Source organism: Pinus tabuliformis, chromosome 8 (genome assembly GCF_031772625.1).
Source record: "Pinus tabuliformis cultivar Carrire ecotype Pingquan chromosome 8, CPIR1, whole genome shotgun sequence".
NCBI lineage: Eukaryota > Viridiplantae > Streptophyta > Pinopsida > Pinales > Pinaceae > Pinus > Pinus tabuliformis.
The window spans coordinates 519,144,652-519,216,740 of record NC_142294.1 but is presented as its reverse complement, the minus strand read 5'-3'; the positions used below and the strand labels follow the sequence as shown (position 1 = coordinate 519,216,740).

Here is a 72,089-nt window from a genome sequence, read left to right as displayed (position 1 = left end):
AAAACAACTTCTTATAAATGCCATTAACAAATAAGATATGACAAATCTCAATAAACATAAACCCACACAACTGAAGAAATAAATTATTTACCAAACTATTCAAATTAAAATTCTTTGTCTTATATTCATTACACATTTAATTGTTATTTTAATTAAAAATTAAAATAATATTAATTTTTCTTATATTTATATATGAAAAAATGGTACATTTTATATAAGTAATATAAATTTACTATAATTTTTGTTCTATTTTAAAAATTGGTTACGTATTTTTTCCATTAAATAAATTTAATATTTATTTTAAAAATTTTGAAATTAAGATTTCACATTCTTTCAATCTCTCTCTCTCTCTCTCTCTCACACACACACACACACACACACACACACACATATATATATATATATTCTTGTTGCGTTGCACTTTTAGTTTTTAAAAGAATAATATAGCTAACTTTTATATTTTATATAATATCTGTAAAATTATATTTATTAAATTGTTATTTCAAAAAAAAATATATTAACTTATTAATGAATTTTTTTGGGAAAAGATCATATTGAGAATATTTGGTCGATGCGTTTCCAACCAGCAGGTGTGGTTGATCTTCAGGACGAGACTGTGGATAAAAGTTTACTCTTAAATAATGATAAATTAATTTTTAGTTATGAATGGAATATGTTGATATAATATTGTCATCTCTTTTATATTAATAAATAAACTTTCATATATTAACTATTCCAACATTTTCTTTTGTATCCTAGAGGAACCTAGTAGCATACCTATAATAAATTAGTATTTTATTTTATAGTTATGAATGAAATATGTTGATATATTTTTGTTATCTTTTATATATTAATAAATGGAATTTCATATATTAATTATTTTAGCAATTTTTTTTTGTAACGGAGAGGAATGGAGCACCCTATTAGTAAGCTAAGATATGAATAGGGGGAATGGGAGCCTATGTGTTTTGAGGTTCAACCATTTCAAATTTCATAGATTAACCTGAATTGCTCCCGAGACAACTATTTCAACATTTTTAAATTCATATTTACTTTTTATATTTATTTAACACAATTATGAATTTACCCTACAAATAATAAATAGCACAATATAAATATATATATATATATATATAAAAGTATCAAATATCAAATAATAAAATACTAAATAATATAAATGATTAAAATGATTAAATAATAAATAATAGAAATTATTATATTTATATAAAAGTATCAAATATCAAATAATAAAATATTAAATAATATAAATGATTAAAATGATTAAATAATAGAAATTATTATATAAAAAATTATCAAACAACACATGAGCCGAATTAATATTCTCAATATTATGACAACTAATATTTTTAATAAATATTATAATCACTTATGTGAAATTAACATTTAAATATGTAAGTTGTAATTATGAGTATCACTAAATCTTGTTATCTTAAAATAAGATTTATTGCCATGCTTTTGAAGTATCTCGTGGGTACAAAGTAAGTTGACAAAAGACCAAATTTCACAGTATTATGAATCTTGTTAAGTTTTGCTATGATTTATAGTGATGCTTTTGAAGGAGTCCAAGGTACCGCACTAGTTTTTCAGACAGCTGGGCGGCAAAATAGTCCCCAGAGCCATTCCCAGAGCATTGACACACACAGACTTTACTTTATTTGCAGTCGTTGAAGTTATCTCAACATTTGTCAAAGTAATTCCTGTGCAAGCAACTGTCTTGCTGCACGAAAAGTTCACAGCCACATCGGTCGATGACGTTCCCTGTATGTTTCTATACGTGACATCTTGTATTTGCACTGCGGATGGCTGCACACAACAACATGACGCACAGTATTATCCATACCAAACAATAATACCAAACTTCAAAACCAAACAATAATACCAAACTTCAAAACCAAATTCTGAGATTTCTGGAATTACCAAATTCCGTGATTACGGATTCTTTACCTAAAGATGAAATTCTATGTAGTTACCCATTACTAACCCGATTGATAGTATTTAGAAGATAAAATAACTGGAAAATTTATCCTATATTATGTGGGCTTAAACAATTATTTTGGAATTAATGTTGATGGCAACATCGATCGCAAGCACACATCCACGGACTTCAAAATGATATTTCAACAACGGCGGGAACTAAAGTCATATTAAGACGTATTCAGTCTATATATTTTAGTGGGGAATGTTGGGAAAATATGGAAATGGCCAGAATGGCGAGTTGATCACCTGAATTTTACAAGGTGAAGCGGAATCGCAATAGTACTGATCAATGATAATCGGATTCTTAACATTATGAACAACTATGTCTTCAAATATGATATTTCGTGCATAGCCAGAACCGCCCTGTATATTTACAAAAGCATGAATTCTGTTATAGCCATCATAGATAATTCAGATTAATATCAATTACGAACTGCAGTTCATTGTCGTGTGAATAGAAATAATTAAAGAAGCCATACACCTGTTAAACCAACCTGCCAAGTCTTGATTCTGGCTCCGTTGGATGTTTTGACAAAAGTGATGTTTTGGACTAGAATGTCATCAATTTGGGCTTCTTCTCCATTCTTTCCCAGACTTCCAATGCTGCACAAGAGAAGTACTACAATTCAGATTTCATCTTTACTGATTGCATTTTTTGCAGGATAAGATCCAAAATACTTATCTCACCTGATGCCATGGCCTGGTCCACACTTTATGTTTTTGATATTAATAGTAGATGAGCCCGACGAAATGGAAATGCAATCATCCCCTGATATAGAGTACTTATAATCATAGTTAGCAGAACCTTTTCTGTTTATTATGCGTTTATTATGAGATAGATATAAGCTAGATGGATATTGACTGATTTATTATTAAGAAAATGGATCTACGCTATATGGTAATATGTGAATAAACAAATTAACGCAAACCAGTGAAATCACTAACTTCTAACCTGTCTGGATGACACAGTTGTTTATTTGGGCATTCTTAACTCTTTGTAAATGAATACCATCAGTGTTTGGGCTTTGTTCAGGAGCTTGTATCTGAAGCCCGCTTAATTGGATATCAGAAGAGTCGACCACTACGAGATGCATTCGTTGGCTATTGACAAATTGCACATTTTTTATCAAAACATTTGAACATCCACTAATAATCATTGCCTGTAAAACCAACCCAAAATCCAAACAACCGGATGAGCACAGCCTTGAATTAAAATTTACAGAAAGATTAAAAAAACCGTTTATAACAAGGTGATCATTGCGTCTTTTTTCAAGCAAATAAACAAGGTAATCAACATAAGATTGCCGGCTGGAAACAAACCGGTGGAGCCGCATCCAAGCAACCCTGCACACAAGAAATTTGACGTGATTAATATAAATTGAAGGAGCCATTTTATCTCTAATTTGTTGTTTAATGGTAAGTGTTGGGCAGGGAAAGATTTTGGATGATGCTTGTGAAAAGGCTAGAGGTGGAGTCGGCGGAGTCGAACGCGGAAGATATGGAATATTAGGGAGGATTACGACAGGATTTTCAATGGCGGCTGACCTGGAGGATAAGAGCGGCGTATGGAAGTAGATTGTCAGTGCCATTTGCGCATCGTTTATTGGGCAAATGACTGGCGTGTATTGGGCAAATATCTGAAACCTTTTGTGTGGTTTAACCGGAGCACCCAATTTTTAGTGGCCACATGTACACAATGGTGAGGTGAAACAGAACAGTTAAAGGGAACCCTTACTTCTTGTTGGTTAACCTTGCAGGATTTAGCCCACCAATCTTGACCTTCACCATCAATGACACCGCCACCTTCTATGGTCAACCCAGATATACCATAAAATCGAATCCAAAGATTAAGTTCACTGCTATTCCATGCGGATGGTTTATTGGGTGCAACTATTGTTCCAGTAATCTGCAAATTTATGATTTTAGCAAATAATTTAACATGGAATTTTCATGATCATCTTAAAAAGCATACAATCCAATATTCAACTTGCTCACCTCTACTGAAATATGAGACTTGCAAGGGCCAAGAAACGTCACTGGCTTAATTAGAAATGTCTTCCCCAATGGTACTTGCAACACTGCGTTGGAAGATGCCATGCATGCTGCTTCCCATGCTTCTATGAATGCCTATAAATCACAAATGAGAAACAATACGTAGGTATTATAACAACGATAATAATCTAATCAAATTTTCTTGTTTGCGAAAGCAGATTTAACTAGTTTTCTGAAAGGAATAGGCACATATCTTTGGCAGTTACCAGAGATCAAAAAAATATTTATTCCTAGTGCATGAATACTAAAGAGATTTTAAGCGTGAAATTAAAACACCGTGGGAGGGAATTTTCCTAAAATCTAAGAGTTCTGTCAAAGGGACGGTATTAATTTAAAAAGGTGCGCGCCCACTGGCTCCCAGGATTAACGATGAATATATGCGAAGTGCATCAAACTTTACAACGAAAATATAAAATGAATATTGAATCTATATGATTGATTAAAAAATATTCACCGTCCGATCATCTTTTAAACCGCCGGCATGTGCACCGTAGTCCATGACATTGAATATCGGTGAAGCGCTGGAATCACTTTTGCTTAGCACCTTTCTATGAGTAGCCCAGCTTGAATCCACCATTAACAGCGCCATAATAGCAACAACTGAAGCGAATGTAGTCTGCACATAATTTATTTGTTCAAAACGACTCGTAAATTTTTCACGCACAGAAAATTAGAAATCACAAACATTGTTTGCAAGGAATTACCACCAATTTGAAATCCATCGCGATAGTTCGGAGGTCGAACCCTCGTTGTAGCCGATAGGTGCTCGAAACTTGTTTCATGGAAGGTAGAAGAGCGGTGATTTTATAGTGCCAGAAACTTGTTTTTGGTTTGCTTTTTCTTCTTTCTACCTAAACCTTGATCGACTCGGGTTGGTCCATTTTATTTTTTCAAAACGCACTGTGGCCATAAAAATTGACCAACTATCACTGGGCATTGAGGAATCTCATGTTGCTGTAACATATTCAAATACCAGAGGACAAGGAATAGTTTGATGGTTATTCATTTTTCGGAGCCTCCATACTTGATTTTATCAAGATTTCACGCCAACTGATTTTATCCGTTTTCGATTGTTACGGAGAGACTGAAATGAGTCACTCTCTTTGACCTGATACGGTGATGAGCCGTAGATTCTGTTTCTTCTTCAGAAGTCTTCATGGAAGGGTGCCTAGTTGTTATCTGCATGTCTATATCTGTGATGCGTTACTTCTTTCGAATTCTTTCTACAACGGTGTACCTAGATGTGATCTTGGTGTTTGGATGCTTGGTTGTATTGTAGTAAAATGGATTTTTTTCCCTGGGTGGTGTTCTTGCATTTTTTTTGCCATTCGGTGTAATTTTCTTCTCCCTCGTTATATTATAGATGGTATTATATTTGAAGTGTAATTATATATTTTATTGTTAGGTTTGTTGGTTATTATTATATATTTTATTGTTAGGGTTATCGGTTATTATTAGATACAATTAGTTTGTAGAAGGTTGTTTAAACCCAGTTAAATGTGAATGATTTTTCCTTGACGAATTATTACTCTCTAGTAAGATATTTTCTTTTTCAAATGAGTGATTTTGTTTTTAAGATAATCTGTGTATCTTACGATGTCTTTATATTTGTATTATTACATTTTTTAATAGAAAGTGCTCCTCAAAAAATTGTGTAATAATGTTTATTTTCCATGGTAGACTTGTGAAAGAACCTGGTTTTTATTTCCCCTTCTTTAATCCATTGCACATTTGATTTTATTTCCCCTTCTTTAATCCATTGCACATTTGATTTCTGTCTGCATAAGATTTCCTCCTGCTGGCATCTGTTGTCCCATTCTTGTTGAAGAGAGTCAGCTTGCATTTTCCTTTCCTTTGTGAAGCCTTCTGTGATGAGAATTTGTTTAGTTTCCTGTAATTTTTTTTCCACTTCTCTTTTGGCTTTAAAAATATTGCCAAGCTCATTTTTGTTCCATTCTTTAAGCCTTAGCTTGATGTGTTTGAGTCTTTGTTGCAGGAGGAACATTTTTGTGCCTTGAGTGGCTATGTCTTCCACCCACCATTTTCCAATATTAGTGATGAAGTTAGGGTGAGTGAGCCAGACATTTTCAAACCTGAAAGGTATCTTCCTTGGAGTGCCAATAAACGAAGCCTCTAGCTGAATAGGCCGGTGGTCTGAGCCTCCGAAAGGGAGGATAAAAGCGGTCAAGTTATGGCCAATGAGAAGGAGTTCCTCTGAGATTATGAATCTATCTAGTTTCAAAGCAACTTGAAAATCTACTCCTCTATTATTGTTCCATGTGAAGATACCATTTATTGTTTCCATGTCCACCAGTCTCATGTTGTTTAGGAAGTTCTGGAAGGCAATTGAGTCTCTTCCAAATGTTCTAGTCCCTCCTTTTTTCTCTGTGAGAGATCTGATCATGTTGAAGTCCCCTCCCAGAATCTAGGGCATTATTGGGTGTCTCTCTCTCAACTCCTCTAGTGAGGTCAGGAGCCTGAGTTTGTCTTCAAGTTGTTGAGGACCATAGACATTTGTGATCATGTAACATTCTTTATCCCCCGAAGGTTGAATAACCATTGAAAGGTGGTTACTGGATGCCTCAATATCTAAGATTCCAAATTTCTGAGGATTCCAAAGAGTGAGAATTCCTCCCACTGTATTATTTTCTTTGACTTCTAGTTACTCATATTTGATTAGCCATTTGCTATGTATGTCTCTAATTTTTTCTATTGAGCATTTTCTTTCCTGTATAAACACCATATCTAGCTTTTCTTCTTTTATTCTGTTACTGAGATTTCTTTGTTTCCTTTTACTCCCTAGGCCCCTAATGTTCTAGTTTGTTAGCTTCATAATGATGGGTTTGTAAAAGAGCAACTGGTAGGATCTTTCATCTTGCCTGAATTAATCATGAGCTTCCCACACTCTGTCAGCAGTTCATTCTATCTCTTCCTCCCTCTTTTCTTGCCTGCGTTTTTGGTGGAGTGTCCTAATGTTACCTCCATTGATTTAACCCCTCTATTCTCCTAGCTATCGTGGTTCCTTTTGACTCCTACAACCTTTGTTCGAGACCTTCGGAGAAATAGTTGTTGTACTCTATCAAACTCCTCTTGTGGTAGAGAGTCAATCCCTTTGTTGGTTCCCTTCTCTAGAAACTTTTCTAGATCAAGATTCTCCCTCTCGAGAATCTCCTGTAGGTCGTGGTCCTCCATACCACCTTCACTTGGGGTCATCTCATGGTCCCTTCCAAGTTCCATAGTGCTTGGTAGGTCCTCCTTTTGTTCATTGTTTTCATGTATGATTTCCATGCTATCCTCTTTTCCCTTCTCTGCATGATTGTCCTCTGGTTCCTTGTCCATTCCATTCCCCCCCCCCTTCTTCGTCTAAAATCTCGAAATTGTTATGACTCGGTAGATTTTTCTTGCTAGGTTTCTTTTGGTTCTTTCTCCCCTCCTTTCTTTCTGCCTCCTACTTTGGTGAAACCTTCAAGGTCTTTTCATGTGTTGGTTTACAGATTGTCCTCCCTTTTGTTGAGTGGGCAATCTCTGAAGAGGTGCCCATGTTCATGGCATCTACGACATCTGAATGGGATATGTTCATATTCAACCGCCTGTACCCATTCCTCATCATATACTTCTAAGATGACTTCATTCGGGAGTGTTCCCTATAAGTTCATTTCTACACATATGCGGGCGAAGGCGGTATATTCACCCTGCAGAGTCACCTCTAATATCTTTATAAAATGCCCTAATTTATTTCATATAACTTTTAAGGATTAAGGTAGCGAACAATCTAAAGGTAAAGAGTATAGTCTAATCCATATCGGGACCGATGTGAACATTTCTCGCTCTAGGTCAAAGTTCATCACCCAAGGTCGCATGTAAAGGCCTACGACACCATAGAAGTAGGTTCCTCCTTCAAATACTCTGTCTTTGCCGTCTAGGTTAGTGAATACCACTATGAAAAAACCCTTGGACCCAAGATGTAGATTTATTTCTCCCATTGGATTCCAGTTGTTTCTTATACAAGTGTACATAGCCTTCTCTGTGGGCCATATACCCATAAACTTACATATGACCGCGTAGGTCGCCATGTGACCTCTGTGCACCTGTAGTGCAGGATCATTTAAGACAACCCAGGGTTTTATGTTTGTCTTGGGCTTATAGGGTCCCATCGTAGATATGTTCTCAGTTCTCTAGCTGTTGTCTCGTGATTTCATTACTCTCCTGACTTCCTCGTGGATCCCATCCTATTCAAGGGATTTGTTGCTTTCTAGGTTTTGAGTGCTTGTCTTCTTTGTATCTGCCTCCGTTGGTTTCTAGAATTTGTTCAGACTTGCCTCCTTACTTCTGTTTGATACCATGTTACTGTAGGAGGGAGTGGATCTCCCCCCTTCGAGCCCCTCCATTGGTACTAGCCCACTCCTGTCTGTCCTTGTTCAAAACCCTAGCAGTCGAACCCCTGGAATTAGAAAGATTCAAAATCCATCATATAGGCGTGCACATTCACTATATATATATATATATATATATATATATGTATGTATATATATATATATATATATATATATATATATATATATGTATATATATATATATGTATATATATATATATATATATACACATATACATATACATATACATATATATATACATATACATATACATATACATATACATATACATATATAGAATTAAATATCTCTCTCTTACTTATTTGTTTGCCTTGGAGGGGGCTATGAAACTTTGAAGTGAACCAGACCTATCTTAAACCTACCTAATGTCAACCTATAACCTACAAAGAGAGGCCTAGGAACGTTGTGGGAAGAGGTTTCATAGAAAGAAACAAGCATGACTTAAGATCTAAATATAGATACTAGAGGGCTAAAGATACATAACCAAGCATTGTTAAAATATAAGGGAATTTGCAGGAGCCTAGGAACAACAATTATGAATAGGTTTCATGGAAACAAACAACCATGACTTAACATCTAAATATAGAACCTAGAGGGCTAAAGACACAGAACTAAGCATTGTTAAAATATAAGGGATTTCATAGGAGCCTAGTTACAATAATTATGAACAGTAATTATGGACCCTACTAGAGGATGAAAGAATAAGATCTCTATTGGGAAGGGTGAGAAAGGCATGCAAAATGTACCTATCATAATAGAGTGCAAAGAAAAAAGGAAACAAGGAGGGAACTGCCTTTCTAGCTGATGGAAAAAGGGCTAAAAAATGAACCAAACCATTCTAAATACCAAAGAAAGGGAAAAGGAAAGAAAGCCACACTCTAAATGTTTTTAAAAGAAATCATTTAATCATTAAACTAAATAAAAGTATTTTCATTTCAAAGATCAAATTATTTTAAGATAGGAAGTGTGACTACACTGACATTCATTTAGTGGCATACATATCTTGTTCATGTTATCCCTGCTCTTATTAATGTAAAGGCAACATTTTTTCTTGTCTCTCAGGCCACTGACATTACTCTAATGTTCTATGTACTAATTTGAATGGACTATTAAAACCTGTAACTATGTTTTCATTAATTCTTAACTAAAATTTCCTTCACTAGTTCAAATGTGGTGGCTCAGAGTGTATCTAGTTTGTTTTGTATGAATGCAACATGTGTAATATGATAAAAAATTTTGTAGAGAGCTTATAGGTACCTAGAAAGGGTTTTGTATGCAACAATACACCAAATTTAGCAAAGTGAAGTTTTCTAAAGCACAGAAGAAATTGTTACTTCAATTCACTACAACCTTTCAGTTTGATTTCATCTGTGACGACCTTCTAATTCGATGCTAATGTAGTGGTGTTGTATCTTATATATTTTCAATTCTATATTACAAACTATAGAAACAAGAGTTCAATAAGTGTTTTGAGAGAAGTAAAATTGCATGGATTTGCGACGTAATTTACAGAACTAAGGATTCACTTGTGGGTTTAAGTCTCGGGAGTTCATCTAGTTATTGGAATTTATTATTGTAAACATCAAGAGATTGATTTCCTATGAAAATTAATGCTTCTTTTATGTTGGTTGAACCAAATTTTTGTTCTATGTCAAGCATTTCCTTTAAATCCTCAGCCATAATCCACTCTAATTTATGTCAATATTCATTGAATCACCTAATTTCATTAATTCACAACAGTCTACAAGTATGTGGTGACCCATCTGTAGTTTGATTCACATGTAGTTATTTTCTTCGAATACCATTTTATTAATTGAATAGAAGAGCATCTTCGCATATTTGATAATATATTTTCTTTCGAGGAAGAAAAAAAATATTTAACTAAACAATTTTAGGATGTTTAGTTTATTTTGAGGAGACCATGTTGTGAATAGGAACTCTATCCCAGCATCAATTCCATGAAAATATTATAACTATAATAGAGTACACATCAATTAGTTTGAAAAATAATGACTGTGAAATTGGAGTGAGAAGATGGAACATAACGGGTTGTCCAATTTGATATCTTTGGCCTTTTAAGATAGAAATTACATTTTGAATGAGATTTTAATTTTTGATGGTTTAAAATGTGATTCTTAATGTATAAATAAATTCAATAATATGAAAAAATCATAGTATATGTTTCTGTTTTATATTTATATATTTATATATACATATATATATATATATCAGTGCAGTCACATTTCCTATCTTAAAATATTTGATATTTAAAATGAAATTTGGTCTTTGAGATGCAAAATCTTTTCTATTTATTTTAATGATTAAATGATTTAATTTAAAAGAACAGTCAGTGTGGCTTTGACGCCTTTGCTCTCCATTTTTTATTTGGAACAATTTGGTTCATTTCTAGCTTTGTTGGTTTCGAAACTTTGTTCTGAGCACGGTTAGCAATTGAAAAATGCAAATTCGATGTCATATTCTTTACATCACCAACCATTTATAGTTGTGTTGTGTTTAGTGAAATTAATGGAGATGATTAAAAAATATGGATTAGCCTACATGACCCTAATCGATAATAGTTATAGTTTTTAATGATCATCCTCGTTGAATGGATCCGAATTCGAAGTATTTCTAATGTGAATCAACTTATGATTTGAGGCAAGGAAAATCTTTGAAAAAATCCTTGTGACTCACGAGATGGGTGAGGACTATGACATGTCTACTCCCTTTGCTAATGCTAGTAACACGCCCTAGTTTCTCTGCAGCTATACATGTTTAAAATTCCTTGGATTTCCTTAATAGGGTATTAATGATGTTTTCTACAGAAAGCTATATCGTCAAAAATACATTTTACATAGTTTGAAATACATCAAGAAAGACAGCCATTAAAAAATTCTAAACCGCAGATACTGGAAAAATTCCTATCAAATTCCGTCCCTGAAAGTGAGGGAGGAAAAATAATTTTAGTCATGTTAATCTATGAAGTGCAGAATATCTCATGCATTTTGTGATCATACCCACTTGTGAAAGGCTCGTACAAAGATGGTCATTGAAAAAGCAGACAATTTTGTTTTACAAGTAGGCATTTCCGTATTTTTCAGTGTGGTTGAATGAAATACATATATAGTAGACATCTTAATTAGTTAAACGGCAATCACAATAGTATGGTCCCTTCCAAGAATAATTTGAGCATATCCGTTTTGTTTTAACCATTCTTAAAATCTCAGTTTAAAATTAGTTCTTTGGTGAGGGCTCAATGTGGGTTTCCATGTACATTGAATGTGTCTTTATTTTTTTGGATAAAGTAAATGGAAAGAGAAAAATAGAAAAATATTAATAACTAGCTAAAACATTTATGCATAAAAAATCTGCACATTAATAAAATTAATTATAAAATAAACCATATATAATGATACAAACTGAAGTATCGTAATATCAAATTGGAAATATTAATAACTTACCAAATAATTTGTGCATGAAAAAATGTACCGAATATTCAAACTATATTTCCAGCTACACCATATATAATGGTATAAACACAAGTGCTGCAATATTATCTTATCTCAGGGTAGAAAACGTGAATGGATAGGGAGGGGGCTTATTATGAAAATATTAAAAATATATAAAGGAATACAAGTCAATCTTGCTATAGCATTCCATTGGTGATTGTTCTTCCATCTAATGTTGTTGAGGCTAGCTTAGTTGAAATAAAGAGAAATAAAAAAACCAATGAAGTTTATTAATTGAAAGTGTAAGTTCTTCTGGTTGAAATTAAAATGAAAACAAAATTCACTTTTGTATACTTTAAAACCAAACAATGTCTCTAAATGTTTGTACAATAAGTTATTGAATGAGTTTGTAAACATTATCAGTGACCTTAATATTCATTGCAATTATATTAACTTTGAATTAACAAATATATTACAATGTACAAAAGGAAGTTAAAGAGCTTACACAAAAATAAGTTGATGGAAATAATAATCTAGAATTCACATGTTCAAGAAAACATAACTCATGTTTACATAATACATGATTGGGGAAAAAAGAAACAATAACATTTTAGACTAATCTCAACCTTTTATTTTATAACTAATATTAATTATTTTATAAGTAGTATTAAAAAAAGTCTAAAATGTTGCCTGATAATTAAATAGTTATCATCCGGTTAATTGACCAGCAAATTTTATTTCTATATAAGCGCATCGGTGAACCTAACGGTATGTCCACCTAATTAAACAGGTCTACCCACCTAATTATATTTTCAAAAAAATAATTTTTTTAATATTTTTTTCCACCGGAGAAATTTCGACAAACTTGAAAAAGCCCCTACATTTGTACCAACTTGAAAGGAAAAGAAAAGTTTGAAATGCAAATTGTGTAGAAAAATGTATGAGTTGACGCAGGCATCGAAATAGTGGAATGCGTGGATGGAGGAATTTAGTGGAATGCGTGAAATAGTTATCATGGGCGTAATAATTATTTAGAAGGAATTTTTTTTTCTAATATAGGTCAACCTAACTATCTATGCCCACCTAATTAAACAGATCTACCCACCTAATTATATTTTCCAAACACTAATTTTTTTTAATACTTTTTTCCACCGGAGAAATTTCTAGATTTGTAAAAGAAAAGTTTGTGTAGAAAAATGTATGAGTTGACGCAGGCATGCGTGGATGGAGGAATTTTAGAAGATGGGTTTAACAGGAGGTTAGATTCTATATGGTCCCCTGCGAAATTGAGCGCTCGGTTAGGAAGAGTTGTAAAACACAAAAATTGCATTCATTCAGACTAGTTGATTTAGGCTTTACACGTTTATAGCGCGGGTCGACTGCGGAATTGAGCGCTCGGTTTGAGCATTCATTTCAGAGTAGATCAGGTTTGACACGTTTATAGCGCAACAACAGGAGGATTTGGGGCGTAGTCGGTTGTAGCAATGAAGAAAATGGGACGTTTGTAATTAGAGTCGGCAGTTTTATTATCTCTGGGTCGTCCTGCAGCTCTACGTGGATGAAGAAAAACTTATATTTCCGCCACACCTGCGATTTATGGTAAATGCACCCACATTCTCTCTCTCAACTTTTCTCTACAAACAAACAGAAAGAAAATACTTGGCGCTCGTATTGACCACAAAATGGATAAGTACGAGCAGTTCGTTGACAACAACTGTTGTTATTGTTAAGTACGCAGAAGAAGACGGACAGCGACACACTGAGACGACTAGACTGATTTCCTGATTGCGAAAACGTCGCACATAAAATGGAGCCTTTTGGTATTTTAGGCATGTTTTTTAAATTTTGACTTAAGTTCATGTAAAATTTCGTGGAAAGGAAGAAGCATTTATTAAAAGATAATGAATACCAAGTGATGTTAAAAATGAATACCCATGTTAAAAATGAACACTGATGGTATCCATATACAAAGAGTTCAGAATGCCCAAATCGACAACTGTGTCATCGAGACAGATTGGAAACTATTAATTTCACTGCTTTGCGTTAATTTGTTCATTCACATAAACCCATTTATCATAGATCCAATAGCTTAATAATAATTTAGTATATTTCCGTCTAGCTTAGACCTATCTTAACGTTGCTATAACTGCAAACCTTAATTTTACCTATCTAAACTTCAAATTGACAAACATGCTAATTATGATTGTAAATATTGTATACCAGGGGATGATTGCATTTCCATTTCGTCGGGCTCATCTACAATTAATGTCAAAAATATAAATTGTGGCCCAGGCCATGGCATCAGGTGAGATATGTATTTTTGCTCTTATCATGCAGAAAATACAATACAGTCAGATGAGACATTAAGAATGCAATTTTAATTGTAATTCTTATTTTCTGCAGTATTGGAAGCCTGGGAGAAAATGGAGAAGCAACCAAAATTGATGACATTCTTGTCCAAAACATCACTTTTAGTGGAACATCCAACGGAGCTAGAATCAAGACTTGGCAGGTTGGTTTAGCATGTGTATGACTCTTTTAACTATTTCTATTGATTTTAAAATTCTCTTGAAATTTTCACTATGCAACAACAATCCATTACAATTTGTAATTGATGTTAATATTCATTATCTACCATGATTATAACATAATTCATGATTTTTCTAAATATACAGGGTGCTTCTGGCTATGCACGGAATATCACATTTGAGAACATAGTTGTTGATAATGTCAAGAATCCGATTATCATTGATCAGTGTTATTGTGATTCGTCTTCACCATGCAAAATTCAAGTGATCAGCTAACTTTTGTGCACAATTCCATGTTGTTTTCATAACATACCCGAGGGACAAACATATACAACACACATCTTAATTAATTGGGCATCATAGTACTTTTGTCTCTTTTAAGATTGTGTTTTGTTCCAGCTGTTCTTGAAATATCAGTTTGAAGTCTGTGGGTATATAGTTCCCATATATGTCGTCAATTCTGAAATACTGGTGTATGTGCATATAATAAGCACAAAAGTACAATTTCTTTCCCTTTAGTATCTATTCGCTCGAAATAGGTAATTAATTATTTTTAGCATCATTAGTTACAACTACTCCAATTATAAACGAATTTTGGATATTGGTTTTGAAGTTTGGAATAAGTAATCATGTCTCTGATATAATTTTTCGCCATGTTAAATGCATAGAAATGACAAATAGTATATAACACAATAATTTTCATACACATCGGTTATCACAATATCTTTTGGACATATTGGTTTTGAAGTTTGAAATCAGCAATAATGTTTGTGATGATGTTGCATGCAGTCATTTGCAGTACAAATAAAGGATGTCACTTTAAACACATCCACGGAACATCATTGATGAATGCGGTTGTGAATTTTTCGTGCAGCGAAATAGTTCCGTGCACAGGAATTACTTTGGAAAATGCTCACATAAGTTCAATGGCTGCAAACACAGCAAATTCAATATGTACCAATGCATTGGGAGTGGCTTTTGGGACTACTTCGCCACCCAACTGCCTTAAAGACTAGTGCAGTCCTTCTATTTGTTCAAAAGCTTCACAATAAAACATGGCCAAATTCATTTATATTGTTATGGCCAAAGTTAACAAGATTTATTTATATTATTATTGCTAAAATTAAGAAGATTCATTTATATTGTTTTCTTGAATAATGTGAGTTCAATTTGGTTCTTTGGGTCTACTTACTTTCTATTATATTAGACTAAGATATTGTATTATATGCTTATATATACTTTGATGGTTGATTCATCTTGCTACCACTACAACCTCCAGGTGGTTCTTTGTCATCTTAACTCGTACAATTCCATGACTTCATATCCCAAATATTTGGATATGGAATCTTCTATTAACATTTACTTTACATTTTCACAAACTTGCTAAGTGAACTTCCTAAAAAAAACTCATATTTAAAAATACAATAATTTAAAAGATTTATAATTAGAAATAAAGTGTGTAATTTTGACCCAAAAACAATATTTTCCTCAATTTCAAATAATTCGTTTGTCTTGGATAAAATCTTATGTATATTCATATTTGAAACTATTCTTAGTGTTTATCTTGTATGAAAACACTTAAGCATAAATTGAATCCTTATTGGTGTAGAGTAAGTGGCTATGTTAGTTATATTTATTTTTCTTTATCCATTGCTAATACAACCAGTTAGTTCGATAAATTGTATGCCTCTTACTTCAATATTAAATGTTTTTATACTCCAAATTAAGAATTGTATATATGAATGTCAAATTTACAATTAGTTTACATCTTATACTAATCTTTTACAATACTTTGTATTCAAAATTACTACTTGTACTTAGGGTTCACTCCTCCTCAATATATAATAGATTGAACATTAAAATACATTTAGATTCATACATGTTTAAAATGAATAATAATAATTTTGAATTAAATGATATATAATTCAAATATATATTTTGGAAATTCATTATTTTATGTTAAATATTATAAGAAAAATTGTTAAAATAATATTAAATCATAAATGGAGAGAAAAAAAATGACAAAGCATTCAAATAGTGGTTTCAGGTAAAATGCATTTCATAGTCATATACTTATTATAATGATAAAACCATTAAAATATATATAATGTATTTAGTAAAATTAAATATATAATTTTAAAAAATAATAACTCGATGAATATAATTGTTTAATTGTATAATCATCATTATTATTGAGAATTTGGGGAAAAACGAAGTGGATTATATTAAAAATATATATTCTATAATTTTGTTATGACAAAAAAATAAATTGTAACAACTTACATCATAAAATTGATTTAATTTTTTTTATTTATTTAATATTTATGAATATTTTAATAAATAAATGAACAAATATCAAACTCAATTATAGTCACTTTAATAAATAAAAGGACAAATATCAAACCCAAAATTATAATCAATAAAAAATTATTATAAAAGATAATTATAAAGATGAATAAGAATTTAATGATAATAACTTTATTTTTTTTATAAAAGGTGTACTTCAGGTTTTAAAATGATTATAATAAATAAATAAAAAATTGGTTTATTCTCAAGAGTTAGCCCAAGTGGTGTAGACCTAGACACGAGGTTCTTGTTGTTGTTGGTTCTAGGTTTGACTCTTTAATTACCTTGTGTCCCACAAACATGACTTGCCATTCAATTTAACATTCACGATGAAGTGCTCCCAATTTCCCCTACTTTCATTCCAGGTAAAAATAGAAAAAGAGAAAAGAATTTAATAAATTTTGATAATAAATTTATTTTAAAAAATGAAAATGCCTAATAATAGAGAAAATAATGCAATACTTCAATATCCAAAATAGCTAAATTTTGATAGTACGTTTTTAGTTTGTAAGTTAATAATCAAATTATAGAGAGAGATAATATGTTTTTAGTTTGTAAGTTAATAATCAAATGAGAGAGAGAGAGAGAGAGAGAGAGAGAGCACTTATGTGAGTCCTAAGATGACTAGCATGCCTAATCTACTCATCATGGGGCACACTAGACCTATCCTTACCCACACCAGCCCTAAACACGAATGGATTCCTCAACCACACCAGTCGTAAGCATGAATGGATTTTTCCAGAGAGAGTATCAAGCTTATAGCCATTACAACATCAGGTACCTTGAAAAAACACTACACCGTATGGGTTTAATTAAAATTTGTATTATATAAAATATCTAGTTACTTTAAATATATAAATATAATATTTTCAAAATATTTAGAATTATAATTAAAAATAGCCACTCTTCACATAAAAAAGAGAAAGAAAAGAAAACAAAAATAAAAAAAAATAAAAATAAAAAAAACTATTGAAATTAATTAAAAAATATTATCTTACTAGAATGAAAGTATCTAGAGTTACTAATCATCATAAATACTAAATTATGTTTAATATGCAAATAAAATAATAAAAATAAATAATGACAGGTGAATAAAAAGAAGCTTGAAAATAAATTAAAAAATAAATAAATAATCATAAGGATGATTTTAGATATGAATAGTAAAATCGCTGGGTAATCCGCCTTCATCGATGGGTAATCCGTGAGCGGATGTGCAGTCCGATTTAGTTTGTGGCTGTCAGATCTAGAGAGCGAAGATCAACGACCACCTTTTGGCGTGCAAGTTGGTGGGCCTCAAAGGATAAAACCACTAATGGTTTACCACCATCATCGAGTGCCATCCAAAGCAAAGACTTTTTTAATGAAAAGCCAGTGATTCCACTCAGGAAGCAACACGTGGTGGATGACCGGAAAAGCAAACCATCTTCATCGCGTGGTATTCAGCGGGCTTTTAAGCCGCGCGATATGGACACCAGTCATTGGATCAAAAGGAAAAGGTCAACGGTCAGCGTTGATCGCGCAACTTAAGGGCTTTTCTACGGGCTTTGCCTCCGAGCGGATTGAATTTTCACCGCCAGATTGTTAGAAGACAGATCAATGAACTTTGGATCCAGTTGCCCGCTTTTGGTTCCAAGGTATTATAGGCCTTGTTTATGTTTGATTTTTGGAGGGCTTTATGGGTAATTTTGGTATTTTCACTCTCCCTTTGTAGGAGTTTGTGCCTCTGTGCGTCTGTTGTAACCTGTGTAAAATATTTCTTACCTAAGTTAATAGAAGGACCGCTTAAGCAAAAAAAAAGAATAGTAAAATTATTAATAATTTACTAAATTATTTATATAAAAAGTTTGCACAATTTATGAGGAGACAAGGTTAAGCGCTTAAATATTTTTTTTAACTATTAAAGAAGATAATATGAAAAAATCACAAAATAATTTGATGGATACAAAATGAAATTGTAAACATTCTTATTGATATTGATAACTATTAAAATTATATTGATATTAATAAATAAATTACAAGTTGTAAAATAAAAAATTAGATGAGCCCTTACAAAACAATTAATTGATGATATTAATAATTTAATTGATAATATTAATAATTTAATTGATAATATTAAAAATTTAGGATTGAAATAAACACTATCCAAATATATATAATTGAAACTTTTGTATCATATCTCTAAAATTCACTCAAATAACATTTAATATTTAACCCTCCTTTTTTTAATTTACATCACCCTTGTGAGCTGCTATCAGCTTAGCTATTACATCATTAACACACGAAAGAATCATTTGCAATCACCATTTCACGCCTAGCTATTACATCATTAACACACGAAAGAATCATTTGCAATCACCATTTCACGCCTACTCTTATATTCTGAGACATTGTTTACATTTTTCTTCTCACATAGATTACTTGTTCCTATATTGTGAGACATTGTTTACAATTTTCTTCTCAAATAGATTACTTGTTCCTAATATATATATATGATAATATCAATCGAAATATATGACAATGATTTTTGAGCATATTGGTTTTGAAGTTTGGAATTAGTAATAATGTTTGTGATGGCGTTAAGTGCAACCATTTGCAATACAAATACATGATGTCACTTATAGAAGCATCCATTTGAAAAATGTGACTATGAATTTTATGATTTTAGAGTACAAATACAATACAAATACATTATGTCACTTATAAAAGCATCCATTTGAAAAATGTACCTGTGAATTTTATGATTTTATAGTACAAATACAGGTTGTCACGTATAATTTTCTTTATGCGTTTACAGTACAAATACAATAATGTCACTTATAAAAGAATCGACATAATGGCATAGACCAATGTGGCAGTGAATTTTATGTGCAACTAAATAATTGTGTGCAAAATAATTACTTTGACAAATGTTTAGATAATGTCAACGACCCTAAATAAGGCCAAATCAATATATGAGTTGGGAATGGATTGGGAGCTACGTCGCCACCCAGCTACCTTGAAAACTAGTGAGGTCCTTTTTATTTCTTCTAAAGCATATATTTAATGGGAAAATTCATTTATTTTGTTATGACCAAATTTAATCTAATTCAGATTAAATTTCTATATTGTTATGGTAAAAAAAAATTTTATTGGTAATTTTCTATATTGTTATTGTTTTATATTTTTTTTAGTTTAATGGTTGTTTAATTTGGTTCTTTGTGTTTACTTACTTTATCTATATATATATATATATATATATATATATATATATATATATATATATATATATATATATATATATATATATATATATATCTCTAGGTTGATCTTTGCCAACTTAACTCAGTACAATTCCATGGGTTAATATCTCGAAGATTTAAACATAAAATCTTGTATTAACATTTACTTCATATATTCACATAACTTCCAAACAAAAACTTGTATTTAAAAATATTGAAACACTTACAAATATAAATTATTATTATATTTAACAAAAGTTTCATATTTTGTATTGTTTGATATAAAAAGCTAAAATATATATATTTAAGATTATTAATAATTTAAAATATTTATAAATAAATACAGCGTACAATTGGAAAATTAATTTCCTTAATTTGTTTTTGTATGTTTGGGTGGTGCCTTTCTATTACTTCAAACTATAATAGGTATTACAACATAAGCATCCGTGTCCAGATGGCCTCAACCTGGCCATTAGGAAACCAGATATATTCACCATCTTGTTGTATTATAACCAGTCCAAAAATGGAAATGCCTAAGCTTTTCCAGTAGATAATTGTCTTTATATTCTCTAATATCGACCAACCTACACAATAACGCCAAAAAATCCTTCCTTTGCATCTAAGAGGCATTAATCATCTGAAGATTCAACTGGATATGGATATTTGGCACTAGATCTTGGTTGTTGTCTCACAGGAATGCATGAAATATGTCTTTTCAATGCATGCCACACTTGCATTCTGCTGCTGGATTTGACACTCAATTAGTTGGACTTCCCTATGAATTTCATGCATATCTTCTAAGGGCTCTGGGATACATGTAAGTGGCAACATTAATGCCTTAGCCAACAAAGTCTTCATCATCTAATAGATATGAAGATTTTTCATTAACAAGGTTCGTCTACCATGCGTCTCACATGGGTATGGTAAAATATCACCAAAGTTAGCCAAAATCTCTTGGTCGTTGGGATCCATCTCAACTCTAATTTCCTCCCTTCATTCACTAATTATATTTCTGGCCCGTGAAGGAGTTCCTATTCTGTATGTGTTAGCTGCTACATTACCCAAATGATCAATACTACCACACCAATGACCCTTTGTGCGGTTATTCAAAGCGTGTCCTTTACCACGCCCCCTGCTTGAGTTTGACCCATGGTTTCATAGTGATGAAGGAAGTTCCATCGTTGCACAAATGTCCCTTATGAAAACCTTCCTAAGTTTTCATACAATAAAATTCCTAAAACCCTTGGCCCACGGTTGGATGATCACATAGGGAGGACCCAGTGGAGAGAGAGGGCGATATGGGGCTTGTTGTACAAAGGGTGGAACTTTCCTATGAGATCTAACAAAGAACAATGACCAGATAACATTCAATAAATTTGACACATAATTTCCTCTGATGATGTTGCACAAGGATGATCTTAGCAAAACCATTCCATCTTCGATGGGGCTTATCCCAAGACAACATATCAAGATTACCTTGTAGAGTGTGATCCTGGGACTTTACCTCTTCATTAAATCGAGGGCTGAGAGACCCCATGCGTAAATAAAGACTCAGCCACCTTCCTCCCCGAATGTAACCTATCACCCATTTTGGTTGACTTCCCATTGACCTTAAATTCTTTAGAACCGAAGTGACCCATTCCAAAGGTATTTGAATGCTCTTGGGATCACCTAAACGACTCCGCATGCACCATAAAACCCCCATGCACAAGCCTAAATCTACTAACAAAGGAGCATAAACAAATTAGTCCTGTGGACGCAAGGGTTACCAGAATACAAAATTCCAAACAAATAGGCGCATAACTAGAATATTTCCAAACCAAAATAGAGAGAACAATACAAACAGACCAAAGCAATTTGACGTTGATACACATCACTGAAGACATAATAGAAAGATATGGGCCCACTGGAACATATGCATGAGAATGAAGAAGTGTGGTGAGGTTTCTCGAACACTATCCTTTTAAACCTCCCTTTACACTCCACACACAATGGCCATTTCCCTCAACCGAAACTCCTGATTACCTGCAAAATTTCTAGCTTTTTCATCTCGAAATATTGATAAATATTATACCAACTATATAATTGGCCTTATTCATTGTCCTATGCCACCATCTCTCCTCATTGATATTCCCAAGCTACTCTTGCAGGAGTTTACATGTGAGGGGCTAGCCATGCCAACCCCATAAACATGATTACTGTGACCTAGATCCCATAGTGGTTTCTTGATTAACACGCACCTTGATCAATGATTCCTCAATTTGATATAATATGTTTTATATTGAATAAGTTATTATGTATCTTCATATTTGAAATTCGGTACTATTACTTGAATGTGTCCATGTCCAAATGGTCTCAACCTACCCACTAGGAAACCAAGTATGTTGACCATTTGGTTGCATTATAACAAGTCCAAAAACAAAAATGTCTAAGTTTTTCCAGCAGCGCTAAATAAATGTATTTGCCTTTATATCCTATAATATCAACTAGCTTACACAATAATGCCACAAAAACCTTCCTATGCATCTAGGAGGTATTAATCATCTGAATATTCAAAATCAGAGTTGGATATATTGCATTAGATCCAGGTTGTTCTATCGGAGGCATGCATGCATTGTATATGTTTTTTAATGTGTGCTAGATGTGCATTCTGGTGCTGGATTTTAGAATGAATCAGTTGAACTACCCTTTAAATTGGTTGAATATCTTCTGAGGGCCCTAGGATACGTATAAGTGGAAACATTAATTCCTTACCCAAAAAATTCTTCATCATCCAATAGATATAAAAAGTTTCCATTAGCAAGGTTCATTTACCACACATGTGGCTTGTTTCTATTAAACGATCACCAAAATAAGCTATAATCTCCTCCTCTTTGGGATCCATCTCAGCTCAATTTTCCTCTTACTATTCACTAATTACGTTTCTATCCCGTAAAGGAGTGCCAATTCTGTATGCGTTACCTATTACATTACGAAAAACAATCAATACTACCATGCACCAGGCATTGGTGGACGTGTTCTAATCGTTTCCTTGACCATGCCCCTGACTTGGGGTTAAGCCATGACTTCGGAGGGATAACAAGTGTACCGTCGTTGCACAAATACCCATTATAAAAACCTTCCTAAGTTTCCTTGTAATAAAAGACCCAGAGTCATTGGCCCATGGTCGTTGATCACATAGGTGGGCTCAAATGGAGAGAGAGATATGAGGCTTGGTGTCTCGAGATTGGAGCTTTCCTGTGAGAACTAATAGAAAACAACGAATTGATAACATTTCAATAAATCTGACCCATAATTTCCTCTCAGGATGTCGCACAAGGATGATCTTTGCCAAATTGGTCCATCCTCGATGGGGCTTATCCCAGGACCACATGTTAGGCTTATCTTGCAGAGTGTGACCCTAGGCCTTGACCTCTTCATTACATCAAGGGCTAAGAGACCCCATTCATAAAGGAAGAGTCAACCACCTTCTTCCCCGACTGTAACCTATCACTCGATTGGACCAAGTTACCATTGACCTTAAATTATTTAGACTCGAAGCTACCCTTTACAAAGATATTTGACTATTTTTGGCATCATCCAAACGACTCCACATGCCCCATAAACCGCCCAAGCCCAAGCCTCAAGCTACTAAAAAAGGAGCATAAATGAAGAAGACTCGAACCTCCCTACTCACGTTTGGGATTTAAATTTAGGAATGGACAGGAGGGATTCCATGAATCAACAGATCTGCAGATTGAAGGGTTACAAGAAAACATAATTCCCAACAAATAGCTGCGTAACTAGAATATTTAGATAAAAATACAAACATAAGAAAGTTATTTTACATTGATACATATCACTAAAGATATAATAGAAAGAGATGGGCTGACTAAAATGTACCCATGAGAGAGAAGGCAATGTGGCAGGGTCACTCGAACACTAGCCTAGTAAACTACCCATGGCACTCCCCATCTAATGCCTGCTGCCCTCAACCTTGGCTCCTTATTACCTGCTAAGAGTTTCTAGCTATTTCATGCTGAAATTTTGATAAATATTATACCAACTGGGCAACTGACCTCGTTCGTGGTCATATGACACCACCTATGCTCATTAATATTCCCAAGATTTCCATGCACGAGTTTACAAGTGTAGGGTTATCCACACCACCCCCGTCATTTATTACCATCATTAACATGATTACTGTGGCCTAAATCCCACAATGCTTTCTTACTCAACTCACACCCCAATTAGCGATTCCTCAATTTGAAATAATTTATTTTTGATTGAGTAAATATTATGTATCTTGATAGTTGAAAATAGATTCTAGTACTCGAACGCTTATTAGTATAGAATGAGTGGTTACGTTAATTATATTTATTTTTCCATGTCCATTACTAATACATCTAATTAGTTTGATATATGTATGTTTCCTACTCCCATATTAAATGTTTTTGTATTCAAAACTAAAAATTATAGTTATAAATTCCAAATTCAGTGTTAGTTTATATCATATACTAATAGTTTACAATCTTTTTAGATTCTTTTATATTCAAAATTACTACTTGTATACATAAGAGTTTAGCATTAAAATAAATTTATATTCATATAGATTTAAAATCAATAATAATAATTTTGAATCAAATGATATATATTATAAATATATATTATTGGAATTTATTTTGTTATCTTTAATGTTAGATAAAAGTCCTTTTGAAAAATCTTAAATCATAGAAGAGAGAAATAAATGAAAAATCATACAAAGCATAGTTCAAAGTGAAAAGGTTTTGATAATCATATGCCTATTATAATGATAAAAACATTATGTGTATTTAGTAAAATTATGTATAGTTATAAAAAGTAATAATTTGATAAGTATAAATATATAACCATAATAATATAATGATTAGAGATCATTTATGTATAATTAGTAAATTATGTCAATAATTTTATTTTTTTATAAGGTTGGTAGTTCCTTTCTTTTTCATTAATTTTAAGAAAAATGGGCAAGATACATCGATCTTCAGAATGGTTAGGTGGCCTCAACCTTCCCTGAGGGAAACCATATCTGTTGGCCACCTAACAACATGATAATCCATCTAAAAACAGCATAGAATCAGTCTACCTATCCAAGCTATCAATGTATGATTTTCTTTGAACTTCCTAACATCTAGATAACTATAAACATACTGGAAATAATAGACATAAAAAATTGTTGCATATACTATAAAATAAAACATAGGGAAACCATCAGACTATTCATCTTCTACAGAATCAACTAGGGCCAGATCTTTAGTAGTCGATCTGGGGTGCTCAAATTGCGATATGCAAGGGATGTGCCTCTCATTGTGACTGAGGCGACCACTTTGCTAATGTAGCTGAAATTTTAACTACTGAAAGTATTGACTATAGTCTACGACTGCCACGACCTACGTGACCGATCCTGGGGATATGTTCCAATTCTTTCCTCATGAGACTTTTCATCATCCAATACAAGTGTAGTGTCTACTTGTATTAGGAGGTGCGACCCAGGGAGTGGCCTAGGTCTAGAACCAAATCTTTCCATTCTTCCAAATTTGGATCGAGAATACCTGCTTTCTCATCAAGCACATCGTCCCATTCAGCTATAAGTTGGCATACCGGGGTCAAGCCTGCATGGTATGCCCTCACTACGTACTCAATTATCCTAGAGGTGGGCTTCCGTCCACTGGGTTTACCAGAGGAGGAACCTAAATTAAAAGGCTGTGATTTAACCTACTTCCCACGACCATTGTAGCCATAGGTGGCTCTGCTATTTCGAGGTGTTGCATGAGCCATGCGGTTTACCTCAAAATACCAAACTATCAACCTGCAAACACTTAACTGAAAGACAAATGAGCAACCTCGAGTGGCCAGGGAATGCCCTCTACTGGAGCACCTATCATGATAAACATTGTTAAGAGGCACATCTTAAACAAAACCTAGAACCGCCATCGACTATTTGTCACGGCCCTAAGAGGTAATAACTTACCATAGGCATAGGTCATACAATATCCAGAAATGTTGAAGAAAGAGAGAGACCTTAAACCAATCACATGCACAGGCCTTAATAGGTTTCAGCCAGAACCACAAAATCACATATGCAACCTAGATTGGATATGCCATTAGAAGAACCATGTGAGCCATGAACATCTCAAGAGCCTAACTATTAAATCTCGAACATATCAAGAGCCTAAATATTAAAACCCGCATACAAATTATATATATAATTTTAAAAAATAATAATTTGATGAATATAAATGTATAATCATTACGATAGAAAAGCATGCAATAATTCGATATTGAAAATAACTTAATTTTGTTGATATGTTTATACATAAATGTTGTATGAAAATTCAATGGTGTCCTATGTTTATAGTGGTCTCAGCACTAATCATCAAGGAGCAAGACAGAAGAGAAAATAGTGTTTTGTTGATTATAAAAAATGAATTAACTAAATGAATGTTAAAAGGAAGAAATACCTAAGTAAATGATTTGAAACAAGAGTTCAATAAGCGTTATGAGAGAAGTAAAATATAGACGACTTTGCATGGATTTGCTACCTAATTTACAGAACTAAGGGTTCACTTGTAGGTGCAAGTCTCGAGAGTTCATCTAGTTATTGGAATTTGTATTTATTATTGTAAACATCAAGAGAGTGAATTCCTATCAAAATTAATACTTTTTTTTTAATCAACCAAATATTTGTTCTATCTCATGCATTTCCTTTAAATCCTCATCCATAATCCTCTCTAATTTATGTCAATATTCATTGAATCACCTAATTTCATTAATTCACGACATTCTGTAAGTATGTGGTGACCCATCTGTAGTTTGATTCACATGTAGTTCTTTTCTTCGACTACCATTTTATTACTGGAATAAAAGAGCATCTTCGTATGTTTGATAATATATTTGCTTTCGAGGAAGAAACAAATATTTTGACTAAACAATTTTAGGATGTTTAGTTTATTTCGAGGAGAGCATGTTGTGAATAGGGACTCTATCGAAGCATAAATTCCATTAAAATATTATAGCGTACACATCAATTAGGGTGAGCATTAATGACCGGGAAATTGGAGTGAGAATATGGAACATAATGGGCTTTCCAATTAGATATCTTTGGTCTTTTAAGTTAGAAATTACATTTGGAATGAGATTTTAATTTTTGATGGTTTAAAATATTATTGTTAATGTATAAATAAATTCAATATTATGAAAAAATCATACTATACTCGTTATTCAAATTTGATATTCTAATATTTATAATTTTTGATTCTATATATATATATATATATATATATATATATATATATATCAAAAGGAGAAACATCTATTACACTTACAAATGATTGCACCACTAAATATTGTCAGTACGGTCGCACTCCCTATCTTAAAATAATTTGATCTTTGAAATGAAATTTGGTCTTTGAGATGAAAATGTTTTTCTATTTATTTTAATGATTAAATGATTCAGTTTAAAAGAACAATCGGTGTTACTTTGATGCCTTTTCTCTCCCTTTGGTATTTGGAACAGTTTGGTTCATTTATAGCCTGGTTGGTTTCAAAATTTGTTCTGAGCATAGGTTAGAAATTTCAAAAACACAATTTGGATATCAAATTATTTACATCACCAATCATTTAAAGTTGTGTTGTGTGCAAAAAAAATTAACGAAGATGCTTAAAAACTATGGATTGGCCTACATCAACCTAATCAATAAAAGTTATGGTATTTAATGATCATCCTAGTTGAATGGATCCAAATTCCAAGTATTTCCAAGGAGAATCCAGTTATGATTTTGTTGGAATTTGACAACTAATTAAGTAAATATGTGCAAATTGTATTAGTTACTGCCAAGTTAGTTTTATACCGAAGCAGCAGTTATGTAATGGAGGAGGCTCTCATATAACTGATGAATGCTCGAACTATTGTAATCATGAAAAATAATTGTTGATTGAATAAAGAATTCAATCCCTTGCCCCGTGGATGTTTCTTTGACACCCTGTCAAGGTTTTACCACATAAAATCTTGTGTTTTTTTACTTGTGTCATTGCATTTAGTTTCATTCAGTTTCATTTATACATTTCTTGTTTAATTAACCACTTGGCCAACAATTGGTATCAGAGCTATTGATTTGAGTTGAGAAAACTAGGGAGCCCTTGAAGAGAGACGCTGCATAAGAAAAGGTGAAAGAGAGACGCTGCGTGAAAATTGGGAGCCCTCAAAGACGCTGCATGGTATCAATGCTGCATGAAAATTGGGAGCCGTCGAAGGTGTTGTATGTTATCAAAGGAAGGTTGTGTCATTTACACCAAACATTTCCTAACTTTTAGCTTTGAGTACAACAACAAAGATTTTATCAGATGTGGAAGACTGAAACAGAATAAGTGTCCAGATGGAGGCTGCTCAGTCTCTACATTATATCCAGAAGCACACCATGTTTACAGGGGCATTGTATTTCTACCAAAACAACATCATATTCGATGACTGAAACTGAAACATCCAAATCTGTCGTTGTTGCTACCAGTGTGCATGATCCTTTCTTATGGAAGTCGGTGAAGCTTTCGCTTAGATTCCAACCTAGGCAAGGGTCATTGAACTCGGTGAGGAAGTACAGAAGCTCGTCTGTAGTCTAAGCCAAGCAAGATTGAAGGGAACAGGGTTCATTCCCATCATTTCTTGTTTAAGCCGCTAGTCCAACAAGGAGCGGTCGCTGAAGGAAAAGAAATCGTTGTGTTCTTTTGGAAAACCCTATACATTGAAGCCATGCACGCTGGAGGGAGAGAAGCCAAGTCGGAAAGAAGCCTACAGAGGTGAAATCGTGTTGTTTATGGAGAGAGATGCCGCCACTTGCAGTTGTCGGCCCCCTGTCCCTGCGTACAAATCACTAAGAATGCACATAAAGCCCGATTTTGAAGTCAAGAAGAGAAGCTCAAAAGAAATCCTTCAATCAGAATTCTGGGTATTTATTCAAAAAAAAATCAGAATCTTTTTGAAGATCTGTTGAGTTTCTTGAAGTTTTAAATACAAAAATTTCTGAGTATTTGAGGAAATCTTAGGGTTTGAAGTCTGTGAAGTAAATTAAATAAAAGAAGGCGAATTTGTGAATTTTTTTCAGAAAAGGGTTTCATTGATTTCCAGAAAAGGATTTCATTTCATTGAAGGGTTTCATTGAAGAACAGAGGAAAGGGAATTCTTCCAGAAAAATTGTTGTAGGTTTTCTAAGTCAATTTGAAAAAAAATTAGGAAAGTAAAATTCTAAATTTTGGTTGGGAATTTGTGAAATTTTTTAGAAAATTGAAGTAGGAAAAATAAAAAAAAAAACTTGGAAAACCCTTGTTGGAAGAAGACAAATCAAATTTTTCTTTAGTTTAAATACTAAAACCCTATGAGGAGAGAAATGGCCAAGATGACAAATGCAAAGTTTGAGGTGCAAAAATTCAGCGGCAAGAACAACTTTGCTCTATGGAAACTGAAAGTTAGGGATTTGCTGGTGCAACAAGGGTTGCACAAAGCATTAGACAGGGAAAATAAGAAACCTGCTAGCATGACAGATTCAGACTGGGAGGACTTGCATGCCTGAGCTCTCAGTACCATCAGGTTATGCCTGGCGGATGAAGTTCTCTTCAACATTTTTGAAGAGAGTACAGTTACAAGTTTATGGGAAAAACTGGAAAAACTATATATCACAAAATCATTAACCAATAGAATTTATTTGAAAATACAATTGTCCAGTCTACAGATGGAGGGTAAAAAAGTTGCAGAACATTTAAATATTTTTAATACACTTATATTCCAATTATCAGATATGGAAGTTAAAATTCAGGAACAAGACGAAGATATAACCTTGTTGTGTTCTCTGCACGAGTCGTGGGACCACTTTGTAACTTCAATCAGTTTGAGCACTGCAAATTCTTTGAAATTTGAATAAGTTGTGGTAGCTGTCTTATCTGAAGAAGTACGAAGGAAATCCAGTACTGAAACAACTACACCAAAAGCCATGATAGCCAGAGGACAGTCAAAGGAGAGATGAGAAAAAACAAGGGGGTCTTCTAGATCAAAATCAAAGGAAAAAAGTGTAAGGTAAAATGTTGGGACTGCAATAAAATTGGACACCTCAAGAAAGACTGTTGTAAATGAAAAGAGTTTGATAACCAAAGAAGGAAGCAAATCAAGTTGATTCAAGTATGACAGATGAAGTTTTATCTGGTGAAGAATTATGTATGATAGATGAAATTTTACATGTATGTAATGTCTCTCAGGATTTTGAAAGTTGGATGTTAGGCTCTGGTGCTTCTCATCACATGTGTCCACACAGAAATTGGTTCACTTCATATAAAGTTCTAAATGGTAGTTATGTGTTTATGGGTAATAATGTATCATATCAGACTGTTGGGTTGGGAAATATCGGGATTAAAATGTATGATAACACAATTAGAACATTAACTAGTGTTAATGTTTACAGACTCAAAGGAAGTACTCAAGTCAGTGAAGCAAGGATTGTGTCATAGAAAGAAGAAGAAGGTACTCACTTATGGCATGAGCAGTTGGATCACATGAGCGAGAAAGGTCTTCAGGTACTGATGAACCATAAATTACTTCCTGATTTGAAATCCTTGAAGTTGGATTTCTGTAAACACTGTGTGTATGGAAAATAGTGTAAGCAAAGGTTTAAAAATGGAAGTCATAATAGCAAAGAAATTTTGGACTATATTCATTCTAATATGTGGGGACCATCTCCTATTATATCATATGGAGGTGCTTTATATTTTTTAACATTTATTGATGATTTCTCCCGTAAATTTTGGGTCTTTATGCTGAAAAAGAAAGCTGATGTATTCAATGTCTTTAAATAATTTAAAGCAATGGTAGAAAAAAGAACACGCAAATCAATTAAATTTTAAGAACTGAAAATGGTGGTGAATTTACTTCTCTAGAATACGAACAATATTGTAAGGATGAAGGAATTGTTAAACACAAAACTGATGTTTATACTCCTCGGAAAAATGGTGTGTTGAACGTATGAATCAGACTCTTATGGAAAGAGCCAGAAGCATGATCAACAATGCTAACCTGCAAAAGGAGTTGTGGACAGAAGCAGTATCCATTGCTTGTTGTTTAGTTAACAGATCACCTTCAGTAGCAATTAATTGTAAAATTCCTGAAGAAGTTTGGCAGGTCAGTCTTGTGATTATTAACATTTAAGGATATTTGGTCGCCATGCCTATGCTCTTATTCCTAAAAATCAACATTCAAAATTAGATCCAAAATCGAAATTTTATGTCTTTGTTGGGTATGACTATCCGGTGAAAGGATACAGGTTATGGGATCCTACGTCGCGAAAGATAGTCACTAGTAGAGATGTAACATTTGATGAATCTTCTCTTTTGAAATCAAATGTTGAAAGAATTGAAGAGGAACAGGTATTGCCAAATCAACAAATTCAGATGGAGGCTAGACCTTTTTTTGAAAGTCGAAAAGAAGGAGAGACTTTTAGAGGAAAAGGTGTTGAAGACACAAAGGGAGTTGTTCAAGTTTCTGAACCAGTTCAGCAAACAGTCACTCTAAGAAGGTCTACAAGGGAAAGAAAAACTTCCAAAAGGTATGAAGATTCTGCTTCATGTTTTGATTTAATTACTGAAGATGGGGAACCTTGTTGTTATCAAGAAGTAGTAGATCATACGGATAACGAGAAATGGAAAATGGTTATGGAAGAAGAAATGGATTCCTTAGCCAAGAACAATACCTGGAATCTTTTAGAACTTCCCGAATGGAGAAGTGTTGTCGGATGCAAATGGGCCTTCAAACAGAAAGTTGATGGGAGTATCGAAAGGTATAAGGCAAGACTGGTAGCAAAAGGGTATTCTAAGGTTGAAGGTATTGACTTTCATGAGATTCTGGGAATCGCCCTACCTATCGGGCGGGGGTGCGGGTGGCCCGGGTGGCGCCTGCACAAGGGAGGGCGCCCTCGTGCAGGCGCCACCCGGGCCGCCCGCGCCCCCGCTCGGCAGGCAGGGCGATTCCCGGAATCGCCTTGCCTGCAGGACGGGGGCGCGGGTGGCTTGGGTTGCACCTGCACGAGGGAGGGTGCCCTCCCTCGTGCAGGCACCATTCGGGCCACCCGCGCCCCCGCCAGGAAGGTAGGGCAATTCCCGGAATTGCCCTGCCTACCGGGCGGGGGCGCGGGCGGCCCGGGTTGTGCCTGCACCAGGGTGCCCTGATGCAGGTTCCACCCGGGCCGCCTGCGCCCGCGCGCGGCAGGCAGGGCGATTCCCGGAATCGCCCTGCGCATGCCGAGTGGGGGCGCCGGCGGCCCGGGTGGCCCTTGCACGAGCCCCTCTCGTGGGGCCGAGGGAGGGCGCCCGGGCGGAGGGCGGTTAGGGTGAGGCTGGCGGGCGAGGGCACCCGGAGGGGTGAGAGCGTCGGGAGGGTTGGGGCGGGTGGGTGATGGGTGGGGCAGGCGGGTGAGGGGTGGGGCGGGCGGGCAGGCGAGGGCACCCGGAGGGTTGAGGGCGTCAGGAGGGTTGGGGTGGGAGAGTGAGGGTGTGGAGGGTGGGCGGGTAAGGGGGCGGGGGTCGGGCGTGTTGGGGGAGAGGTAGGGAGGGCATTGGGCGGAGGGAGGTTCGAGTGAGGCGGGTGGGTGGGTGAGGGCGCCGGGCGGGTGGGGGCGGGTGAGGGCGCCGGGCGGGTGGGGGCGGGTGAGGGCGTCGGGCGGGCGAGTGGGTAAGGACATCGGGCGGGGTGTGGCAGGTGAGGGTGCCCGGGCTGGCCGGTCGGGCGGGCGGGTGGGGGTTGTGGGGGGGCGTAGGGAGGGTTGGGGCGGGCAGGTGAGGGTGCCCAGGCCGAGGAGGGTTGTGGGGGTTGGGACGAGGTGCCCGGGCGGTGGGGCGGGTGAGGGCGCCCGGGCCGCCGGGGTGGGGGGCTTGGGATGCTTGGGCGGGTGAGTGGGTGAGGGCACCCATGCCGTGTGGGGGGGGTTGGGTGAGGTCGCTCGAGCAAAATGTTTTATTCGTGATTTACTCTTTTTACACTGGAATGTTAATGCATGTCCTTTTGGAATATGAGGGGCGGTAGGTGGGGTGATTGTTGATTAAAATTTATGATATATTTTCGTTGTTAATTTAAGTTAATATGTTTTTATTATTTACTTATTTATGTGTTTCTATTTTTCAGGAAAATGGCATCAAAGAGAATTTCAGTGAATCTTTCTGGACCAAAGACTCATAAAGGTGCATCTAAAAGAAACATTGGTGAACGAACTCCACCTGAGCTCATGACTACAAATCTTTCAAGTGCCTCAGGTGATAAGAAGATGATTTCAGACTGGAAGAATTCGAAAGAGGTGAAATTTCCATCAAGAATGTGGTATGTGAAAGAAAGAGAAAGCACAAATGTGAATATATATCTATATATCGATATACCGAATGATAATGGAATTTTTGAAGTGATGAGAAGAGTCGTAGATATGTGTTTGGTACCGGACACTGAAGTTGTTTACGTACTTACAAAAGCTCCTAAGTCACATGAAAGGGTTAAATACCAACTATCATATTCATTGTATGGCACAAGAGAGGTATCTACAAAGTTGTGTAGTCAAATCGTAAATGAGATGACACAAAACATCGTAAGTATTGTTATTTATATTTGTATTTTGCGTTTTTGAAAGTGTCTCGCTATATTTTTTAACTTTGTCTTTTATTGACATATGATATTTTGTTTCGCAGAATTTCGTAGAAAGTTGTTCAATTAGGTTGGGAGGCATTCATTTCATTGAGAATGATATCATGAAAGTTGTCAGCAGTTTTTACTCAGTGTCAGAAGAAGATATGGAAAATAGGCAAAATGAAGTAATTGATAATGCTACAAAACTACATCCAAAGAATCAGAAAAAAAGGGTCTCTGGTGGATAAATCTAGCAAGAGTAAACAAGTTACTTTGAGAACGATGAAGTTGAAATTGACAATGAAACATATGTTGTCATTACTGAAGATGACATTGGAACTGAGAAGAGCCATAAAAATCCAAAAGTAACAATGCCCAAGAATAACTCTGTTGGGAATGTTATGACCAAGAAAAGTAAAGTTGATGATTTTGAGGCCGTCATTACCAGCAGTCAAGAACCTAGTGAAACTTAAAAAAAAAGCAGAGAAATCATTACACCAGGAGCTAATTTAGAAGATAGCATTATCAAAACAAATCAAAATGTCATTCGAGAGAATTTGACAAAGAGAAACTTAATTGATGGTGGTCGCACATTTCAGTTTAATGTCAGGCAAACCTATAAAGCAAGTGAAGGACAATGTCAATATCAAGCTAGAAAGCCACATCATCTGCACGTTCACAACTTGAAGACATTGATGAGGTACAATCCATATGCTCATGTAGTTATTTATGTGCTTCTTGTTGATCCACTTCAAGTTCCCGACAAAGAAGCATTTGATAAGTCAAAATGTTTTGAATACAATTATTATGTGCTTGGGGGGAACCATTCTATAGAAGCTCAAAGACAATTGATGAAGGAATATCCTAATAACCCACATTTTGAAACAATGAAATGTATCATTTACGCTGGTTTATCTGATACAGAAGCAGAGTTAGTGGTATGGGATCATAATTCAGATAATGAATACAGGATGTCTATGACTTTCATCCAAAGGGTTAGATTTATTCATAGTGAATTTGAAGAAAAATGTGGTGGACATAGGACAAAACTTACTGCAAATTTCCGAAAGGAATGTTGTATGGAAATAGGATATCAAATTGAAGAGAAAACCAATTCAAAAGGTGGAAAAGGTAGCAAACATAGTGATTTATTCAGAGGTGTTGATAACATTTTCCAATTGGCATTTAGAACTGGAGATGTTTGGAGGTTGATTGATGAGATTTTTAGCATGTGGGAAGACATTGCCATTAAAAACAATAAGGTCAAAAAGTCTAAGCCATTCATATGTGGCAACAGTAAATTAGCTCCTGAAATGAAGCATCTTCCAGACGATATGACTATCACACATTGGAGGGCGATGCAAGGAGTGAAAGATGAAAAAATTGTCAAAACAATATTATCTCATGTGAGGTCAGGGGAATTATCATTGGAGGAAATGTCTGAAGAATTTCAAAAGTAAGTTTGTTGAAATATTTTTATATATTTCTAGATTATAATTATATTTAAAATAAAACATGTTGTTCTTGGTAGTATTTGTTATACATATCATTATATTAACTTTTTGTTACTTTATCTATGCAGTCACAAAGTTTTCATGAAAATTCAAGAACAAATGGTTAGATTGTTGAATGAAGATAGTTGGGATGTTGTCATACACAACTATCCAGATTCAAGTTCTACATCAACATTAAAAGCTTTTTATCTTGCATTTAAAAAGGTATCTTGATTTATACATTCATTTTTATTCACCTGTGTACTATTTTTAATTTATAACTTACACATATATTTGTTTATTTTATAAAAGATGAGGAAGGATGATAATGGAGTGCCAGATAGTTTCAAAACCTTTATTGAAAAAATAAAGATCGAAAGACTGAGGAAGCAATGTATTAAGGATATTCAACTTGATCCAACTCTTAATCATTTCATTTGGAATGGGCTAGACACTATTCAATATCAAGTAATACAAGGCGATTGTGAAGACATTGCTAAACTCATACCTAAAAGGGATTATCCCCTAGTCATTGCAGATATTCCCCATGGTTTCAATATTCCAAACATTGACTATGATAGTGACCCTTATACTTATCAAGCTTTTAGTAAAGTGGTTGCGGGATTTGTAGAAGTCACGTCATCACCATTATGGAGATATGTGACAGTTCATTCAGACACACAATTGGCAATGATATTGTCAAGCTTCAAGGGGAAAACAAATTCAAGGATATAGCTTACATGGTAAGACGTTTAAAATGTATATTTGATTAATGTTGAAAAAATTATTTATGTACAAGTTAATTGAACTTTTACTATTTCATGTTACAGGGAAAAGTCAAATCTTCTTCACAATGAAGATCAACAATTTATAAATGATTGTGAGTTCATTCATATTGATAGTTGGGCAAAAGATGATAGCCATATGTCTATGATTTTTAATCGGGTAGAAAGAAAGAGTCATAGCCAAATACTGACTTATGATGCTGTTGCGAGAAAACTAACGTATGAAGACAAAGAAGCAAAAGGAGAGATAGTTAATATTTATCAAAAACCACAATTATTGATTAACTATCTTATAGACATTTGTTCAAGTGAAGGAGATTTGGTTTTGGATTTATTTTCTGGCTCATGTAAGTTTAATTATATGGAATTGAATTTCAATATGTTATTTTTTTAATTAATATGTCATTGTACTAATTTAGTTCATTATTTCTTTTGTGCTTGATAATTAGGTACAACACTAGCATGTTGCCTTCAAAAAGGAAGAAATTGCATTGCAATTGAAAAAGATCTAGTACAGTGCAATTTCATTCAGCAAAAAATTAATGCTCTTCAATTTCTTCCAGATGCAATGCAAGAAATTGGGTTGAAGAAAGGGGACTTTAGTGAATCACGTGTGGCAAAAAAGGCAAAGGAACCCCAACCACCATTACATGGAATGTTTGGAAAGACATACATTGGGAGTTTCGCAGACATCAAAGACCGATTAGAAGAGGAAAATGAGCAAAATGAAAAAGAAAATATTGTGGAAGAAGACAATGATGAAACTCTAGAGGACGAAGAGTTTGGATTACGTGACATTGTTGATTAAATTTAAGTTATGCTTGTAAATCAAGCTTTACAATGTTTTGACTTTGACATTTTATGAGAAGAATAAACACTCAATTAGGGTTGTTATACGTTCAATATTGGTAATATGTGATTTTTGCATTGATTTTTAAGTTAATCATTATCTTTTGAAAAAAAAAATGATTTTTATTATTTTTTTACAATGAAATCCATAGAAAAAGCTATTATTTAACCATTTTTAGTTAAAATTATCGTATAAAAATTGTGATTTTGACATGTCAATTCTAGTAAAAAATTATCAAAACGTGTAGTTTTTTAGTTATATTTATGTTAAAAATGGTTATTTTTATGTGCATTGTTAAAAAATATTGTTTTTTAGAAACAATTATTTCATGTGGATTGAAAAATTAATTAAGGATGTATAAATATGTAGAATATCGACAAGTCTAAATATTGACCTTCTAATTTAAAAATGCAAAACAATAAAAACCTCACGAAAAAAAAATTAAAATTAAAATAAAAACAAGAAAATGTGAAGAAAATGACCACTTCAAAAATTATCAAATTTACTAAATAACTATTTACATTTTATACATTAAAAAATTTAAAGCCACAAAACAGGGCTTTTAAAAAAGGAGTGTGATGCAGAATGCTCACTTTTTAAAATCAGCATGAAAATCGCTACCATTCTAAAACGTGATGTACATAAAAAAAATTAAAGTGCCAAAAACTATGCTCTAAAAAAAACATGTGTGTTCTGCATCACCCCTTTTCAAAATCAGGTCACTTTTTTGCTATCTCTACAAAACGGGTAACAGTATTAGTTCCCGTTTCAAAGTTTACATTGTTGCTTGTTATTTAGTTAACAGATCACCTTTAGTAGCAATTAATTGTAAAATTCCTGAAGAAGTTTGGTCAGGTCAGTCTTGTGATTATTAACATTTAAGGATATTTGGTTGTGATGCCTATGCTCTTATTCCAAAAAATCAACGTTCAAAATTAGATCCAAAATCGAAATTTTATGTCTTTGTTAGGTATGACTATGCAGTGAAAGGATACAGGTTATGGGATCCTACGTCACAAAAGATAGTCATCAGTAGAGATGTAACATTTGATGAATCTTCTCTTTTAAAATAAAATGTTGAAAGAATTGAACAGGAACAGGTATCGCCAAATCAACAAATTCAGATGGAGGCTAGATATTTTTTTGAAAGTCGAAAAGAAGGAGAGACTTTTAGAAGAAAAGGTGTTGAAGACACAAAGGAAGTTGTTCAAGTTTCTGAACCAGTTCAGCAACTAGTCACTCTAAGAAGGTCTACAAGGCCAACAAAAGCTTCCAAAAGGTATGAAGATTTTGCTTCATCTTTTGATTTAATTACTAAAGATGGGGAACCTTGTTGTTGTCAAGTAGTAGTAGATGATACAGATAACGAAAAATGGAAAATGGCTATGGAAGAAGAAATGGATTCCTTAGCCAAGAACAATACCTGGAATCTTGTAGAACTTCCCAAATGGAGAAGTGTTTTTGGATGCAAATGGGTCTTCAAATTGAAATGGAAAGTTGATGGAAGTATCAAAAGGTATAAGGCGAGATTGGTAGCAAAAGGGTATTCTCAGGTTGAAGGTATTGACTTTCATGAGATTGTTTCACCAGTTGTAAAACTTGTTTCTATTCGTATTGTGTTGGCACCAACTGCATTACTTAAACTTGAGTTAGAACAGTTAGATGTTAAAACAAATTTTCTACATGGTGATTTGGATGAAGAGATATATATGGAATAGCCAAAAGGTTTTGTACAAGGTCACAACAAAAGATTAGTTTGCGAGATTAGGAAATCATTGTATGGCCTGAGGCAGTCTCCCGGGCAATGGTACAAGAAGTTTGACTCCTTCATGGTGAGCCAGAACTTTATTAGAAGTGAGTATGATCATTGTGTATACTTCAAGAGTTTCAGCGGCACATTCATTATCTTAGTTTTGTATGTTGAGGATATTCTTATTTCAAGCAAAATCATGGAAGAGATCAACAGGTTAAAGGCTCAGCTCTCTAGGACGTTTGATATGAAGGATCTTGGAGCAGAAAAATATATCTTGGGCATGGAGATACACAGAGACAGGAAAAATGGTAAGATTTGGTTATCACAGCAAATGTATGTGGAAAGAGTACTTGAAAGGTTCAGTATGAACAATGTGAAATCTATTAATGTTCCATTAGCTTCCCATTTTAATCTTTCTTCGGTTTTGAGTCCTAGAACTGATGAAGAAAAGCAGTATATGTCTCATGTACCATATGCGAATGTTGTAGGAAACTTAATGTATGCGATGGTATCTGCAAGACCTGAAATTTCACATGCAGTTGGAGTCGTTAGTAGGTTCATGGCAAATCCAGGTGAACAACATTGGCGAGTAGTGAAATGGGTGCTTTGATATTTAAGAGGCACAAGTGATCATTGCATCATCTTTAATGGCAGTGGAGGAACAGTCTGCGGATATGTGGATGTTGATTATGTAGGTGATTTGGGCAAAAGGAGATCTACTACAGGTTATGTCTTTACTCTTGCGGGTGGAGCAATTAGTTGGATGTCAAAGTTTCAAGAAACATTTGCGTTGTCCACTACCGAAGCAGAATATATAACTGCTTCAGATGACAGTAAAGAAGCAATATGGTTAAAGGGTCTACTTTATGAGATTGGAAGGACGCAGGAGAAAGTGAATGTACTATGTGACAGTCAGAGTGCTATTCACTTGGATACAAATATAGCTTATCGCGGAAATACCAAGCACATTGATGTAAGGTATCATTTTCTGAGACATGTGATCGATGGCAGAGAAATAGCTCTCAAGAACGTCCATACACGGGAGAATTATGCACACATATTCATGAAGCCAGTTACAATGGAGAAGCTGCAATGGTGTTTAGCCTCTCTTGGCTTGCAGAAGAGATGATGAATGGGCATGGGCAAGGGATTAGGAAAATTGTTGTCAAGGTGGAGTTTGTTGGAATTTGACAACTAATTAAGTAAATATGTGTAAATTGTATTAGTTACTGCCAAGTTAATTTTATGCCGAAGCAGCAGTTATGTAACGAAGGAGGCTCTTATATAACTGATGAATGCCCAAACTATTGTAATTGTGGAAAATAATTGTTGATTGAATAAATAATCCAATCCCTTGCCCCGTCGATGTTTCCTTGACACCCTGTCAAGCTTTCACCACATAAAATGTTGTGTTTTTTTTTATTATGTCTTTGCATTCAGTTTCATTTATACATTTCTTGTTTAGTTAACTGCTTGGCCAATAAATTTGAGGCAAGGAAAATATTTGAAAAATTCCTTGTGACTCATGAGATGGGTGAGCACTATGACATGTCTACTCCCTTTGCTAATGCTTGTAACATGCCGTAGTTTCTATGAAAGAATATCTATTTCTAGTTCCTTGGATTTCCTTAGTGGGGTATTAATGATGTTTTCTACAAAAGCTAAAATATAAAAAATACATTTTACATAGTTTCAAACACATCAAGAGAGACGAGCATTAAAAAATTATAAACCTCAAATACTGGGAAAATGCCTGTCACGTTTTACATAGTTTCAAACACATCAAGAGAGACGAGCATTAAAAAATTCTGAACCTCAAATACTGGCAAAATGCCTGTCAAATTCGGTCCCTCAAAGCGAGGGAGGAAAAGTAATTTTAGTCATGTTAATCTATGAAGTACAAAATATGTCATGCATTCTCTGATCATGCCCACTTGTGAAAGTCTCGTACAAACATGGTGATTGAAAATGCATACTATTTTTTTTACAAGTAGGTATTTATGTATTTTCTCAATGTGGTTAAATGAAATACATATATACTATACATCTTAATTAATTAAACTGGGATCACACTACTCTGGTCCCTTTTAAGAATAATTTGAGTGTATTCTTTTCTTTCTAACCATTCTTCAAATATGAGTTTAAAGTTAGTTCTTTTGTGAGGGCTCCTAAGAATAATTTGAGTGTATTCTTTTTGTTCTAACCATTCATATTCTTCAAATATGAGTTTAATGTTAGTTCTTTTGTGAGGGCTCGCAATGTGGGTCCCCATGTACATTGATTATTTTTTTTGGATAGAGTAAATGAAAAGAGAAAAATCTAAAAATATTAATAACTAGGTAAATCATTTATGCATAAAAAATCTACTCAATAGTAGAACTAATTTTTAAAATAAACCATACATAATGGCACAAACTGAAGTATCATAATATCAAACTGAAAATATTAATAACTTACCAAATAATTTGTGCATGAAAAAATGTATGTAATATTCAAACTATCTTTCCAACTAAACCATATATAATGGTATAAACATAAGTTCCACAATATTATCTTTTCTTAGGGTAGAAAAAGTGAATAGATAGCAAGCGGGTTTATTATGGAAATATTACAAATGTGTAAAGGAATAATAGCATTCCATTGGTGATTGTTCTTCCATCCAGTGTTGTTGAGGCTCAACATAGTTCAAATAAAGAGAAATAAAAAAGCTAATGAAGTTTATTAATTCAAAGTGTAAGTTCTTCTGGTTGAAATTAAAATGAAAATACAATTCACTTTTGTATACTTTAAAAACCAAACAATGTTTCCATATGTTTGTTAGATAACTTCTTGAATGAATTTGTAAACATTATCACTAACCTTGCTATCCATTGCAATTGTATTGATCTTGAATTAACAAATATATTACAATAGAAGAGGAAGTTAGGGAGCTTCTACACAAGAATAAGTTAACGAGAATAATAGTTTAGAATTCACATGTTTAAAAAACATAACTCATGTTCACATGACACATGCATATATACTTGGGAAAAAAAGAAATAATAACTTTTTAGATAAATCTTAACCTTTTATTTTATAATTAATATTAATTATTTTATAATTAGTATTAAAAATATAATAATTAAATAGTTATCATGGGTGTAATAATTATTTAGAAGGATTTTTTTTTTCAATATAAAAACATCGGTCAACCTAACTATCTATGCCCACCTAATTAAATAGATCTACCCACCTAATTATATTTTCCAAACACTACTTTTTTTAATACTTTTTTTCCACCGAAAAAATTTCAAGAAAGCCGCTACATTTGTACAAAATTGAAAGGAAAAGAAAAGTTTGTGTAGAAAAATGTATGAGTTGACGCAGTCATGCGTGGATGGAGGAATTTTAGAAGATGGGTTTAACACTTGTAAAGGAGGAGGTTAGATTCTATATGGTCCCCTGCAAAATTGAGCGCTTGGTTAGGAAGAGTTGTAAAACACAAAAATTGCATTCATTCAGACTAGTTGATTTAGGCTTTACACGTTTATAGCACGGGTCGACTGCGGAATTGAATGCTCAGTTTGAGCATTCAATTCAGAGTAGATCAGGTTTGACACATTTATAGACCAATAACAAGAGGATTTGGGGCATAGTCGGTTGTAGCAATGAAAATTTTCAAAATAAATGTCGAAGAAAATGGGATGTTTGTAATTAGAGTCGGCAGTTTTATTATCTCTAGGTCATCCTGCAGCTCTACGTGGATGAAGAAAAACTTATATTTCTGCCACACCTACGATTTATGGTAAATGGACCCACATTCTCTTTCTCTCTCTCTCTCAAATTTTCTCTACAAACAAATAGAAAGAAAATACTTGGCTCTCATATTGACCACAAAATGGATAAGTACAAACAGTTCATTGATAACAACTGTTATTTTTAAGTACAGAAAGCGACACACTGAGACGACTAGACTGATTTCATGATTGTGAAAACGCATAAAATGGAGCCTTTTGGTGTTCTAGGCATGTTTTTTAAATTTTGATTTAACTTCATGAATAGTTTGACCTTCGTCCAGTGTGGGTTGTGCCATAGGTCCTTCCATATTTTATCAGGGCTTGGATAGTTAAGTCCAATGGCTATTGTTTTGGCTTCTCTAAGGCTGAAGTTTCCCTCACTGTTAGTCCCCCATCTTAGTTGGTCATTTGAGGTTGAGATCAAAATTTTCCTCTTTTCCAGGATCGCTTCAAGAACTTTAGCTTGGGCATTCAAAGGGGACTCTTCACTGTACACTGGTACCTTCCATCTTCTCCATTTATCATTGTCCCTTGTCTTATCCCAAAAGTCACTCACCCTTTTCAGTCCTTTATTGAGGGTATCATCTTTGATAATGTCCAGTACTTCTCTACATAGGTTAGGTTCCTGCTACCAGTTATCCTCCCAAAACCAGGGTAGATTCCCACTTCTCATCTCCCAGAAACTATGTTTCTGAAATAGGGTTCTCCTCTCCCAAGCATTGTTCCAAATATGGGAACCCCTAATGTGTCTTGTCATTCGAATGTGGTCCCTTTCTTGCCATTCCTTTGCATATTTTTGTTTCTAGAGCTTAGCCCAGGGGTTTCTTATTTCCTTTAGCCATCTCCACCAAAGTTTTGCCCCTAAAACTTTGCTTAGAGTGTCCGAGCCATGGAGACCCAAACCACCATGGGATTTGTGTTTTCAAAGCTTGTCCCAAGCTACCAGAGCGTGTTTCTTTTTCTCTTCTGCTTTACCCAAAGAAAATCTCTTTGGATGCTCCTGATTTGTTGTGAAACTCCTATTGTGACAGGAAGAGCTAAAAACATGAAAATTGGAATGGTTTGTAGGACAGCCTTTGTAAGGACTAGCCTGCCTACTAAATTCAAAGATCTGCTTGTCCACATACTGACTTTGTCCTTCAGTTTATTAGTTATTGGCTTTGATACTTCCTTGCTCAGAGGTTTGTCAGTGAGAGGCATTCCCAGATATTTGGAGGGAAGATGATCTCTTTGAAAGCCAAGAATTCCGGAGAGATTTCTCTGAATAGAAATGTAAGTATTGAAAAATAAAACTTTTGATTTTGTCAGGCTTACCTCTGTGCCAGCGACCAAAGTGAAATCATGCAGGACTTTTTTGAAAGCTCTGGCTTCCTTGAATGTAGGTGTGCCCTGCAACATGGTATCATCCACAAATTGTTGATGAGTCAGTGTGTCCCCATTATGAGTGAGTTTGAGTCCCTACATTCTTCCTTCCGCCTTTGCTGAAGTGATCGCTTTTCCTAATCCTTCCATCATGAAAATTGAAGAGGAAGGGGGAGAGTGAATCTCCTTGCCTGAGACCTATTGAAGGCCTAAAGGTTCTAGATGGAGAGCCATTAAAAAGGATTGAACAACTAGATGTGGTAACCACGACCGTGACCCATATTATCCAGTTGTGGTCGAAGCCATATGCTTTTAGAACATCCCTGATGTATGACCAACTTAGCTTATCATAAGCTTTTGCTATGTCAAGCTGTATTATCATACTCACTTGCTTATTAGTCTTGAGAGAATGAACCACTTCGTGAGCTTAAATGATGTTATTGAGAATTTATCTACCTTCCACATATCCAGTCTGCTCCTTTGACATGAGCGTTGGAAGAAGGGGTTTGAGTCTATTAGCAATTAATTTAGAAATTATTTTATATACCACATTGCATAAAGCTATGGGTCGAAATTTTTCTGGTGTCATGGCTTTTTCTTGTTTAGAGATTAAGGCTATGAAGGATGCATTAAGCACCCTTAGAACTGTTCTTGATTTTCTCGAGTCCTCCACCACATCAAGAATATCATATTTGACTATTTCCCAGCATGTTTTGAAGAAGTCTACATTGAAACCATCCGGGCCTAAAGGTTTCCCAATGTGCATCTCTTTGATTACTTCATTGACCTCTTCTTCCATCACTGGCCTGTTAAGATTATAATTATCTTCTCTGGTTACCAGTTTTGGAATATGCTTAGTGAAGCTCTTAATAAATTGAGATCTGTCTATGATAGTCTCCTCTGCTATGCTTTTAAAATGTTGTACTAGAACAGATTCCATTTCTTTGTGAGTATTTAGCTCTTTCCCTTGAGGATCTATGAGTTTTGTGATCTGATTAGGTGCCCTATGTTCCATGGTAGACTTGTGAAAGAACCTGGTATTTATTTCCCCTTCTTTAATCCATTACACACTTGATTTCTGTCTCCATAAGATTTCCTCCTGCTGGCATCTTTTGTCCCATTCTTACTTAAGAGAGTTAGCTTGCATTCTCCTTTTCTTTGTGAAGCCTTATGTGATGAGAATTTGTTTAGTTTCTTGTAATATTTTTTCCACTTCTCTTTTGGCTTTAAAAATATTTCCAAACTCATTTTTGTTCCATTCTTTAAGCCTTAGCTTGATGTGTTTGAGTCTCTATTGCAGGAGGAACATTTTTGTGCCTTGAGTGGCCATGTATTCCACCCACCATTTTCCAATATTAGTGATGAAGTCAGGGTGAGTGAGCCAGAAATTTTCAAACCTGAATGGTCTGATCCTTGGAGTGCCAATAAAAGAAGCCTCTAGCTGAATAGGCCAGTGGTATGAGCCTCCTAAAGGGAGGATAAAAGCAGTCAAGCTATGTCCAATGAGAAGGAGTTCCTCCGAGATTATGAATCTATCTAGTTTCAAAGCAACTTGAGAATCTCCTCCTCTCTTATTGTTCCATGTGAAGGCACCATTTATTATTTCCATGTCCACGAGTCTCATGTTGTTTAGGAAGTTCTATAAGGCAATTGAGTCTCTTCCAAGATTTCTAGTCCCTCCTTTTCCTCTGTGAGAGATCTGATCATGTTGAAGTCCCCTCCCAGAATCCAGGGCATTATTGGGTGTCTCTCTCTCTCAGCTCCTCTAGTGAGGTGAGGAGCATGAGTTTGTCTTCAAGTTTTTGAGGACCATAGACATTTGTGATCATGTAACATTCCTTATCCCCCAAAGGTTGAATAACCATTGAAAGGTGGTTACTGGATGCCTCAGTATCCAGGATTCCAAATTTCTGAGGATTCCAAAGAGTGAGAATTCCTCCCACTGTATTATTTTCTTTGACTTCTAGGTACTCATATCTGATTAGCCATTTGCTATGTATTTCTCTAATTTTGTCTATTGAGCATTTTCTTTCCTGTATAAACACCATATCTGGATTTTCTTCTTTTATTCTGTTACTGACGTTTCTTTGTTTCCTACTACTCCCTAGGCCCCTAATGTCCTAGTTTGTTAGCTTCATAATGATGGGTTTGTAAAAGAGCAACTGGTAAGATCTTTCATCTTGCTTGAATTAATTAAGAGCTTCCCACACTCTGTCAGCAATTCATTCTATCTCTTCCTTCCTCTTTTCTTGCCTGCGTTTATGGTGGACTGTCCTAATGTTACCTCCATTTTTTTAACCCCTCTATTCTCCTGGCTATCATGGTTCCTTTTGACTCCTACAACCTTTTTTTGAGACCTTCAGAGAAATAGTTATTGTACTCTGTCAAACTCCTCTTGTGGTAGAGAGTCAATCCCTTTGTTGGTTCCCTTCTATAGAAACTTTTCTAGATCAAGATTCTCCCTCTCGGTAATCTCCTATAGGTCGTGGTCCTCCGTACCACCTTCACTTGGGGTCATCTCATGGTCCCTTCCAAGTTCCATAGTTCTTGGTAGGTCCTCCTTTTGTTCATTGTTTTCATGTATGATTTCCATGCTATCCTCTTTTACCTTCTCTGCATGATTGTCCTCTGGTTCCTTGTCCGTTCCATCCCCCCCCCCCCCCTTCTTCCTCTAAAATCTCGAAATTGTTATGACTCGGTAGATTGTTCTTGCTAGGTTTCTTTTTGTAAGTTTCCCCCCTCCTTTCCCTCTGCCTCCCACTTTGGTGAAACCTTCAAGGTATTTTCATGTGTTGGTTTACAGATTGTCCTCCCTTTTGTTGAGTGGGAAATCTCTGAAGAGGTGCCCATGTTCATGGAATCTACGACATCTGAATGGGATATGTTCATAGTCAACCGCCTGTACCCATTCCTCTTCATATACTTCTAAGGTGACTTCATTCGAGAGTGCTCACGATAAGTTCATTTCTACACATATGCGGGCGAAGGAGGTATATTTACCTCACATAGTAACCTCTGATATCTTTATAAAATGCCCTAATTTATTTCCTATAACTTTTAAGGATTAAAGCAGCCAATAATCTAAAGGTAAGGAGTATAGTCTAATCCATATTGGGACCGATGTGAACGTTTCTGACTCTGGGATAAAGTTCATAACCCAAGGTCACATGTAAAGGCCTACGATAGCATAGAAGTAGGGTCCTCCTTCAAATACTCTGTCTTTGTCATCTAGGATAGTGAATACCACTATGAAAAAACCCTTGGACCCAAGATGTAGATTTATTTCTCCCATTGGTTTCCAGTTGTTTCTTATCCAAGTGTACAAAACCTTTTCCATGGGCCATATACCCATAAACTTACATATGACTGCGTAGGTTGCCATGTGATCTCTGTGCACCTTTAGTGCAGGATTATTTAAGACCACCCAGGGTTTTATTTTTGTCCTGGGCTTATAGGGTCCCATCGTAGATATGTTCTCAGTTATCTGGCTGTTGTCTCGTGATTTCATTACTCTCCTGACTTCCTCGTGGATCCCTTCTTGTTCAAGGGATTTGTTGCTTTCTCGCTTTTGAGTGCTTGTCTTCTTTGTATCTACCTCCGTTGGTTTCTAGAATTTGTTCAGACTTGCCTCCTTGCTTCTGTTTCATACCACCTTACTGTAGGAGGGAGTGGATCTCCCCCCTTCGAGCCCCTCCATTGTTACTAGCCCGCTCCTATCAGTCCTTGTTCAAAACCCTAGCAGTCGAACCCCCAGAATTAGAAAGATTCAAAATCCATCATATAGGCGTGCGCATTCACTATCTATCTATCTATATATATATATATATATATATATATATATATATATATATATATATATATATATATATATATATATATACATATACATATACATATACATATACATATACATATACATATACATATACATATACATATACATATATACATACATACATACATACATACATACATACATATATACATACATATATACATATATACATATATACATATATATATATATATTTAGAATTAAATATCTGTCTCTTACTTATTGGTTGGCCTTGGAGGGGGCTGTGGAACTTTGAAGTGAACCAGAGCTATCTTAAACCTACCTAATGTCAACCTATAACCTACAAAGAGAGGCCCAGGAACGTTGTGGGAAGAGGTTTCATAGAAAGAAACAAGCATTAATTAAGATCTAAATATAGAAACTACAGGGCTAAAAATACATAACCAAGCATTGTTAAAATATAAGGGATTTTGCAGGAGCCTAGGAACAATAATTATGAACAGGTTTCATGGAAAGAAACAACCATGGCTTAACATCTAAATATAGAACCTAGAGGGCTAAAGACACAGAACTAAGCATTGTTAAAATATAAGGGATTTGATAAGAGCCTAGTTACAATAATTATGAATAGTAATTATGGACCCTACTATAGGAGGAAAGAATAAGATCTCTATTAGGAAGGGTGAGAAACGCATGCAAAATATACCTATCATAATAGAGTGCAAAGAGAAAAGGAAACAAGGAGGGAACTGCCTTTCTAGCTGATGGAAAAAGGGCTAAAAGATTAACCAAACCATTTTAAATACCAAAGAAAGGGAAAAGGAAACAAAGCCACACTCTAAATGTTTTTAAAAGGAATCATTTAATCATTAAAATAAATAGAAAAGTATTTGCATTTCAAAGATCAAATTACTTTAAGATAGGAAGTGTGGCTACACTGGCATTCATTTAGTGGCATACGTATCTTGTTCATGTTATTCCTACTCTTATTCATGTAAATGTAACATTTTTTCTTGTCTCCCGGGCCATCGAAATTACTCTAATGTTCTATGTACTAATTCGAATGGACTATTAAAACCTGTTACTATGTTTTCATTAATTCTTAACTAAAATTTCCTACACTAGTTAAAATGTGGTGGCTCAAAGTGTATCTAGTTTGTTTTGTATGAATGCAACATGTGTAAAATGATAAAATGTTTTGTAGAGAGCTTATAGGTACCTAGAAAGGGTTCTGTATGCAACAATACACTAAATTTTGCAAAGTGAAGTTTTCTAAAGCACAAAAGAGATTGTTACTTCAATTCACTACAACCTTTCAGTTTGATCTGATTTTTGACGACCTTCTAATTTGCTTCCAATGTAGTGGTGTTGTATCTTATATATTTTCAATTCTATATTACAGACTATAGAAACAAGAGTTCAATAAGTGTTTTGAGAGAAGTAAAATTGCATGGATTTGCGACACAAAGTACAGAACCAAGGGTTCACTTGTGGGTTGAAGTCTCAGGAGTTCATCGAGTTATAGGAATTTATTATTGTAAACATCAAGAGATTCATTTCCTATGAAAATTAATTCTTCTTTTATGTTGATTGAACCAAATATTTGTTCTATGTCAAGCATTTCCTTTAAATCCTCAGCCATAATCCACTCTAATTTATGTCAACATTCATTGAATCACCTAATTTAATTAGTTCACGACAGTCTACAAGTATGTGGTGACCCATCTGTAGTTTGATTCACATGTAGTTATTTTCTTCGAATACCATTTTATTAATGTAAGAGAAGAGCATCTTCGCATGTTTGATAATATATTTTCTTTCGAGGAAGAAATAAATATTTAACTAAACAAGTTTAGGATGTTTATTTAATTTTGAGGAGACCATGTTGTGAATAGGAACTCTATCCAAGCATCAATTCCATGAAAATATTATAATTATAATAGAGTACACATCAATTAGGTTGAAGAATAATGGCTGGGAAATTGGAGTGAGAAGATGGAACATAATGGGTTGTCCAATTTGATATCTTTGGCCTTTTAAGATAGAAATTACATTTGGAATGAGATTTTAATTTTTGATGGTTTAAAATGTGATTCTTAATGTACAAATAAATTCAATAATATGAAAAAATCATAGTATATTACGTAATTTAAATTTGATATTCTAATATTATATATATATATATATATATATATATATATATATATATATATATAGATATATATAAAACATAAACATATATGACACTTACAAATGGCTACGCCACTAAATAATGTGAGTACATTCACATTTCCTATCTTAAAATATTTGATATTTGAAATGAAATTTGGTCTTTGAGATGCAAGATTTTTTCAATTTATTTTAATGATTAAATGATTTATTTAGAAGAATAGTCAGTGTGGCTTTGACTCCTTTCCTCTCCATTTTTTATTTGGAACAGTTTGGCTCATTTCTAGCTTTGTTGGTTTCAGAACTTTGTTTTGAGCATGGTTAGCAATTGAAAAAATGCAAATTCGATGTCAAATTCTTTACATCACCAACCATTTATAGTTGTGTTGTGTTCAGTGAAATTAATGGAGATGATTAAAAAATATGGATTAGCCTACATGGCCCTAATCAATAACAGTTATAGTCCTTAATGATCATCCTCTTTGAATGGATCCAAATTCGAAGTATTTCTAATGCGAATCTGATTATGAATTGAGGCAAGGAAAATCTTTGAAAAAAACCTTGTGACTCACGAGATGGGTGAGCACTATGACATGTCTACTCCCTTTGCTAATGCTAGTAACACACCCTAGTTTCTCTGCAGCTATATATGTTTACAATTCCTTGGATTTCCTTAATAGGGTATTAATGATGTTTTCTACGAAAAAGCTAAACTGTCAAAAATACATCTTACATAGTTTGAAATTCCTTGGATTTCCTTAATAGGGTATTAATGATGTTTTCTACAAAAAGCTAAACTGTCAAAAATACATTTTACATAGTTTGAAATACATCAAGAAAGACAGCCATTAAAAAATTCTAAACCGCAGATAATGGAAAAATTCCTATCAAACTCCCTCCCTGAAAGTGAGGGAGGAAAAATAATTTTAGTCATGTTAATCTATGAAGTGCAAAATATCTCATGCATTCTGTGATCATACCCACTTGTGAAAGGCTCGTACAAAGATGGTCATTGAAAAAGCAGACAATTTTGTTTTACAAGTAGGCATTTCCGTATTTTTTCAATGTGGTTGAATGAAATACATATATAGTAGACATCTTAATTAATTAAACAACAATCACAATAGTATGGTCCTCGTTAAGAATAATTTTAGCATGTCCATTTTGTTTTAACCATTCTTAAAATCTTAGTTTAAAATTAGTTCTTTCGTGAGGGCTCAATGTGGGTTTCCATGTACATTGAATGTGTCTTTATTTTTTTGGATAAAGTAGATGGAAAGAGAAAAATAGAAAAATATTAATAACTAGCTAAACCATTTATGCATAAAAAATCTGCACAACAGTAAAACTAATTTTAAAATAAACCATATATAGTGATACAAACTGAAGTATCATAATATCAAATTGGAAATATTAATAACTTACAAAATAATTTGTGCATGAAAAAATGTACTGAATATTATATTTCTAGCTACACCATATATAATGGTATAAACACAAGTGCTGCAATATTATCTTATCTTAGGGTAGAAAAAGTGAATGGATAGGGAGGGGGCTTATTATGAAAATATTAAAAATATATAAAGGAATACAAGTCAATCTTGCTATAGCATTCCATTGGTGATTGTTCTTCCATCCAATGTTGTTGAGGCTAGCTTAGTTGAAATAAAGAGAAATAAAAAAACCAATGAAGTTTATTAATTGAAAGTGTAAGTTCTGGTTGAAATTAAAATGAAAATAAAATTCACTTTTGTATACTTTAAAACCAAACAATGTCTCTATATATTTTTTCAATAAGTTATTGAATGAGTTTGTAAACATTATCATTGACCTTACTACCCATTGCAATTATATTAACTTTGAATTAACAAATATATTACAATGTACAAAAAGAAGTTAAAGAGCTTACACAAAAATAAGTTGATGGAAATAATAATCTAGAATTCACATGTTCAAGAAAACATAACTCATGTTTACATAATACATGCATATATATGATTGGGCAGAAAAGAAACAATAACTTTTTAGACTAATCTAAACCTTTTATTTTATAATTAATATTAATTATTTTATAATTAGTATTAAAAAAAGTCTAAAATGTTGCCTGATAATTAAATAGTTATCATCCGCTTAATTGACCAGCAAATTTTATTTCTATATAAGCGCATCGGTGAACCTAACGGTATGTCCACCTAATTAAACAGATCTACGCACCTAATTATATTTTCAAAACAGTAATTTTTGTAATATTTTTTTCTACCGGAGAAATTTCGACAAACTTGAAAAAATTGTACCAACTTGAGAGGAAAAGAAAAGTTTGAAATGCAAATTGTGTAGTAAAATGTATGAGTTGACGCAGGCATAGAAAAATTGTGTAGAAAAATGTATGAGTTGAGTGGATGGAGGAATTTAGTGGAATGCGTGAAATAGTTATCATGGGCGTAATAATTATTTCGAAGGAAATTTTTTTTTCAATATAGGTCAACCTAACTATCTATGCCCACCTAATTAAACAGATCTACCCACCTAATTATATTTTCCAAACACTAACTTTTTTAATACTTTTTTCCACCGGAGAAATTTCGAGATTTGTACAAAATTGAAACGAAAAGAAAAGTTTGCGTATAAAAAAAAATTAATATAAAATTTAATATTTAAATAGAAATTTTTATATTATTCAAAACATTAAAAGTATAAATTTAGAATTAAAAGAAAATGTAGTTACCATCTAAAATTTGTTAATAAAAAATTTAATACTTAAATAGAAATTTCTACATTACTCAAAACATTAAAAACATAATATTTAATATTAAAAAAATTAGAGTTACGATCTAATTTGGTAAGGATTTTTATTAATGAAATATTAAATATTTAAAAATTAAAAATAGAAATTTCTATATTAAAAAAGTATAGTAAACAATAAATTGCATGTTAAAAAAATTACAGTTGTAAAAAATAATAAATTTTATATTAAAATATTATAGAAAATAGTAAGTTTATACTCGTTAAAAATAATAATTAATTATAACAAAGAATAATAAATTTTTATTTATAAATATTTATAAAATATATAATCTCCATTTTTTCCTATTTGAATTTCATACTTCTTTTCTTTCCCATAGTAAAGAAATCGAAACCATGAATTAAAGTTTGGGTGTGCTTCTATCTACACTCTAAACAACTCTTTGAAAAATCTACAAAGAGACATTTAGGTTGTTTTAGTTATTAGTTAATAATGTTATCATTTTTAAGCCTTAAATTAAAATTTAGAATTTGACTAAGTGATTTTTTTTAAATATATTGTAAATATAAGTGTTTTTTTTAATTTTAAAAATAATTTAATTTTGGAAAATGTATATTTCCTAAATTTCTTTTGGGTATTGTATCTTAAATAGTCTAATTTTTTCCATACAGAATCGAATTCAAATTCATATTCAAATTTGATAACTATGATTTCTGATTTTATATTTCCTAGAATTTGTGGCAAATGAATGCACATTCTCTTTCTCTCTCAATTTTTCTCAACAAACCGAAAGAAAATACTTAGGCGCAGTTCTTTGACAACAGCTGTTACTGTTATTGTTAAAGCGGCAAATATAAGAAGAAGATGGACAGCGACACACTGAGACGACTAGACTGATTTCCGGATTGCGAAAACGCGTAAAATGGAGCATTTTGGTATTTTGATTTAATTTCATGTAAAATTTCGAATAGTGACATTAAAAATGAATACCCATGGTTGCACGGTTGTTGGTTTGCAACTTCGATGGGCACAATGCCCACTGACAGTTAAGGCAACTTCGATGGGCACAATGCCCACTGACAGTTAAGTCAATTTCGACTGCGGTCAGAAAAAAATAAAGCGGACCAAATCGAGTCCCTGAGGTAGAAAGAAGAGGAGAAATAGGAACACGTTTTAGATGGCTTTTAGCACTATAAATAACCGCTCTTCTCCCTGCCATGAAACAAGTTTCGATCACCTGTAGGCTGCAACAAAAGTTCGGCTTCAAAATTTTCGCAATGGATTTTAAATCATTGGTCATGTTGGTAGCAAACAATATGATTTCGCTTCACCGATCTTCAGACTACATTCGCTTCAGCAAAGAAATTATCTGCAGACTACATTCGCTTCAGCTGTTTCTTTTATGGCCCTGTTAATGGTGGATTCAAGTTGGGCTACTCATAGAAAGGTGCTGCTGAGCAAAAGTGATTTCAGCGCTTCACCGATCTTCAATGTCATGGACTACGGCGCACTTGGCAGCGGCCTAAACGATGATCGGACGGTGACTACCTTTTAATCAATTATTATATATGTTCAATATTCTTTTGATACTCGTGCAAAGTTTGATGCGCTGAGCATACCTTGCCCTTGCCCTTCGACTCACGGTAGTATTTTTATAGTGGGAATAGGTTTTTCTTTCTTCTAACCGTCCAGAAAACATACTTCTTGTTGATATATTATATTACTTTGTAATCTAATTAAATTTTTTACAACCAATTTAGAAAATATGCGTGTTTCTTCATATACCTTTCACTCTTACTGAAATTTGGGAAAATAGATTATATATACTTTGCAATCTAATTAATTAAGATCTTTACAACCAATTAAATCTTATGGATGAGAATATGTTTTCTTTCCCAAACAAGAAAATGTGACTAATTAAATTTTTAATTATTGTTATGATTATTTTTTCTTTTGTGGTTATTAACTCTGTGTTTATTGTTATTTTCTGGTTATTTTAGGCATTCCAAGAAGCATGGCAAGCAGCATGCACGACACCTTCCGATGCAGTGTTCCAAGTACTGTCGGGAAAGAAATTTCTAGTTACGCCTGTGACATTTCCTAGTCCTTGCAAGTCTCATATTTTAGTAGACGTAACAAAGTTAGATGTCGGGTTGTCTACCTGTGATGACAATAGAGGCAAGTATGCTGACATAGATTACTTGTAGATTACATGAACAATAGTTGCACCCAATCAACAATCTGCATGGAATAGCAATGAACGTGGTATGTGGCTCCGATTTTCTGGTATATCTAGGTTGACCATAGAAGGTTGTGGTGTCATTGATGGTCAAGGCCAGGCTTGGTGGTCGAAATCCTGCAAAGTGCATGAACAATACGTAAGCATTTCTATTTCACCTGGTCTTTTTGTCACCATTGTGTCGCATTCTCTAATATTCCATCATCTCTCCTCCATTGAATATCCACGTACGACTCCGCCCACTAGCACCATCCACACTCATCTCTCCAACTCTTAACATTTAACATTAAACATCAATACAACAAGTATAAACCATCTGCTTCAATTTAAAAAATGTTCATGTGTGCAGGGTTGCCTCGATGCGGCTCCGACGGTTTGTTTCCAACCTAATCACCTTGTTTATTTTCTTGAAGAGAGACACGATGTTATAAATAGTTTATTTTTTATTTATTTTTTCTGTAAATTTTAATTGGAGGCGGCTGTTCTCATGCAATGGTTTTGGATTATGCGTTGGTCTTACAGGCAATGTCTATCAGTGGATGTTCGAATGTTTTGATTATAAATCTGCAATTTGTCAATAGCCAACAGATGCATCTCACAGTGGTGGACTCTTCAGAGATCCAACTAAGCGAGTTACAGATACAAGCTCCCGAGGATAGCCCAAACACTGATGGTATTCATATACAAAGAGTTCAGAATGCCCAAATCGACAACTGTGTCATCGAGACAGGTTGGAAACTATTAATTTCACTGCTTTGCGTTAATTTGTTCATTCACATAAACCCATTTATCATAGATCCAATAGCTTAACAATAATTTAGTATATATCCATCTAGCTTAGAGCTATCTTAACATTGCTATAACTACAAACCTTAATTTTACCTATCTAAACTTCAAATTGACAAACATGCAATTATGATTGTAAATATTGTATACCAGGGGATGATTGCATTTCCATTTCGTCAGGCTCATCTACAATTAATGTCAAAAATATAAATTGTGGCCCAAGCCATGGCATCAGGTGAGATATGTATTTTTGCCCTTATCATGCAGAAAATACAATACAGTTAGATGAGACATTAAGAATGCAATTTTAATTGTACTTCTTATTTTTTGCAGTATTGGAAGCCTGCGAGAAAATGGAGAAGCAGCCAAAATTGATGACATTCTTGTCCAAAACATCACTTTTCGTGGAACATCCAACGGAGTTAGAATCAAGACTTGGCAGGTTGGTTTAGCATGTGTATGACTCTTTTAACTATTTCTATTGATTTTCAAATTTTCTCTTGAAATTTTCACTATGCAACAACAATCCATTACAATTTGTAATTGATATTAATATTCATTATCTACCATGATTATAACATAATTCATGATTTTTCTAAATATATAGGGTGGTTCTGGCTATGCACGGAATATCACATTTGAGGACATAGTTGTTGATAATGTCAAGAATCCGATTATCATTGATCAATATTATTGTGATTCATCTTCGCCATGCAAAATTCAGGTGATCAACTAACTTTAGTGCACAATTCCATGTTGTTTTCATAACATACCCGAGGGAAAAACATATACAACACACATCTTAATTTATTGGGCATCATAGTACTTTTGTCTCTTTTAAGATTGCATTTTGTTCCAGCTGTTCTTGAAATATCAGTTTGAAGTCTGTGGGTATATAGTTCCCATATATGTCGTCAATTCTGAAATACTGGTGTATGTGCATATAATAAGCACAAAAGTACAATTTGTTTCCCTTTAGTATCTATTCGCTCGAAATAGGTAATTAATTATTTTTAGCATCATTAATTACAACTACTCCAATTATAAACGAATTTTGGATATTGGTTTTGAAGTTTGGAATCAGTAATCATGTCTCTGATATAATTTTTCACCATGTTAAATGCATAGAAATGAAAAATAGTATATAACACAATAATTTTCATACATATCGGTTATCGCAATATCTTTTGGACATATTGGTTTTGAATTTCGAAATCAGCAATAATGTTTCTGATGATGTTGCGTGTAGTCATTTGCAGTATAAATAAAGGATGTCACTTTTAAAAACATCCATGGAACGTCATCAACGAATGTGGCTGTGAATTTTTCGTGCAGCGAAACAGTTCTGTGCACAGGAATTAATTTGGAAAATGTTCCCATAAGTTCAATGACTGCAAACAAAGCAAATTCAATATCTACCAATGCATTGGGAGTGGCTTTTGGGACTACTTTGCCACCCAACTGCCTTAAAGACTAGTGCGGTCCTTCTATTTGTTCAAAAGCTTCACAATAAAACATGGCCAAATTCATTTATATTGTTATGGCCAAAGTTATCAGGATTCATTTATATTATTATTGCTAAAATTAGGAAGATTCATCTATATTGTTTTCTTGAATAATGTGAGTTCAATTTGGTTCTTTGCGTCTACTTACTTTCTATTATATTAGACTAAGATATTGTATTATATACTTATATATACTTTGATGGTTGATTCATCTTGCTACCACTACAACCTCCAGGAGGTTCTTTGTCATCTTAACTCGTACAATTCCATGACTTCATATCCCAAATATTTGGATATGGAATCTTCTATTAACATTTTCTTTACATTTTCACAAACTTGCTAAGTGAACTTCCTAAAAAAAAACTCATATTTAAAATACAATAATTTAAAAGATTTATAATTAGAAATAAAGTGTGTAATTTTGACCCAAAAACAATATTTTCCTCAATTTGAAATAATTCATTTGTCTTGAATAAAATCTTATGTATATTCATATTTGAAACTAGTTCTTAGTGTTTATCTTGTAGGAAAACACTTAAGCATAAATTGAATTCTTATTGATGTAGAGTAAGTGGCAATGTTAGTTATATTTATTTTTCTTTATCCATTACTAATACATCCAGTTAGTTCGACAAATTCTATGCCTCTTATTTCAATACTAAATGTTTTTACACTCCAAATTAAGAATTGTATATATGAATGTCAAATTTACAATTAGTTTACATCTAATACTAATCTTTTACAATACTTTGTATTCAAAATTACTACTTGTACTTAGAATTCACTCCTCCTCAATATATAATATATTGAGGATTAAAATACATTTAGATTCATACATGTTTAAAATGAATAGTAATAATTTTGAATTAAATGATATATAATTCAAATATATATTTTGGAAATTCATTATGTTATCTTAAATGTTATAAGAAAAATTGTTAAAAGAATATTAAGTCATAAATGGAGAGAAAAAAAAATCACAAAGCATTCAAATCGTGGTTTCAGGTAAAATGCATTTCATAGTCATATACTTACTATAATGATAAAACTGTTAAAATATACATAATCTATTTAGTAAAATGAAATATATAATTTTAAAAAATAATAACTCAATGAATATAATTGTTTAATTTTATAATCATCATTATTATTGAGAATTTGGGGAAAAACAAAGTGGATTATATTAAAAATATATATTCTATATTTTTGTTATGAGAAAAAAACAAATTGTAATAACTTACATAATAAAATTGATTTAAAAATTATTTTTTTGATTTAATATTTATGAATATTTTAATAAATAAATGAAAAAATATCTAACTCAATTATAATCACTTTAATAAATAAAATGACAAATATCAAACCCAAAATTATAATCAATGAAAAATTATTATAAAATATAATTATGAAGATGAATAAGAATTTAATGATAATAACTTTATTTTTTTTTGTAAAAGGTGTATTTTAGGTTTTAAAATGATTGTAATAAATCAATAAAAATTGGTTTATTCTCAAGAATTAGCCCAAGTGGTGTAGACCTAGATACGAGGTTCTTGTTGTTGTTGGTTCTGGGTTTGACTCTTTAATTACCTTGTGTCCCAGAAACATGACTTGCCATTCAATTTAACATTCACGAAGAAGTGCTCCCAATTTCCCCTACTTTCCATGACTTGCCATTCAATTGAACATTCACGACTAAGTGCTCCCAATTTCCCCTACTTTCGTTCCAGGTAAAAAAAGAAAAGAAAAAAGAATTTAATAAATTTTGATAATAAATTTATTTGAAAAAATGAAAATGCCTAATAATAGAGAAAATAATGCAATACTTCAATATGGAAAATAGCTAAATTTTGATAATATGTTTTTAGTTTGTAAGTTAATAATCAAATGAGAGAGAGAGAGAGAGAGAGAGAGAGAGAGAGAGAGAGAGAGAGCACTTATGTGAGTCCTAAGATGACTAGCATGCCTAATCTACTCATCGTGGGGCACACTAGACCTATCCTTACCCACACTAGCCCTAAGCATGAATGGATTCCTCAACCACACGAGTTGTAAGCATGAATGGATTTTTCCAGAGAGAGAGTATCAAACTTATAACCTTTACAACATCAGGTACCTTGAAAAAACACTATACCCTATGGGTTTAATTAAAATTTGTATTATATAAAATATCTAGTTATTTTAAATATATAAATATAATATTATCAAAATATTTAGAATTATAATTAAAAATAGCCACTCTTCACATAAAAAAAGAAAGAAAATAAAACAAAAATCAAAAAACAAAAAACAAAAAAAACTATTGAAATTAATTAAAAAATATTATTTTACCATAATGAAAGTATCTAGAGTTACTAATCATGATAAATATCAAATTATGTTAAATATGCAAATAAAATAATAAAAATAAATAATGATAGATGAATAAAAATAAGCTTGAAAATAAATTAAAAATTAAATAAATAATCATAAGGATGATTTTATATATGAATAGTAAAATTGCTGGGTAATCCGCCTTCATCTCTGGGTAATCCGTGAGCGGATGTGCAGTCTGATTTGGTTTGTGGCCATCAAATCCAGAGAGGGAAGATCAACGGCCAGCTTTTGGTGTGCAAGTTGTTGGGCCCGAAAGGATAAAACCACCAATGGTTTACCACCATCATTTGCTGTCATCCAAAGCAAAGACTTTTTTAATGAAAAGCCAGTGATTCCACTCAGGAAGCAACACATGGTGGAGGATCGGAAAAGAAAAACATCTTCATCAGGCGGTATTCAACGGGCTTTTAAGCCGCGCGATATGGACACCAGTCGTTGGATCAGAAGGAAAAGATCAATGGTCAGCGTTGATCGTGCAACTTAAGGGTTTTTTATGGGCTTCGCCTCTGCGCGGGTTGAATTTTGACCACCGGATTGTTAGAAGACAGATCAGCGGACTTTGGATCCACTTGCCCGCTTTTGGTTCCAGGGCAGTCTAGGCCTTGTTTCTGTTTGATTTTTGGAGGGTTTTATGGGTACTTTAGGTATTTTCACTCTCCCTTTGTGGGAGTTTGTGCCTCTGTGCGTCTGTTGTAACCTGTGTAAAATATTTTTTACCTATGTTAATAGAAGGACCGTCTCTTGCTTAAGCAAAAAAAAGAATAGTAAAATTATTAATAATTTACTAAATTATTTATATATAAAAAGTTTGCACAATTTATGAGGAGGCAAGGTTAAGCGCTTAAATTTTTTTTTTAACTATTAAAGAAGATAATATGAACAAATCACAAAATAATTTGATGGGTGCAAAATGAAATTGTAAACATTCTTATTGATATTGATAACTATTAAAATTATATTAATATTAATAAATAAATTACAAGTTGTAAAATAAAAAATTAGATGAGCCCTTACAAAACAATTAATTAATGATATTAATAATTAATTGATAATATTAATAATTTAATTGATAATATTAAAAATTTAGGATCGAAATAAACACTATCCAAATATATATAATTGAAACTTTTGTAGCATATCTCTAAAATTCACTCAAATAACATTTAATATTTAACCCTCCTTTTTTTAATTTACATCACCCTCGTGAGCCGCTATCAGCTTAGCTATTACATCATTAACACATGAAAGAATCATTTGCAATCACCATTTCATGCCTACTCTTATATCCTGAGACATTGTTTACAATTTTCTTCTCACATAGATTACTTGTTCTTGTTCCTATATTGTGAGACATTGTTTACAATTTTCTTCTCAAATAGATTACTTGTTCCTAATATATATATATATATATATATGATAAACTCAATCGAAATATATAACAATGATTTTTGAGCATATTGGTTTTGAAGTTTGGAATTAGTAACAATGTTTGTGATGGCGTTTCGTGCAACTATTTGCAATACAAATACATGATGTCACTTATAGAAGCATCCATTTCAAAAATGTGACTCTGAATTTTATGATTTTAGAGTACAAATACAATACAAATATATTATGTCACTTGTAAAAGCATCCATTTGAAAAATGTAGCTGTGAATTTTATGATTTTATCGTACAAATACAGGTTGTCACGTATAATTTTCTTTATGTGTTTACAGTACAAATACAAGATGTCACTTATAAAAGAATTGACATAATGGCATAGACCAATGTGGCGGTGAATTTTATGTGCAACTAAATAATTGTGTGCACAATAATTACTTTGACAAATGTTTAGATAATGTCAACAACCATAAATAAGGCTAAATCAATATATGAGTTGGGAATGGATTGGGAACTACGTTGTCACCCAGTTGCCTTGAAAACTAGTGAGGTCCTTTTTATTTCTTCTAAAGCATATATTTAATGGGAAAATTCATTTATTTTGTTATGACCAAATTTAGTCAAATTCAGATTAAATTTCTATATCGTTATGGTAAATTTTAACAAGATTGTTTTATATTTTTTTTAGTTTAATGGTTGTTTAATTTGGTTCTTTGTGTTTACTTACTTTATATATATATATATATATATATATATATATATAATGGTTGACTTTATACCACTATAATCTCTAGGTTGATCTTTGCCAACTTAACTCAGTACAATTCCATGGGTTAATATCTCGAAGATTTAAACATAAAATCTTGTATTAACATTTACTTCATATATTCACATAACTTCCAAACAAAAACTTGTATTTAAAAATATTGAAACACTTACAAATATAAATTATTATTATATTCAACAAAAGTTTAATATTTTGTATTTTTTGATATAAAAAGCTAAAACATATATATTTAAGGTTATTAATAATTTAAAATATTTATAAATAAATACAACATACAATTGGAAAATTAATTTCCTTAATTTGTTTTTGTATGTTTGGATGGTGCCTTTCTATTACTTCAAACTATAATAGGTATTACAACATAAGCATCCATGTCCAGATGGCCTCAACCTGCCCATTAGGAAACCAGATATCTTCACCATCTCGTTGTATTATAATAAGTCCAAGAATGGAATTGCCTAAGCTTTTCCAGCAGATAATTGTCTTTATATTCTCTAATATCGACCAACCTACACAATAACGCCAAAAAATCCTTCCTCTGCATCTAAGAGGCATTAATCATCTAAAGATTCAACTAGATATGTATATTTGGCACTAGATCTTAGTTGTTGTCTCACAGGCATGCACGAAATATGTCTTTCAATGCATGCCACACTTGCATCCTGCTGCTGGATTTGACACTCAATTAGTTGGACTTCCCTATGAATTTCATGCATATCTTCTAAGGGCTCTGGGATACCTGTAAGTGGCAACATTAATGCCTTAGCCAACAAAGTCTTCATCATCTAATAGATATGAAGATTTTTCATTAACAAGGTTCGTCTACCATGCATCTCACATGGGTATGGTAAAATATCAGCAAAGTCAACCAAAATCTCTTGGTCATTGGGATCCATCTCAACTCTAATTTCCTCCCTCCATTCACTAATTATATTTCTAGCCCATGAAGGAGTTCCTATTCTGTATGTGTTAGCTGCTACATTACCCAAATGATCAATACTACCACACCAATGACCCTTTGTGCGGTTATTCAAAGCGTGTCCTTTACCACGCCCCCTGCTTGAGTTTGACCCATGGTTTCAGGGCGATGAGGGACGTTCCATCGTTGCACAAATTTCCCTTATGAAAACCTTCCTAGGTTTTCATAAAATAAAATTCCTAAAACCCTTGGCCACGGTTGGAGGATCACATAGGGAGGATCCAGTGGAGAGAGAGGGTGATATGGGGCTTGTCGTACCAAGGGTAGCACTTTCCTACGAGATCTAACAAAGAACAATGACCAAACAACATTTCAATAAATTTGACCCATAATTTCCTCTGATGATGTTGCACAAGGATGATCTTAGCAAAACCAGTCCATCTTCGATGGGGCTTATCCCAAGACATAATATCAAGCTTATCTTGCAGAGTGTGATCCTGGGACTTTACCTCTTCATTAAAGTGAGGGCTGAGAGACCGCATGCGTAAATGAAGACTCAGCCACCTTCCTCCCCGAATCTAACCTATCACCCATTTTGGTTGACTTCCCATTGACCTTAAATTCTTCAGAACTGAAGCGACCCATTCCAAATATATTTGAATGCTCTTGGCATCACCTAAACGACTCCGCATGCACCAGAAAAACCCCATGCACAAGCCTAAATCTACTAACAAAGGAGCATAAACAAAGTAGTACCGTGGACACAAGGGTTAGCAGAATACAAAATTCTAAATAAATAGGGACATAACTAGAATATTTCCAAACCAAAATAGAGAGAACATTACAAACACACCAAAGTGATTTGACGTTGATACACATCACTGAAGACATAATAGAAAGATATGGGCCCACTAGAACATATGCATGAGAGTGAAGGAAGTGTGGTGAGGTTTCTCGAACACTATCCTTTTAAACCTCCCTTTACACTCCGCACACAATGGCCATTTCCCTCAACTGAAACTCCTGATTACCTGCAAAATTTCCAGCTTTTTCATCTCGAAATTTTGATAAATATTATACCAACTATGTCACTGGCCTTCATTGTCCTATGCCACCATCTCTCCTCATTGATATGCCCAAGATTCTCTTTCATGAGTTTACATGTGAGGGGCTAGCCATGCCAACCCTTGTTGTTTATGACCATCATTAACATGATTACTACGACCTAGATCCCATTGTGGTTTCTTGATTAACTCGCACCTTTATCAAGGATTCCTCAATTTGATATAATGTGTTTTATATTGAATAAGTTATTATGTATCTTCATATTTGAAATTCGGTACTATTACTTGAATGTGTCCATGTCCAAATGGTCTCAACCTACCCATTGGGAAACCAACTATGTTGACAATTTGGTTGCCTTATAACATGTCCAAAAACAAAAATGTCTAAGCTTTTCCAACAGTGCTAAATAAATGTATTTGCATTTATATCATATAATATCAACTAGCCTACACAATAATGCCATAAAAACCTTCCTCTGCATTTAGGAGGTATTAATCATCTGAATATTCAATCAGAGTTGGATATATTGCATTAGATCGAGGTTGTTCTGTCGGAGGCATGCATGCATTGTATATGTTTTTTAATGTGTGCTAGATGTGCATTCTGCTGCTAGATTTCAGAATGAATCAGTTGAACTACCCTCTGAATTGGTTGAATATCTTCTGAGGGCCCTAGGATATGTATAAGTGGCAACATTAATCCCTTAGCCAAAAAATTCTTCATCATCCAATAGATATAAAAAGTTTGCATTAATAAGGTTCATTTACCACACATGTGGCTTGTTTCTGTTAAACATCACCAAAATAAGTTAGAATCTCCTCCTCTTTGGGATCCATCTCAGCTCAATTTTCCTCTTACCATTCACTAATTACGTTTCTATCCCGTAAAGGAGTGCCAATTCTGTATGCGTTACCTGCTACATTACGAAAAATGATCAATACTACCATGCACTAGGCATTAGTGGACCTGTTCTAATCGCTTCCTTGACCATGCCCCTGACTTGGGGTTAAACCATGACTTCAGAGCGATAACAAGTGTATCGTCGTTGCAAAAAGGCCCATTATAAAAACCTTCCTAAGTTTCCTTGTAATAAAAGACCCAGAGTCATTGGCCCATGGTCGTTGATCACATAGGCGGGCTCCAATGGAGAGAGAGATATGAGGCTTGGTGTCCCGAGGGTGGAGCTTTCCTGTGAGAATTAATAGAAAACAATGAATAGATAACATTTCAATAAATCTGACCCATAATTTCCTCTCGGGATGTTGTACAAGGATGATCTCTACCAAACTAGTCCATCTTCGATGGGGCTTATCCCAGGACCACATGTTAGGCTTATCTTGCAGAGTGTGACCCTGGGCCTTGACCTCTTCATTACATCAAGGGATGAGAGACCCCATTCATAAAGGAAGAGTCAACCACCTTCTTCCCCGACTGTAGCCTATCACTCGGTTGGACCAAGTTCCCATTGACCTTAAATTATTTAGACTGAAAGCTACCCTTTACAGAGATATTTGACTATTGTTGGCATCATCCAAATGACTCCACATGCACCAGAAACCCCCCGTGCCCAAACCTCAAGCTACTAACAAAGGAGCATAAACGAAGAAGACTCGAACCTCCCTACTCATGTTTGGGATTTAAATTTATGAATGGACAGGAGGGATTCCATGAATCAACAGATCTGCAGATTGAAGGGTTACAAGAAAACATAATTCCCAACAAATAGCCACGTAACTAGAATATTTAGATAAAAATAAAAACATAAGAAAGTTATTTTACATTGATACATATCACTAAAGATATAATAGAAAGATACGGGCTGATTAAAATGTACCCATGAGAGAGAAGGCAATGTGGCAGGGTCACTCGAACACTAGCCTAGTAAACTACCAATGGTACTCCCCATCTAATGCCTGTTGCTCTCAACCTTGGCTCCTTCTTACCTGCTAAGAGCTTCTATCTCTTTCACGCTGAAATTTTGATAAATATTATACCAACTGCACAATTGACCTCGTTCGTCATCATATGACACCACCTATGCTCATTAATATTCCCAAGATTTCCATGCACGAGTTTACATGTGTAGGGTTATCCACACCACCCCCCGTCATTTATTACCATCATTAACATGATTACTGTGGCCTAAATCCCACAATGCTTTCTTACTCAACTCACACCCCGATTAGGGATTCCTCAATTTGAAATAATTTATTTTCTATTGAGTAAAATATTATGTATCTTCATATTTGAAAATAGATTCTAGTACTCAAACGCCTATTAGTATAGAATGAGTGGTTACGTTAATTATATTTATTTTTCCGTGTCCATTACTAATACATCTAATTAGTTTGATATATGTATGTTTCCTACTCCCATATTAAATGTTTTTATATTCAAAACTAAAAATTGTAGTTATAAATTCCAAATTCAGTGTTAGCTTATATCATATACTAATAGTTTACAATGTTTTTAGATTCTTTTATATTCAAAATAACTACTTGTATGTGTAATAGTTTAGCATTAAAATAAATTTATATTCATATAGATTTAAAATCAAGAATAATAATTTTGAATCAAATGATATATATTATAAATATATATTGTTGGAATTTATTTTGTTATCTTTAATGTTACATAAAAGTCCTTTTGAAATAAATGAAAAATCATACAAAACATAGTTTGAAGTGAAAAGGTTTTGATAATCATATGCCTATTATAATGATAAAAACATTATGTATATTTAGTAAAATTATGTATAGTTATAAAAAGTAATAATTTGATAAGTATAAATATATAACCATAATAATATAATGATTAGACATCATTTATGTATAATTAGTAAATTATGTCTATAACTTTATTTTCTTATAAGGTTGGTAGTTCCTTTCTTTTTCATTTATGAAAAATGGGCAGGATACATCGATCTTCAGAATGGTTAGGTGGCCTCAACCTTCCTTGAGGGAAACCATATCTGTTGGCCACCTAAAAACATGATAATCCATCTAAAAACAACATAGAATCAGTCTACCTATCCAAGCTATCAATGTCTGATTTTCTTTGAACTTCCTAACATCTAGATAACTATAAACATACTGGAAATACTAGACATAAAAAAACTGTTGCATATACTATAAACTAAAACATAGGGAAACTATTAGACTATTCATCTTCTGCAAAATCAACTAGGGCCAGATCTTTATCAGTCGATCTGGGGAGTTCAAATTGCGGTATGCAAGGGATGTGCCTCTCATTGCGACAGAGGCGACCACTTTGCTACTGTAGCTGAAATTTTAACGACTGCCACGACCTACGTGACCGATCGTGAGGGGATATGTTCCAATTCTTTCCTCAAGAGGATTTTCATCATCCAATACAAGTGTAGTGTCTACTTGTATTGGGAGGTGCGACCGAGGGAGTTTCTTGGGTCTAGAGCCAAATCTTTCCATTCTTCCAAATTTGGATCGAGAATACTTGCTTTCTCATCAAGCACATCGTCCCATTCAGCTATAAGTTGGCATACTCGAGTCAGGCCTGCATGGTATGCCCTCACTGCGTCCTCATTATCCTAGAGGTGGGCTTCCGTACACAGGGTTTACCAGAGGAGGAACCTAAATTAAAAGGTTTTGATTTAACCTACTTCCCACGACCATTGTAGCCACAGGTGGCTTTGCTATTTCGAGCTGTTGCACGAGCCATGCGGTTTACTTCAAAATACCAAAGTATCAACATGCCAACACTTAATTGAAAGACAAATGAGCAACCCCGAGTGGCCAGGGAATGCCCTCTACTGGAGCACCTGTCACAATGAACATTGTTAAGAGGCACATCATAAACAAAATCTAGAACTGCCATCGGTTACCTGTCAGGGCCCTAAGAGATAAGAACTTACCATAGACATAGGTCATACAATATCCAGAAATGTTGAAGAAAGAGAGAGACCTTAAACCAATCACATGCATAGGCCTTAATAGATTTCGGCCGAAACCACAAAATCACTTATGCAACCTAGATTGGATATGCCATTAGAAGAACCAGGTGAGCCATGAAAATCTCAAGAGCCTAACTATTAAATCTCGAACATATCAAGAGCCTAAATATTAAAACCTGCGTACGAATTATATATATAAATTTAAAAAATAATAATTTGATGAATATAAATGTATAATCATTATGATAGACAACAATTAAAGATAATTTATTATTGAAATTTTGTAAAAATTAAAGTTCCTTATTATATTTAAATAGAAATACAATACATTAAAAAAATATACTATACATTTTTATTTTGAGAAATGAAAATCAATTTGTAATAATTAGCATCATAAAATTAATTTAAGAGATTTTTTTCTTTTTGTTAAACAAGGTATAATTACCTTAATAAATAAAAGAAGATTTTCCAAGCCCTAACTTATATGCTAAAAATAAAATTATTGTAAGAGATAATTCAAATATCAATAATAATTCAATAATATTAAATAGAGATATTATATTTTTATAAAATGTACATTTTATTTTTGAAAAATATGATAATAAATACAAAATTTCTTTTATTCTCAAATCATAGCTTAAGTGATCAATAGTTACATATGGAATTTTTTGATATTGTTTTTAGTTGTTGTTGATCATAGGTTTTATTGTCTTTGATTATCTAGTGTCGACCCCTGTAATCACACTTCACAATTTACCTAGATTTATATGGTTTAGTATCCATCAAATGCGGGGAACTATTCCGAGGTTTCATTGGATTTTATTGTAAGTAAAATAATATTAATTTTAATGATGTTTAATATTAAATTTATTTAAAATAATGAAAATGCATAAATAATATAGAAAAGCATGCAATAATTCGATATTGAAAATAACTTAATTTTGTTGATATGTTTATACATAAATGTTGTATGAAAATTCAATGGTGTCCTATGTTTATAGTGGTCTCAGCACTAATCATCAAGGAGCAAGACAGAAGAGAAAATAGTGTTGTGTTGATTATAAAAAATGAATTAACTAAATTAATGTTAAAAGGAAGAAATACCTAAGTTAATGATTTGAAACAAGAGTTCAATAAGCGTTTTGAGAGAAGTAAAATATAAATGACTTTGCATGGATTTGCTACCTAATTTATAGAACTAAGGGTTCACTTGTAGGTGCAAGTCTCGAGAGTTCATCTAGTTATTGGAATTTGTATTTATTATTGTAAACATCAAGAAATTGACTTCCTATCAAAATTAATACTTTTTTTTTTTAATCAACCAAATATTTGTTCTATCTCATGCATTTTCTTTAAATCCTCATCCATAATCCTCTCTAATTTATGTCAATATTCATTGAAACACCTAATTTCATTAATTCACGACATTCTGTAAGTATGTGGTGACCCATCTATAGTTTGATTCAGATGTAGTTCTTTTCTTCCACTACCATTTTATTACTAGAATAAAAGAGAATCTTCGTATATTTGATAATATATTTTCTTTCGAGGAAGAAACAAATATTTTGACTAAACAATTTTAGGATGTTTAGTTTATTTCAAGGAGTCCATGTTGTGAATAAGGACTCTATCTAAACATAAACTCCATTAAAATATTATAATTATAATAGTGTACACATCAATTAGGGTTAGCATTGACGACTGGGAAATTGGAGTGAGAATATGGAATATAATGGGCTGTCCAATTTGATATTTTTTGCCTTTTAAGTTAGAAATTACATTTGGAATGAGATTTTTATTTTTGATGGTTTAAAATATTATTGTTAATGTATAAATAAATTCAATATTATGAAAAATCATAATATATTCTTTATTCAATTTTGATATTCTAATATTTTTAATTTTCGATTATATATATATATATATATATATATATATATATATATATATATATATATATCTATATATATATATATATATATATATATATATATATATATATATATATATATATATATATATATATATATATATATATATATATCAAAAAGAGAAACATATATTACACTTACAAATGGGTGCACCACTAAATAATGTCAGTACGGTCACACTCCCTATCTTAAAATAATTTGATCTTTGAAATGAAATTTGGTCTTTGAGATGCAAATGTTTTTCTATTTATTTTAACGATTAAATGATTCAGTTTAAAAGAACAATCGGTGTGGCTTTGATGCCTTTTCTCTCCCTTTGGTATTTGGAACAGTTTGGTTCATTTATAGCCTGGTTGGTTTCAGAATTTGTTCTGAGCACAGGTTAGAAATTGCAAAAACGCAATTTAGATATCAAATTATTTACATCACCAACCATTTATAGTTGTGTTGTGTGCAAAAAAACTAACGAAGATGCTTAAAAACTATGGATTGGCGTACATCACCCTAATCAATAAAAGTTATGGTATTTAATGATCATCCTAGTTGAATGGATCCAAATTCCAAGTATTTCCAAGGAGAATCTAGTTATGATTTTGTTGGAATTTGACAACTAATTAAGTAAATATGTGTAAATTGTATTAGTTACTGCCAAGTTAGTTTTATACCGAAGCAGCAGTTATGTAATGGAGGAGGCTCTTATATAACTGATGAATGCTCGAACTATTGTAATCATGCAAAATAATTGTTGACTGAATAAAGAATTTAGTCCCTTGCCCCGTGGATGTTTCCTTGACACCCTATCAAGGTTTTACCACGTAAAATCTTGTGTTTTTTTACTTCTGTCATTGCATTTAGTTTCATTCAGTTTCATCTATACATTTCTTGTTTAATTAACCGCTTGCCAACAATTGGTATCAAAGCTATTGATTTGAGTTGACAAAACTAGGGAGCCCTTGAAGAGAGACACTGCATAAGAAAAGGTGAAAGAGAGACGCTGCATGAAAATTGGGAGCCCTCGAAGACGTTGCGTGGTATCAATGTTGCTTGAAAATTGGGAGCCCTCGAAGGCATTGCATGGTATCAAAGGAAGGTTGTGTCATTTACACCAAACATTTCCTAACTTTTAGCTTTAAGTACAACAGCAAAGATTTTATCGGATGTGGAAGACTGAAACAGAATAAGTGTTCAGATGGAGGTTGCTCAGTCTCTGCATTATATCCAGAAGCACGCAATGTTTGCAGGGGCATTGTATTTCTACCAAAACAACATCATCTTCGATGACTGAAACTGAAACATCCAAATCTGTCGTTGTTGCTACCAGTGTGCATGATCCTTTCTTATGGAAGTTGGTGAAGCTTTCGCTTAGATTCCAACCTAGGCAAGGGTCATTGAACTCGGTGAGGAAGTAGAGAAGCTCCTATATAGTCTAAGCCAGGCAAGATTGAAGGGAACGAGGTTCATTCCCATCATTTCTTGTTTAAGCTGCTAGTCCAACAAGGAGCAGTCGCTGAAGGAAAAGAAATCGTTGTGTTCTTTTGGAAAACCCCATACATTGAAACTGTGCACGCTGGAGGGAGAGAAGCCAAGTTGGAAAGAAGCCTGCAGAGGTGAAATCATGTTGTTTCTGGAGAGAGATGTCACCACTTGCAGCTGTCGACCCCCTGTCCCTGCGTACAAATCACTGAGAATGCACATAAAGCCCAAATTTGAAGTCAAGAGGAAAAGCTCAGAAGAAAGCCTTCAATCAGAATTCTGGGTATTTATTCAAAAAAAAAATTCAGAATCTTTTTGAAGATCGGTTGAGTTGATTAAAGTTTTAAATACAAAAATTTATGAGTATTTGAGGAAATCTCAGGGTTTGAAGTCTGTGAAGTAAATTAAATAAAAGAAGGGGAATTTGTGAATTTTTTTCAGAAAAGGGTTTCATTGATTTCCAGAAAAGGATTTCATTTCATCGAAGGGTTTCATTGAAGAACAGAGGAAAGGGAATTCTTCCAGAAAAACTGTTGTAGGTTTTCTAAGTCAATTTAAAAAAAAAATTGGGAAAGTAAAATTCTAAATTTTGGTTGGGAATTTGTGAAATTTTTTAGAAAATTGTAGGAAAAATTAAAAAAAAAACATGGAAAACCCTTGTTGGAAGAAGACAAATCAAATTTTTCTTTCATTGAAATACTGAAACCCTATGAGGATAGAAATGGCCAAGATGACGAATGCAAAGTTCGAGGTGGAGAAATTCATTGGCAAGAACAACTTTGCTCTATGGAAACTGAAAGCTAGCGATTTGCTGGTGCAACAAGGGTTGCACAAAGCATTAGACGAGGCAAATAAGAAACCTGCTAGCATGACAGATTCAGACTGGGAGGACTTGGATGCCTGAGCTCTCAGTAAAATCATGTTATGCTTGGCGGATGAAGTTCTCTTCAACATTTTTGAGGAGAGTATAGTTGCAAGTTTATGGGAAAAACTAGAAAAACTATATATCACAAAATCATTAACCAATAGAATTTATTTGAAAAGACAATTGTACAGTCTACGGATGGAGGGTACAAAAGTTGCAGAACATTTAAATATTTTTAATACACTTATATTCCAATTATCAGATATGGAAGTTAAAATCCAGGAACAAGACAAAGATATAACCTTGTTGTGTTCTCTGCACGAGTCGTGGGACCACTTCGTAACTTCAATCAGTTTGAGCACTGCAAATTCTTTGAAATTTGAATTAGTTGTGGTAGCTCTCTTATTTGAAGAAGTACGGAGGAAATCCAGTACTGAAATAACTACACCAAAAGCCATG

The 72,089-nt window shown here is 33.6% G+C and overlaps 2 protein-coding genes and 1 pseudogene across 2 annotated transcripts; 2 read left to right on the top strand and 1 right to left on the bottom strand.

The window, feature by feature from the left end:
• Positions 1-1,596: 1,596 nt before the first annotated feature.
• LOC149236428 (putative polygalacturonase At1g80170) lies at positions 1,597-4,772 on the bottom strand. Its single transcript, XM_089368906.1, has 11 exons — positions 4,755-4,772; positions 4,505-4,666; positions 3,994-4,125; positions 3,749-3,904; positions 3,544-3,642; positions 3,319-3,342; positions 2,951-3,158; positions 2,686-2,767; positions 2,493-2,601; positions 2,245-2,361; positions 1,597-1,824 (listed from the first exon to the last, which is right to left on the bottom strand). Exons 1-11 carry the CDS (start codon positions 4,770-4,772, stop codon positions 1,597-1,599), a joined length of 1,335 nt encoding a protein of 444 aa, XP_089225032.1.
• Positions 4,773-13,090: 8,318 nt separating this feature from the next.
• LOC149236427 (polygalacturonase-like) lies at positions 13,091-15,438 on the top strand. Its single transcript, XM_089368905.1, has 5 exons — positions 13,091-13,191; positions 14,298-14,406; positions 14,570-14,686; positions 14,822-14,895; positions 15,297-15,438. The coding sequence occupies exons 1-5, from the start codon at positions 13,091-13,093 to the stop codon at positions 15,436-15,438; spliced, it is 543 nt and encodes a 180-aa protein (XP_089225031.1).
• A 16,836-nt stretch (positions 15,439-32,274) lies between these two features.
• On the top strand, positions 32,275-56,875 carry LOC149236426 (polygalacturonase QRT2-like; annotated as a pseudogene).
• Positions 56,876-72,089: the final 15,214 nt, after the last annotated feature.

Coding starts and splice junctions, on each gene's coding strand:
- LOC149236428 (XM_089368906.1), bottom strand. Junction 3,343..3,543: donor ACGCCGCTCTTATCCTCCAG/GTCAGCCGCCAT, acceptor TCTTGTGTGCAG/GGTTGCTTGGATGCGGCTCC. Junction 2,362..2,492: donor CCAGAATCAAGACTTGGCAG/GTTGGTTTAACA, acceptor GTAAATATACAG/GGCGGTTCTGGCTATGCACG.
- LOC149236427 (XM_089368905.1), top strand. CDS start 13,091: ATGTATGAGTTGACGCAGGCATGCGTGGATGGAGGAATTTTAGAAGAT. Junction 14,687..14,821: donor CTTCACCATGCAAAATTCAA/GTGATCAGCTAA, acceptor GTTTTGTTCCAG/CTGTTCTTGAAATATCAGTT. Junction 14,896..15,296: donor GTCAATTCTGAAATACTGGT/GTATGTGCATAT, acceptor TTTTTCGTGCAG/CGAAATAGTTCCGTGCACAG.